The 72089-nt window shown below is 40.5% G+C and overlaps 2 protein-coding genes across 2 annotated transcripts in view; one reads left to right on the top strand and one right to left on the bottom strand.

Annotated features, from left to right (window-relative positions):
* The first annotated feature begins 17751 nt into the window (after positions 1 to 17751).
* Positions 17752 to 61586, top strand: engl (endoglin, like). The gene is made up of 17 exons (XM_061973335.2): positions 17752 to 17815; positions 17923 to 18092; positions 22669 to 22806; positions 22882 to 23056; positions 23133 to 23304; positions 23372 to 23516; positions 29446 to 29638; positions 33551 to 33708; positions 33791 to 33946; positions 39313 to 39343; positions 44972 to 45024; positions 45167 to 45328; positions 49124 to 49600; positions 52802 to 52943; positions 53008 to 53109; positions 57526 to 57634; positions 57824 to 61586. The coding sequence occupies exons 1-16, from the start codon at positions 17752 to 17754 to the stop codon at positions 57630 to 57632; spliced, it is 2445 nt and encodes an 814-aa protein (XP_061829319.1). The 3' UTR covers positions 57633 to 57634; positions 57824 to 61586.
* A 4866-nt stretch (positions 61587 to 66452) lies between these two features.
* LOC133615009 (uncharacterized) overlaps positions 66453 to 72089 on the bottom strand; it is a 14863-nt gene continuing 9226 nt past the window's right edge. Inside the window, exons 4-6 of the mRNA XM_061973334.2 lie at positions 67126 to 67254; positions 66898 to 67063; positions 66453 to 66771 (exon numbers count right to left, since the gene is read on the bottom strand). Coding sequence (XP_061829318.2) covers positions 66572 to 66771; positions 66898 to 67063; positions 67126 to 67254 — 495 coding nt within the window. The 3' untranslated portion in view covers positions 66453 to 66571. The remainder of the gene's footprint in view (positions 66772 to 66897; positions 67064 to 67125; positions 67255 to 72089) is intronic.

Here is a 72089-nt window from a genome sequence, read left to right as displayed (position 1 = left end):
CAACGCACCATGGTTGTTATTACTTCTCTTGTTGGATGTATCGCTTTTTGGGCTGATTGCAAACAACCCAAACTTGTTTTCAGCAGGATTCTTTGTTCATTCATGTCTGATTTTGTTGTCTCTCCAGCTTCACTACTGTGGGGCGCCACTTAACAGTAGTTGTGTGCGGCCACAGCTCATACTTGCCAACCCTCCCGGATTTTCCGGGAGACTCCCGAAATTCAGCGCCTCTCCCGAAAACCTCCCGGGACAAATTTTCTCCCGAAAAACTCCCGAAATTCAGGCGGACCTGAGTCACAACAACAGTGTCTACCGTAAAGCAGTTTGTCTGCTGTAAACAGCAATGTTGTGACACTTTTAAACAGGACAATACTGCCATCTACTGTACATGCATATGTGACCCACCCATAATGTGTCACATTTTTGTGTTGATTTATTTATTTTATTTTGTGGTTTGAATTCGTTTTTGGGGCTGTCATTACACATTTATCAGTATTCACATTGGTCAGTAGGGGGCAGTAGGGCGTTTCTTCCCAATTGAATGCTATCGCCTGCAGACCGGAAGTGTCTTGTCATTCTGATGAGCGCGACCAGTCTGTGAACAATTGAAACGTCCTGTGTGCTTTTTCCTCCTGTATAACAGGTTAGTTTTGGTGAATCAAGTCACTGAATAATATCCATGTGATCTTTATAAGTTTAAGTACACATTCTGATGGTGGAGCCTAACTATAAAGTGTTTGTGAGTTGTAGTTTGTAAATGAACACTGAAATTCAAGTATTTATTTTATTTATATATATATACATATATATATATATATATATATATATATATGTATATATATATATATATATATGTAGCTAGAATTCACTGAAAGTCAAGTATTTCTTATATATATATATATATCTTAACCACGCCCCCAACCACGCCCCCCGCCCCACCCCCGACCACGCCCCCGCCCCACCCCCCACCTCCCGAAATCGGAGGTCTCAAGGTTGGCAAGTATGCCACAGCTAGATATACTTGTAACAACACCGGAAATGTGCCCCGTGAAAACCCCATCCAAGCGGAACTCTCAAACAGTAACAAAAGTTCCGTGGATGAATTATGTCAACTGTCAATATGTGGACCTTGGGGTTTGTTTTCCCGGAATGCAAAGGAAAGTTGGCGCGGGCAAGACGTGAATGTAAGTACATTTTTGTATTTTAAACACTAACAGACTACAAAAAAAGGAAGCAAACAAAAGGTGCGCACAATGGCGGGGATCAAACTTGGCTAATGAAACAAAACTTGCACAAAGGCAGAAACTATGAACAATAAACAAAACTTACTTGGCATGGAACTATGGAAGCATGAAGACAAACAGAGGTAGCAGGGGTGTCAGAAGTAGCATGGTATGAACGGATAGATAGGATAATGTCACCAGGACGAACAACAGAAACAGACAGGCTTAAATAGCAGTGACATGATCAGTGAAAACAGGTGCGTGACTCAAAACGTGAAACAGGTGCGTGACATGACAGGTGAAAACTAATGGGTTGCTATGGTGACAAAACAAACAAAAGTGCACAAAGAGTCCAAAAACAAAACCGAACATGACTAAAACAAGACATGATCACACACACATGACAGAGCCCCTCCCTTAAGGACAGATACCAGATGTCCATAAAATAAAAACAAATTGTCACCTGCGTTTGCTCTCGGAGGCACAACGTTGACGGCTTTCTACTTTGCTGCTCATCATATTTGGGATGATGACAACTGGAACACTGTTAGTTCCCAACCAGTTTTAGTTCTTAGACTTCCTTTATTGGCAGTCAAATTTGAACTTTGCTGAACAGATAAGAACACATTTCCTTGCATTGGCTCGTTGTAGTGCAGCATCAGGTATTTACAGAAAGAATGTTGCATTTACCAAATAAACTGCAGAATATTTGCATTTACAAAAGAAGGTGCAGATATAAATAGATATAAAACAGGAGCTATGTGTAAAATTACTGTACAGATTAGAGATGTCCGATAATATAAATGTGTTAAAATGTAATATCGGAAATTATTGGTATCGTTTTTTTTATTATCGGTATCGTTTTTTACATTTTTTTATTTATTTTTATTTTTATTAAATCAACATAAAAAACACAAGATACACTTACAATTAGTGCACCAACCCAAAAAACCTCCCTCCCCCATTTACACTCATTCACACAAAAGGGTTGTTTCTTTCTGTTATTAATATTCTGGTTCCTACATTATATATCAATATATATCAATACAGTCTGCAAGGGATACAGTCCGTAAGCACACATGATTGTGCGTGCTGCTGGTCCACTAATAGTACTAACCTTTAACAGTTAATTTGACTAATTTTCATTAATTACTAGTTTCTATTTAACTGTTTTTATATTGTTTTACTTTCTTTTTTATTCAAGAAAATGTTTTGAATTTATTTATCTTATTTTATTTTATTAATTTTATTAAAAAGTACCTTATCTTCACCATACCTGGTTGTCCAAATTAGGCATAATAATGTGTTAATTCCACGACTGTATATATCGGTTGATATCGGTATCGGTATCGGTAATTAAAGAGTTGGACAATATCGGATATCGGCAAAACGCCATTATCGGACATCCTTAGTACAGATAAATATATTGCACATTTATTGATGTATTTATTAGGTACGAGAAGGTATATTTTTGACGTTTGGATATAAACAGAGGTCACAACACAGGAAGTAGTACATTACCCGAGGGGGCGTGGCTACAGGATAGAGTTGCCAAATGGGAAACATTTTGAGTTCTTTGCATGCATGTTATAGAATTGTACAAACCCCAAAAGCAGTGAAGTTGGCACGTTGTGTAAATGGTAAATAAAAACAGAATACTATGATTTGCAAATCCTTTTCAACCTATATTCAATTGAATAGACTGCAAAGACAAGATATTTAATGTTCCAACTGGAAAACTTTGTTATTTTTGCAAATATTAGCTCGTTTGGAATTTGATGCCAGCAACATGTTTCAAAAAAGCTGGCACAAGTGGCAAAAAAGACTGAGAAAGATGCCCCTTATTTGGAACATCTCAAAGGTGAAAAGGCTAATTGGGAACAGGTGGGTGCCATGATTGGGTATAAAAGCAGCTTCCATGAAATGCTCAGTCACACACAAACAAGGATGGGACGAGGGTCAACAAATGCGTGAGCAAAATGTCCAACAGTTTAAGAACAACATTTCTCAACCAGCTATTGCAAGGAATTTAGGGATTTCATCATCTACGGTCTGTAATATCAAAAGGTTCAGAGAATCTGGAGAAATCACTGCACGTCCATCCATCCATCCATCCATTTTCTACCGCTTATTCCCTTCGGGGTCGCGGGGGGGGCGCTGGAGCCTATCACAGCTACAATCGGGCGGAAGGCGGGGTACACCCTGGACAAGTCGCCACCTCATCGCAGGGCCAACACAGATAGACAGACAACATTCACACTCACATTCACACACTAGGGCCAATGTAGTGTTGCCAATCAACCTATCCCCAGGTGCCTGTTTTTGGAGGTGGGAGGAAGCCGGAGTACCCGGAGGGAACCCATGCAGTCACGGGGAGAACATGCAAACTCCACACAGAAAGATCCCGAGGGATTGAACTCACGACTATTTAGGACCTTCGTATTGTGAGGCAGACGCACTAACCCCTCTTCCACCGTGCTGCCCACAATATCATCGCTCACTGCACGTAAGCGATGATATTACGGACCTTCGATCCCTCAGGCAGTACTCCATCAAAAAGCGACATCAGTGTGTAAAGGATATCACCAGAACGTAAATGACCGCCATAACCACAACACCAGGGGGAGCTCCACAAACCACGTCAAACCCAGATTCCGATCTAACAAAGGTCTTAACTCATTCTCCTTCTATGCCACATCAATATGGAATGCACTCCCAACAGGTGTAAAAGAAAGTGCATCTCTATCCTCCTTCAAACCGCAATAAAAGTTCACCTACAGTCAACTACAACTCTAGCCTAACCCCCTCCCCCCACCACATCCCACCTCCCCGGATTGTAAATAATCAAATGTAAATAATCAAATGTATATACTTGTTCTTATGCTTTCGGAGCTCACTATGTTCACCACTTGCTGTGTATATCCTACGAAGTGAGACCTACACTGTTACAATGTCCATTTCTCAGATGATATAATTGTTGATGACCCCCCCGCCCCAACCCCCTCCACATCCCACCCCCCGGATTGTAAATAATGTAAATAATTCAATGTATATACTCTGATGATTAACTTGTGTGATGACTGTATGATGCTGATAGTATATATTTGTACCATGAATTGATTAACGTGGACCGTTAAAAACTTATTCGGGTGTTACCATTTAGTGGTCAATTGTACGGAATATGTACTGTACTGTGCAATCTACTAATAAAAGTTTCAATCAATCAAAAACCACATGGGCTCAGGAACACTTCAGAAAACCACTGTCAGTAACTCCAGTTGGTTGCTACATCTGTAAGTGCAAGTTAAAAGTCTACTATACAAAGCGAAATCCATTTATCAACAACACCCAGAAACGCTGCCAGCTTTGCTGGGCCCGAGCTCATCTAAGATGGACTGGTACAAAGTGGAAAAGTGTTCTGTGGTCTGACGAGTCCACATTTCAAATTGTTTTTGGAAACCGTGGACGTTGTGTCCTCCGGACTAAAGAGGAAAAGAACCATCAGAAATAATCAGAAATCACTGGGAAACTAAATTAGTTATGTTTGTGGGCTGGAGCAATTTTTGGAGAACAATTTTCCATCATGTTATATGGGAGTGTATTAGTGCCCAAGTCAACAACATCCCAGTCAACAAACTCAAGACTTTATAAACAAGTTGTAAACGACACACGCCTGCTGCAGGTTTCCTCACCTCATTAACTCTCAGTCACAGCAGCTGATGGACGCTGTATTGAGAAAATGAAAGCAACATCAAATAGTTTTCTCCTTCGCTGTATACTTTTAGTGTGGGGACAAATGTCTCCAATATTGTCCACACTTGTCTCCATCCAAACACAGCAGTGCGCTCGTACACGCACGGCGGGAAGAGAGGGGAAATGTTGTTAAACCAAGCGCTTGGCTCCGTTTACTCCGAGGGGAAATCTCCGCGGCAAAGTCCGTGTAGTTAGTCCGCCATGATTATAAAGCCAAACGACGCTAGTGCGCATGCGCCTGACTTCCTGTTGCCTAATATGCATTAATAAATGACGTTTTTTGGGAAATTCCCTCGTCCATTAACAAGTAAAAAGTCAAGTCACAAGATGTTCTTGCCGCAGATGTTGGTGAATTTTTTAGGGCATTACGGAAAATGAGAGGGTGGTCGCGGCAAGCTGTGGTTAAATTTGAGCCCTGTGTGTGTGTACAAACCCCGTTTCCATATGATTTGGGAAATTGTGTTAGATGTAAATATAAACGGAATACAATGATTTGCAAATCCTTTTCAACCCATATTCAGTTGAATATGCTACAAAGACAACATATTTGATGTTCAAACTCATAAACTTTATTTTTTTTTTTGCAAATAATAATTAACTTACAATTTCATGGCTGCAACACGTGACAAAGTAGTTGGGAAAGGGCATGTTCACCACTGTGTTACATGGCCTTTCCTTTTAACAACACTCAGTAAACGTTTAGGAACTGAGGAGACACATTTTTTAAGCTTCTCAGGTGGAATTATTTCCCATTCTTGCTTGATGTACAACTTAAGTTGTTCAACAGTCCGGGGGTCTCCGTTGTGGTATTTTAGGCTTCATAATGTGCCACCCATTTTCAATGGGAGACAGGTCTGGACTACGGGCAGGCCAGTCTAGTACCCGCACTCTTTTACTATGAAGCCACGTTGATGTAACACGTGGCTTGGCATTGTCTTGCTGAAATAAGCAGGGGCGTCCATGTAACGTTGCTTGGATGCCAACATATGTTGCTCCAAAACCTGTATGTACCTTTCAGCATTAATGGTGCCTTCACAGATGTGTAAGTTACCCATGTCTTGGGCACTAATACACCCCCATACCATCACAGATGCTGGCTTTTGAACTTTGCGCCTATAACAATCCGGATGGTTCTTTTCCTCTTTGGTCCGGAGGACACGACGTCCACAGTTTCCAAAAACAATTTGAAATGTGGACTCGTCAGACCACAGAACACTTTTCCACTTTGGATCAGTCCATCTTAGATGAGCTCAGGCCCACCGAAGCCGACGGCGTTTCTGGGTGTTGTTGATAAACGGTTTTCGCCTTGCATAGGAGAGTTTTAACTTGCACTTACAGATGTAGCGACCAACTGTAGTTACTGACAGTGGGTTTCTGAAGTGTTCCTGAGCCCATGTGGTGATATCCTTTATAAACTGATGTCGCTTGTTGATGCAGTACAGCCTGAAGGATGGAAGGTCACGGGCTTAGCTGCTTACGTGCAGTGATTTCTCCAGATTCTCTCAACCCTTTGATGATATTACGGACCGTAGATGGTGAAATCCCTAAATTCCTTGCAATAGCTGGTTGACAAAGGTTTTTCTTAAACTGTTCAACAATTTGCTCACGCATTTGTTGACAAAGTGGTGACCCTCGCCCCATCCTTGTTTGTGAATGACTGAGCATTTAATGGAATCCACTTTTATACCCAATCATGGCACCCACCTTTTCCCAATTTGCCTGTTCACCTGTGGGATGTTCCAAATAAGTGTTTGATGAGCATTCCTCAACTTTATCAGTATTTATTGCCACCTTTCCCAACTTCTTTGTCACGTGTTGCTGGCATCAAATTCTAAAGTTAAAGATTATTTGCACAAAAAAAAATGTTTATCAGTTTGAACATCAAATATGTTGTCTTTGTAGCATATATGAATATGGGTTGAAAATGATTTGCAAATCATTGAATTCCGTTTATATTTACATCTAACACAATTTCCCAACTCATATGGAAACGGGGTTTGTATATACAGGTATATATATATATATATATATATATATATATATATATATATATATATATATATATATATATATATATATATATATATATATATATATAACATAATGTCATGGCTGTCAAAAGTATACATACAGCAATGTTAATATTTGGTTACATGTCCCTTGGCAAGTTTCACTGCAATAAGGCGCTTTTTGTAGCCATCCACTAGCTTCTGGTTGAATTTTTGACCACTCCTCTTGACAAAATTGGTGCAGATCAGCTAAATGTGTTGGTTTTCTGACATGGTCTTGTTTCTTTAGCATTGTCCACACGTTGTCCACACGTTTAAGTCAGGACTTTGGGAAGGCCATTCTAAAACCTTAATTCTAGCCTGATTTAGCCATTCCTTTACCATTTTTGACGTGTGTTTGGGGTCATTGTCCTGTTAGAACACCCAACTGCGCCCAAGACCCAACCTCCGGGCTAATGATTTTAGGTTGTCCTGAAGAATTTGGAGGTAATCCTCCTTTTTCATTGTCCCATTTACTCTCTGTAAAGCACCAGTTCCATTGGCAGCAAAACAGGCCCAGAGCATAATACTACCACCACCATGCTTGACGGTAGGCTTGGTGTTCCTGGGATTAAAGGCCTCTCCTTTTCTCCTCCAAACATATTGCTGGGTATTGTGGCCAAACTGCTCCATTTTTGTTTCATCTGACATCACATGGACAAAGATAAGACCTTCTGGAGGAAACATCTGTGGTCAGATTGTATATGTGTATACAAATTAACAATTATATATTCAATGTTGATCTGATTAAATCCAAGTAATTGATTATTCCTAATTAATTATTGTACAAAAGTTGGAAGCAGACTTCGATAAAATGTCTCCACTAAGCACAATGTTTGTAACTTAAAGGGATCGTTGATATCAACATCAACACTGTATCTGGCTGATAATGGGTCCAAGGGTCACAGTGACACCAGCATGTCCATCACTTGCACTTGGCTCTCAGAAATAATCAGAAATCACTGGGAAACTAAATTAGTTCTAATATGAAGGCTGAAATATGTTTGTGGGCTGGAGCAATTTTGGGAGAACAATTTTCCATCATTAACTATTTAATAACTTGATAGTTGTACACAAGTAATCATCAAAAGTATTCTTGATATTATTACTGCTGGGAAAGTAAACATCAGTCACACACACGTCACACTTACCTTAAAGCAACAGTTGCCATGGAGACGTTAATCAGGTCAGACTTGAACACTGTTGATCAGAAAAAGGACACCGTCAGATGGATACATGAGAAGAGCAGTAGGGAGTTTGTTTTTTTTACACGCCCACAAGGCACTGTCTCTCAAAATGTGGTGTAGAAATCTACGGAATCAAGATCAGAGCTCGCCTACATAGTCTTCTCTGGAGTAAGACAGTTGAACTTGAGGGGAGGACAGTAATAATATTTGCCTCGCCATACATCACCACCATGGATTTGTTTGTTCTACTTCCTGTTCTGCCATGACTCTACCCCTGGATTCTCTTCACCTGTTCCTGGCGGGCAACACGGAGGGTCACCTGTCAATCAGGAGTGTTTATCTACTAGGGTTGTACGGTATACCGGTACTAGTATAGTACCGCGATACTAATGAATCATTTTCGGTACTATACCGGCTCTAAAAAAAAGCACCGGTCCCCCCCTGCCGAAAAACCTTTGTCAACCAGCTATTGCAAGGAATTTAGGGATTTCACCATCTACGGTCCGTAATATCATCAAAGGGTTCAGAGAATCTGGAGAAATCACTGCACGTAAGCAACTAAGCCCGTGACCTTCGATCCCTCAGGCTGTACTGCATCAACAAGCAACATCAGTGTGTAAAGGATATCACCACATGGGCTCAGGAACACTTCAGAAACCCACTGTCAGTAACTACAGTTGGTCGCTACATCTGTAAGTGCAAGTTAAAACTCCTATGCAAGGCGAAAACCGTTTATCAACAACACCCAGAAACGCCGTCGGCTTCGCTGGGCTCAGGCCCAGCTCATCTAAGATGGACTGATACAAAGTGGAAAAGTGTTCTGTGGTCTGACGAGTCCACATTTCAAATTATTTTTGGAAACTGTGGACGTCGTGTCCTCCGGACCAAAGAGGAAAAGAACCATCCGGATTGTTATAGGCGCAAAGTTGAAAAGCCAGCATCTGTGATGGTATGGGGGTGTATTAGTGGCCAAGACATGGGTAACTTACACATCTGTGAAGGCGCCATTAATGCTGAAAGGTACATACATGTTTTGGAGCAACATATGTTGCCATCCAAGCAATGTTACCATAGACGCCCCTGCTTATTTCAGCAAGACAATGCCCAGCCACGTGTTACATCAACGTGGCTTCATAGTAAAAGAGTGCAGGTACTAGACTGGCCTGCCTGTAGTCCAGACCTGTCTCCCATTGCAAATGTGTGGCGCAATATGAAGCCTAAAATACCACAACGGAGACCCCCGGACTGTTGAACAACTTAAGCTGTACATCAAGCAAGAATGGGAAATAATTCCACCTGAAAAGCTTCCAAAATTGTTCTCCTCATTTCCCAAACGTTTACTGAGTGTTGTTAAAACGAAAGGCCATGTAACACAGTGGTGAACATGCCCTTTCCCAACTACTTTGGCACGTGTTGCAGCCATGAAATTCTAAGTTAATTATTATTTGCAAAAAGAAAATAAAGTTTATGAGTTTGAACATCAAATATGTTGTCTTTGTAGTGCATTCAATTGAATATGGGTTGAAAAAGATTTGCAAATCATTGTATTCCGTTTATATTTACATCTAACACAATTTCCCAACTCATATGGAAACGGGGTTTGTACAAGCAGACAGAGTGTGAAGACAGAAAAGTGAAAACGGATGCATTTTGGTCTAAAAACTAAAGATAAAGGTGAAGTTATAACACTGAAACACCCTCAGGAAGAGGTGCTTTAAGACATGGCTAGCTAGCTAGCAGCTAACGTCCATCCACAGTTTGCAGTGTTTTAGCTACTTCTAAATCACTAATCCTCGCCTCCATGGTGACAAATAAAATACGTTTCTTACAAGTAGCATTATCACTGGAGGACGAGGAATAGCTAAACATGCTTCACTACACACCGTAGCTCACCGGCGTCAAAATGTAAACAAATGCCATGGGTGGATCTACACCTGACATCCACTGTAATGATACCAAGTACAAGAGTGTATCTAGTCGATACTACTATGTGTTGTAACTTATGGGTTATATAGTTCATGTGTGATGATCATTCATAATTTGCATACTTGATTTAATTGCTGATAAATTAATCTATTATTATTTACAGTTAAAAAGAGTTAAAAGGGAATTGAGTTGATATATACATGTATTTGATATTGATTATATGAGAAACACTGACACTAAATTGAGTTGTTTTCTACTTCATAGCCTAACAAAGGGTTAACTAAAATACTGCATGTTCCACAATTCATTGGGCAAACCGGATGTAAAAAAAAGACCGGGAGCAGGTGCATTGTGGTTGTTGAGATCGAGCATTACGAGCCTACGGGTGAATGAATGAACGACAGATAACAAGATAAAAGGAGCGATTTGTACCGTTTTGTATGCCTATTTTTTTCTTTTCTTTATTTACACATTTCCGACGTCCTGTCTAATACTTTGATCGTAGTTAATCTACACTATGATTACATCAATCTTTTTTAGCGTCACAAATGTTTTTTTTGTTTTTTTTTAAATGTATATTATGTTTATAAACTCAGGAAATATGACTTTGAATATGACCAATTTATGATCCTGTTAATAACTTGGTATCAGATCGATACCTAAATTTGTGGTATCATCCAAAACTAATGTAAAGTATCAAACAACAGAAGAATAAGTGATTATTATATTATAACTGAAGTGTAGATAGAACATGTTAAGAGAGAAAGTAAGCAGATATTAACAGTAAATGAACAAGTAAATTAATAATCCATTTTTACAGCTTGTCCTTAATAATGTTGACAAAATAATAGAATGATAAATGACACAATATGTTACTGCATACGTCAGCAGACTAATTAGGAGCCTTTGTTTGTTTACTTACTACTAAAAGACAAGTTGTCTAGTATGTTCACTATTTTATTTAAGGACAAACTTGCAATAATAAACATATGTTTAATGCACCCTAAGATTTTTTGTTTAAATAAAGCCAATAAGGCCATTTTTTTGTGGCCCCCTTTTTTTTTTTTTAGAAAAGTATCGAAATACATTTTGGTATTGGAACGACACTATTATCTACCATAATCTTGTGTTCTGTTTGTACCACGGGCTGTATCATTTTCTACTTCCTGGTGCCCAAATTAAATAACCGTCTTACCTCGACCTCGCCTACCGTCTCCGCACCCAGGGTTCACACCCAAATGCGCCACTGTGACAGTAAAGCCAGTCTTCACAAATGCTTTCTCTGACTACATTTTAAAAATTAGCCATCGACTTAAAAACAGTGTTCATAATGGTTTATTTAACTTTTACTAGTAACGAGTAATCTGATTATTTAGTTTTAGGTCTGTTACAACGCCGTTAGCGATAGCTTGATGGAACGTGGCACGCTACTTTTATTGTGGTTTTATTTAAATCAACAACAAGACAGCATTATTAGTGCAGCAAGCTCAATGCAGGAAACCTGCCATCCAAACAATACCCCGTTTGTTGACAAGAAGACAGGACAGCCATGGAAGCACGTTCAATCTCTTTATGAAGCAGAGGTAACGCAATCCGGTGAAAAGATTCTAAAGCTAACAAACTCAGCTCCGTTGAAACCCTTGATGACGTCACTCGGCAACAGGCCCCGCCTTTTAAAAGCACAGACACACTCACACTGCGCTCTATCTGTTTTTTTTAAAGTAACGTATCAATGACTTAATTGTGTGAATGCTCCAAAACATTCACACATGGTTTTCTACACCAAAATTAATCTATTATTATTATTATTATTCTCCAGATTTTGTCGCGCTCTACCTTCCAAATGTTTCACCTGATTCAAAGCGTTCCAACTTCAAACTGCTCAGCTTATTCGGGAATCGCAGGCTTTCCCTTGACAAATTCCAAAAATTCCCAGATTTCCCAGAATTCCAGGTTTTCCGGGAAATTTTTCCCATTCAAAATGAATTGGCCATTTTTTCAAACTTCCAGAATTTCCACATTTTCCCACCAATTCAAACCATTCCACCTTCAACACATTCCACTCATCCTGAACATTCAAACTATTATTTTTCCAAGTTCCAAAAAATTCCAGGATCTCCCGTTTTTTCAAACCCTTTTTTCACCTTTTTTTCTGGTGTCTACTCCTTCCACATTTTTCAACTCACTTCAACCTGTTCCTCCGTCAAAACATTCCTCTTAATCAGGACAAAAAACCGAAGTTGTTGGTGGACAGCAAAAATTCCTGGTTTTCCCGAAATTCCAGGAATTCTGTAATACTACATCTCAATTAAAAATGTTACTACTTCAACATTTCTCGACCATTTTGAAAAAATAAAACACTGACGATTTCAACTCATTCAGAAAATTCACGTTTTTCACCATTTTCCCGAAATTCCCATTGAAAAGAATGGAACATTTTTCAAAGTTCCACAACTCCCACAATTTTCATCTGATTCAAACCGTTCCAACTTCAAAATGTTCAGCCTGTTCAGGAATTGTGTGCTCTCTTTCAATAATTATTTTAAAAATTCCCAGATTTCCTAGAATTCCCTGTTTTTACGGACATTTTCCCCATTCAAAATGAACGATCCATTTTTCAAACTTCCACAATTCCCACATTTTTCACCCGATTCAAACCATTCTACCTTCAACACATTCAATTCATCCTGGAAATTCAAACAATCATTATTCCACGTTCAACAAATTTCCTGGAATTCCTGTTTTTTTTTCTAACCCTATTTCCAACCTTTTTTAGTGCGATGACTCCTTTCATATTTTCAACCCATTTCAACCGTTCTACTGTCAAAACATTCCTCTTAGTCAGGACAAAAAAACAAGTTGGTTAAGGAACTTGAAAAATTCCCGATTTTTCCGAAATTCCGTAATACCATTTTTCAATTAAAAAACTGTTACTACCTCAATGTTTCTTGACCAATTCAAACAATTCCAACACCAATCAATTCAGCTCACTCAGGATATTCTTGCTCCTAATAATTTTTTTAAAAATCCCATTTTTCCCAAAATTCCCAAATTTCCAGAAAGTTCTTATTGAAATGAATGGGACATTTTTCCAAGTTGCACAAGTCCCACATTTTCAACCTATTCAAACCATTCCACCTTCAACACATTCCATTTATCTTGGACATTCAAACTATAATTTTTCCAGGTTCATAAAAATCCAGGAATTCCCAGAATTCCCATTTTTTTCAAACCCTTTTTTCACCCCTTTTTCTGGCGACTACTCCTTCCACATTTTTCAACCCACTGCAACCGTTCCACCGTCAAAACATTCCTCTTAATCAGGACAAAAAACAAAGTGGTTTTTTGAACAGGAAAAATTCCTGGTTTTCCCGAAATTCCAGGATTTCTGTAATACTATATCTCAATTATAAATGTTACTACTTCAACATTTCTCGGCCGTTTTAAAAAATTCCAACACCAACCATTCAGAAAAGTAAAGTTTTTTATCATTTAAAAAAAAATACCCTCTTTTCCCGGAATTATTAAATTTCCATGAAATTCCCATCAAAAAGAATGGGACATTCTTCAAAGTTCCACAACTCCCGCATTTTTTATCCGATTCAAACCGTTCCAACTTCAAAATACTCAGCCTGTTCAGAAATTATGTGCTTTTTTTCAACAATTAAAAAAAATTCCCGGGTTTCCTAGAATTCTCAGTTTTTAGGGACATTTTCCCCATTCAAAATGAATTATCCATTTTTCAAACTTCCACATTTTCAACCGATTCAAACCATTACACCTTCAACACATTCAATTAATCCTGGAAATTCAACCATTATTCCACGTTCAACAAATTTCCAGGAATTCCTTTTTTTTTTTTCCTTATTTCCAACCTTTTTTAGTGCGATTACTCTTTTCACATTTTTCAACCCATTTCAACCGTTTCACTGTCAAAACATTCCTCTTAGTCAGGACAAAAAACCAAGTAGGTTTAAAAACTTGAAAAATTCCCGGTTTTCCCACAATTCCGTAATATCCCTTTTTCAATAAAAAACTGTTACTACTTCAACATTTTCTGACCGATTTAAACAATTCCAACACCAACCAATTCAGCTCACTCAGGACATTCGTGCTATTAATCATTTTCAAAAAAATACCGCTTTTCCCAAATTTCCCAAATTTCCAGGAAGTTCCCATTGAACTGAATGGGACATTTTTCCAAGTTGCACAATTCCCACATTTTTCAACCTATTCAAACCATTACACCTTCAACACATTCAATTCATCCTGGAAATTCAACCATTATTCCACGTTCAACAAATTTTCAGGAATTCCTGTTTTTTTTCTTCTAACCTTTTTTCCAACCTTTTTTAGTGTGATGACTCTTTTCACATTTTTCAACCCATTTCAACCGTTCCACTGTCAAAACATTCCTCTTAGTCAGGACAAAAAACCAAGTAGGTTTAAGAACTTGAAAAATTGCAGGTTTTCCAGAGAATTCCGTAATACCCTTTTCAATAAAAAACTGTTACTACTTCAACATTTTCTGACCGATTTAAACAATTCCAACACCAACCAATTCAGCTCACTCAGGAAATTTGTGCTATTAATCTTTTTTTTTTTTTAAATACCGCTTTTCCCAAAATTCCCAAATTTCCAGGAAGTTCCCATTGAACTGAATGGGACATTTTTCCAAGTTGCACAATTCCCACATTTTTCAACCTATTCAAACCATTACACCTTCAACACATTCAATTCATCCTGGAAATTCAACCATTATTCCACGTTCAACAAATTTTCAGGAATTCCTGTTTTTTTTCTTCTAACCTTTTTTCCAACCTTTTTTAGTGTGATGACTCTTTTCACATTTTTCAACCCATTTCAACCGTTCCACTGTCAAAACATTCCTCTTAGTCAGGACAAAAAACCAAGTAGGTTTAAGAACTTGAAAAATTGCAGGTTTTCCAGAGAATTCCGTAATACCCTTTTCAATAAAAAACTGTTACTACTTCAACATTTTCTGACCGATTTAAACAATTCCAACACCAACCAATTCAGCTCACTCAGGAAATTTGTGCTATTAATCTTTTTTTTTTTTTAAATACCGCTTTTCCCAAAATTCCCAAATTTCCAGGAAGTTCCCATTGAACTGAATGGGTCATTTTTCCAAGTTGCACAATTCCCACATTTTTCAACCTATTCAAACCATTCCACCTTCAACACATTCCACTCATCCAACTAAAACTTTCCCAAGTTCCAAACCAATTTCCCTTTTCTTCAACATTCAAACTATTCTTTCATTCATGCTACATTCTGTCAGCATTGGAGCATTCACACGCAATTCCTTCAGGAATTGCCTCATCTAGTTACATTTATTTAAGAGTAATTCCGTTAGTAATTCAATTACTTGTTGGGTATAGTAACGAGTAACTATAATTAATTACTTTTTTAAAGTAATTTTCAGAACACAATTTTCAGACTGCCCTTGGCCTTCTGATCAATGACCTTCATCACAACTTTGCTCTGCACAGCGTGTCCTCTTCCCTCGCTCACAAATAGTTCACACAAGTTGCACTTGGGCTGCAACGCGGCCTTGAAGCGGCCCGCAGGTGAGTGTTGTCGGCGTTGCAGGATTTGGAGGGTGTGTGTGAGTGCGTGTGTGTGTGTTTAGGAAGTGGGCGGGGAGGAATCCAGCTGCTCGTACAATCTTTGCAAAGAACGCCTGAAGCAGCCGCTGGATGAGCTGTGTCCCAGGTGAGTGCTGCTTTTGATCAAGTAAATGAACATGAAGCGTCTATTCCTCGTCAGGTAATTTGTCATCATAGCCAGAGAACACACAGCGTCCTCTGCAGTGGACATTTGTTAGATACAAAGGACGGTGGATCTCAGGAGGATTTTCAGCTGCTCTAGAAAAGTAAATGCGATTCATTTTTTTTATACTCACCTCATGTTTGTGTTTTTACTTTCATTTCCATGGTGTTGTGTTTGCTCCATCTTTAGTGTGTACTAAGTTATATTTTGTACATGGAAATAAAATAAATGTTAACTGCATTTTTGGAAGGGATTTCTGCCCATTAGTCACAATCCTCAAGTGAGGCAAGCAGCTGTTGATCTGGACCCCAGACCGCACAGACTACAGGTAACGTGCAGTCTAAGCTATACATTTTTGATCTTATAATCATGAGTTTTAATGTCATAATTTTGACTTTTTATCAAATCATTATGTATTTTTCATCAAATTATTTTTGACCTATTTAAATGTTTTGACCTTTTATCTCATAATTTTGATTTGTTTTTTTATCTCATGTTTTTTTATTTCATATCTTATAATTTCAAATTTTTATTACATTTTAATTGAAACATTTTACATCATATTCATGATGTTTTAATCTCATAATTTTGACCTTTTATCTGCTTTTTTTTTTTTACTTTTGTCTCATAATTTCGACTTTTCATCTCATATTCATGATGTTTTATGTCATCATTTTGACTTTATACATTTTAATTTTGATTGTCAAATAACTATGACTTAAGTTATTTCGACCTTGTATCTATTTCGTTTACCTTTTATCTAATAACTTCATTTTTTAATCTCATAATTATGATTTTTTTTTTTTAATGTCATAATTTTGACTTTATACCTCATAATTTTGACTCTTTATCAAATAATTATAACTTTTTTATCAAGTTATTTCGACCTTTATATTTCATAATTGGGACATTTTATCTCATAATCCGGATTTGTTTTAATCTCAATGTCGACCTATTACCAGATTTGTTTAACCTTTATCCCATAATTTTGACTTTTTGTTTCATAATTGTGATTTTTATGTAATAATTTTGACTTTATACCTCATAATTTGGACTCTTTATCAAATAATTATGACTTTTTTATCAAGTTATTTTGACCTTGTATCTATTTTGTTTACCTTTTATTTCATAACTTTAACTTATTATCTCATAGTTATGAAATTTTATGTCATAATTTTCACTTTGTATTTTATAATTACATTTTATCTCATAATCATGACATGTTTTATCTCAATTTCGACCTTTTATCTGATTTTCTTTACCTTTTATTTCGTAATTTTGACTTTTTATCTCATAATCATGATTTAATGTCATAATTTTGACTTTATACCTCATCATTTTGTTTTTTTAGCAAACTATGACTTTTTTTTATCAAATTATTTCAACCTAGTTAGCATAGAATGTTTGCATACTAACGTTAGCATGCTAATGTAAGAGAAACTAGCAAAATATGTTAGCATGCTAAAATTCTCCCAAGTGTGCAAACGCATGTTAACTATTAGCATACTTGCTCGACAGCACCGGGTGTCACTTTTAGGTTGAAGCATAAAATGTTAGCATGCTAATATAAGAGACGCTAGCATACTTTCAAGATGGTGCCAAGTTTAAAAAATAAGGATTTTTAAGTTTGAACATACAAAATTAGAAAAAAACATTAGCATGCTAAATTTAGCATGCTAATATAAGAGAATAATTTCACTGCTCCCATTCTCAGCAGGCCCATCTGAGCATTCTTATAATAAAAATGGTGCATGTTGCTCTTCAAAAGGATGTCGCAGGCAGCTCCATCACATTAAGTCCGCTACAGAAACGTTCCTCACGATGCCTTCACTGTCAGGGATAAGATGGATTGTTTTGGGTCTGCTTCTCTGGAGGAAACAGGCAGGTATGACGCTCCGTCTCTGCTTACCTTGACTCTGAAAACGTCTCGTAGACAATAAAACCAAATGTTTCCAGCTGCTTCTGTGGCGGTTTCTCTTGTCGCCCCCACAGCGCGGGCTAAGGAGCCGCGATGCTCTTTGGCTCGAGTTGGAGCGCGCCACCCGGTTGAGGCTCTGCTGGAGAGGTTTGAAGCCGGTCCAGGCTGCGCAGCCAGAGAGCGTGGAGATAAGGAGACTCACGTCATCGCAGTGGGGAGAGGAACAAATGGACCTGACAACACGGTAATCCCTTCTCTCTGTAAGACAATCAAAGACGAGCATTTTTAATGATCATATAATTTACTAGTTAAGACTTTTTTCACATTTAAAATGTACATATTCTACCGAGGGTGCACTAGAGTAGGCCTACTCAGTTGCGATTGGTCAGAGATCAAGGATCAGCTCCAGTCACCCACACCCTGTCACCGCTCAAAGCTGCAAAGAAACACAGATGCAAGGTGCGCATCACTGCCAAAGCCACCTTCCACTTGGCCTGCCGGTACCCATCAGCTGCCTTTAAGGTCTCCACAGTCCTAAAACCCGATAGGACTCCTTCTCTATCATGACCACATCCCTCGCTCCACCAATGAACAAGACGACCTTGTTGCAACGGCTACGATTGGCCACCACTGACATGATTTAAGTGACAATACCTGCCATACCTGATCGGCATCCTCCCCCACCTTCGCAGCCAGCTCACCAAGAGGGTTTCATCAACTGACAGCTCTGACCCTCTCTTCACCCAGGTTTTCAAACGATATGTCCAGTGACAACGCAACCACAAAGTTATCATCGAACTGCGGCCTTGGGGTCTTGGTGTCAAGTGCACATATAGACTCCCTTATGCTCGAACAGGGTTATGGACAATCACAAAAAGCCCAATAACAATTAATACTCTATTTCAAAACGAGGGCCATACCGTTCCTCCCAATTACGACCTTCCAGGTTTTGTTGTTGCAGACATTACCATTGAAGTCCCTGGTCGGAGCGCCCACTGAGAATAAGACCATCGAGGTGTCTGCCTTCAACCACCACCCTGCTCACATTGTACCCGACCCCTTTAGCCTGGGTGGTGAGTCAATGGGTATGGATATCCACAAACCTCTTCGGGCTATGCCTGGCTTGGCCCCAATGGTGCAGGTCACCAGGTGTCACCATCAAGCTCTAACCCAGGCCTGACTCCTGCTATTTCATATTGACAAAGTATAGTCCAGGTGTGTCAAACTCAAATACAGAGTGGGCCAACATTTAAAACTGAACAAAGCCGCGGGCCAAGGTTGAACAAATTAACCTTTTAATAGGGACCCAAACAAGTTTTGCATTGAATATTGAACAAGCAGGGCTTGTATAACTTTATAGTGACATGCAAAATCGAGTTTCAAATAATAATAATAATAATTAAAAAATATCAATGGCATATCAAATGCAATTTAAATTGAATGCCTCTTTTCTATTTGCAGCCTTCTGAGGTAAATATCAACATTAACTTTTTCCACAGGCTAATAAATTTGAAAATAAAATAACAATGAATAAAACAACCATTCAGGACTTTAAACTGCTCAGTTTGCAACACACTGATCTAATCTGATGTGCCCAAGCCAGATACCTGCCATCTTTTCTTGGATGCTAGTTCATTAATGTCGGGGCTCAGGCTTTAAGCTGAGGCAACCTTCATTATCGAACGAAGGTGTTCATCAGTCATTATATCTCTTAGTCCACCCGGACCACAGTCTTTGGGGCGTGCCTTAAAAGCACTGCCTTTAACGTCCCCTACGAGCTGTCGTCACGTCCGCTTTTCATCCATTCTAACAACGTGCCGGCCCAGTAACAAGATATGTGCGGCTCCTGTACGCACACACGCGTGAATACAACGCATACTTGATCAACAGCGATACAGGTTACACTGAGGGTGGCCGTATAAACAACTTTAACACTGTTAGAAATATATGCCACACTGTGAATCCACACCAAACAAGAATGACAAACCCATTTCGGGAGAACATCCGCACCGTAACACAACATAAACACAACAGAACAAATATCCAGAACCCTTTGCAGCACTAACTCTTCCGGGACGCTACAAAATACACCCCCCGCTACCCCCCAACACCCCACACACACACACACCTTGTAGCGTCCCGGAAGAGTTAGTGCTACAAAGGGTTCTGGGTATTTGTTCTGTTGTGTTTATGTTGTGTTACGGTGCGGATGTTCTCCCAAAATGTGTTTGTCATTCTTGTTTGGTGTGGGTTCACAGTGTGGCGTATATTTCTAACAGTGTTAAAGTTGTTTATACGGCCACCCTCACCCTGTATCGCTGTTGATCAAGTATGCTTTGTATTCACTTGTGTGAGCGTGCAGAAGCCGCACATATTATGTGACTGGGCCAGCACTCGTTGGACTGGATGAAAAGCGGACGTGACGATTTTCGGGAGGGGCACTGAAATTTGGGAGTCTCCCGGGAGGGTTGGCAAGTATGAGAATTAGCGGTGAATGCGGTGTTACCGCGGCACCGCCGCTGTATATAATCGGCGGGCCAGCTCAAGTGTTAATTTGATATCGCCTTAAGGCCAATTTTGGCCCGCGGCCCAGAGTTTGACACCCATGGTATAGTCCAACAGATACAGTTAACTGGATTACACACAAAAACGAAACCATTTCCTAAAGAATTCAGCAAAAAAGAGGAGCCTTGTGATTTTTGGTGAAGATTTGTATAAAGTTACGGTTACAGGAATTGATTTTAATTGTTTAACTGCCCCATTGGTATGGTATGGTCTTAATTGTCATTGCACAAATACAACAAAACGTTGTTTTCAGCACAAACCCGTTCAAAATTAGACAAACTAAGAGTATACAGGGATACAGAACAAGAACGCTGATGGGTCGCCACAAGGCGCCCCAGAAAAGATGGGAAAAAGGTAAACGCAGGTGGAGGATGAGGAAAAAAATACAATCTAGACTGGGCTCCTACGGGAGCGGGAAAGGAGTGGGAAAAAACTCCATAGTGTTCTAATTAGAGATGTCCGATAATGGCTTTTTTGCCGATTTTCCGATATTCCGATATAGTCCAACTCTTAATTACCGATACCGATATCAACCGATACCGATATATACAGTCATGGAATTAACACATTATTATGCCTAATTTTGTTGTGATGCCCCGCTGGATGCATTAAACAATGTAACAAGGTTTTCCAAAATAAATCAACTCAAGTTATGGAAAAAAATGCCAACATGGCACTGCCATATTTATTATTGAAGTCACAAAGTGCATTATTTTTTTGAACATGCCTCAAAACTGTCATGTCTGGATCATGTTTTGTTTAAGTTATGTTCTGGTTTTGGACTCTTTTTAGTTCCTGCCTTTTCACTTCCTTGTCTTGTTTCCATGGTTACCCATTAGTTTCACCTGTTCCATGTTTGGACTCACACACCTGTCACCAATCATGTCACTGTTATTTAAAGCCTGTCTTTTTCTGTTGGTCGGCCTGGCGACATTCACTCTGTTTACCTTTGCGCACTTCATGCCATGATTACTCCTGTTACCCATGCTATCACAGTTGATGCTTCATGCCATGTCAAGTAAGTTTTTTCTATTCATGCCACAGTTAGCGACTTTTGTTCATGTCCATAGTTTTTTGCCCACGTGCAAGTTTTTTGTTTCATCGGTCTAGTTTGTACTTCCGCCTTGAACGCGCCTTTTGTTCCTTTGTTAGTGTAAAATAAATAATGTATTTACCTTCACGCCATGTCCAGTCCAGCTTTACTTGCATCTCGGGAAAACAAACACACCATAGTCCAAGTCTTGACAAAAACAGCAGCTTGGAATTTGGAACATGCTCTCCTTGAGAGAGCATGAGGAGGTTGAGGTGGGCGGGGTTTGGGGGGGTCCGGGTTGGGGGGGGTGCCGGGGGGTGTATATTGTAGCGTCCCGGAAGAGTTAGTGCTGCAAGGTGTTCTGGGTATTTGTTCTGTTGTGTTTATATTGTGTTACGGTGCGGATGTTCTCCCAAAATGTGTTTGTCATTCTTGTTTGGTGTGGGTTCACAGTGTGGTGCATATTTGTAACAGTGCTAAAATTGTTTATACGGCCACCCTCAGTGTGACCTGTATGACTGTTGACCAAGAATGCTTGGCATTCACTTGTGTGTGTGTCAAAAGCAGTAGATATTAAGTGACTGGGTCGGCACGCAAAGGCAGTGACTTCAAGGTTTATTGGCGCTCGTACTTCTCCCTACGTCCGTGTACACAGCTGTGTTTTAAAAAGTCATATATTTTACTTTTTGAAACCGATACCGATAATTTCCGATATTACATTTTAAAGCATTTATCGGTCGATAATATCGGCAGTCCGAAATTATTGGACATCCCTAGTTCTAATCAATTTTATTCTTCCTGCTCAGTATTGCGCTGCTAAACAGCAAAAAATTATATTATTGGATAAAATTTATATAGCGCTTTTCTAGACGCTCAAAGCGCTTTACGGAGAGAACTGGTAACCCAACATTCTTTCAATCCACATTAACACGCTCATGGTGGTAAGCTACATTTGAATCCACAGCTGCTCTGGGGTAGACCGACAAAAGCTTAGCTGCAAATTTGCGCCCACGGCCTCTCCAAGCACCACCAAAAATTAATTCTCACTTAGACACCAGTGTGAGTATCACTGGGAACAACAACAGCCCTGACTTTTGATAGCGGAAGCTGGATTCAAACCAGGAACTCTCAAGTTGCCGGACGGCCGCTCTACCATCCGAGCCTGAATGAGAAAAGTCAAACAGAAACCCACATTTATACCTCATTTATCTTTCATCCACAGGTCACAGTCCTGCTGAAGCCCTTGTCTCTGACCCAAACGGATCTAAGAACAGTTCACTTGCTACTCAGCTCTAAACGACCAATCAGCTGGCAGCTAGAAATTGAGAAACTTCCCCTTGACCTCTCTGTGCTCGTAACGGTCAGTGCAGCCCATCTGTGCTGTTTTCGGTCCAAAAACTGTGTGTCTTCATAGTTCTCCTGGATCTTCTCTCAGGTGTCCTCAAACTCTAGCGTACAGTCCCACACTCTCCAGCTGCACGTCCAGCCGTTGCATTGGCTCCCTTTCCGCCCACGTGCGCTGTACCGCTGGGCTCTGAAACACCATGGCCACATGTCGTCTCTGACACACGTCACTCATGGAAACCGAGTGTATGTCCGACTGGGAGAGGGTAAGCCATTGCAAAAAAAATGAATCTAGAAGCCTACCAATGATTGTATGCTAAAAGTGAAAAACTGTATCACCAGATGTGACTCAGCCTCCTGTATGCCAGCTTCAGTCCATGTTTCTCTCCAAAAACTACATGAACTCTAACCTGCAGCCACAAGAAATCCAAGGCTGTGGTAATTCCACAGCAGGTGGAATCAACCAAGAGGTCCATGTGCTAAAACTCCATTCAGCAGGCTCGGGACTCTGTGGGTGAGATGCTGTTCTGCTATTTGTTTTATTATTCCATGAATGCGTGATGGCACCGGTTCCGCTTCAGCTCTCTGCAGGTGGAGGTGATCGTCTCCCTCGTGCCTCCGTCAAACAAGTCTTTGAGACAAAAGGTTGTGCTGATTCTCAGCAGCTCGGTGCCAGTCAACTGGGCCATTGTTGCTCACGGAGTCCACGGTCATATCGATATTCACGTAAGGGTGCCTGCTTTATTGTTTCAAGTTTAAGGCTATGCCGAGGTTGCTAGTTGTAATGACTTTTACCACAGAAGTTATTTTTGACATAGTCAACAAGTAAGTCCTGATTGTTACTTCACCGGAAAGACTGCGAGAACTACTAGACCGAGTAAATACTGTCTCCATGGAATACAGTCTGGAGATCAGCACTAAGAAGACAAAGGTCATGGCAGCATTGAAATAACCCGTAGAACTTAAGATCTGCTGTCAGGGGGTCCAGTTGGAACAGGTGTCAAACTACCCGGGTGCCATTATCGACAAGACAGTGGGAAGCACTCGCGAGGTAAATGCACACTTAGGAGCAGCACGGACAGCCCTTAGTTTCATCTGGTGGAAGAACTGAAGAACATGGCTCTACAGAGATCTACCAAGCTGAGGACCTTGAAGGCTCTGGTATGGCCCGTAGTGACGTACCGCTTTGAAGCTTGGACACTGCACTCCAAGGACATACAGAAGATACAAACCTTTGAGATATAAGAAGCAACTGAGTGATCCGCTGGACAGAACATCATACTAACACCTCAGTGCTGGAGGAGTTGGGGACAGAAAGCACAGTACTTTGGCCATATCAACACATCCCAAAACACACATTCTTCAAGGGAAAATATGTGGATCTAGAAGTACGGGGAGACCACACAGGAGATGGAGTGATGACATAAAGAGCTGGACAGGGAGGTCTCTCGCTGAATGCACCCAAAAGTCCAAGGACAGAGAGAAATGGGGAAAGATTGTGCTGGACGCTTCCACAGCCCTTGACCCTCGAGTTAAGATGGGACCAAAGGATGATGACGTATAACAGATCTCCACTATTCGCAATGATTACCACCCAAGACCCCCGATGAATGGCGAACAATGGACACAACCATGAAAAGCTTACTTCTAATATCTCAGGGCGTTCAATCGTTCGCAACTAGACTGCTTGGTTTGTCTTGGAAGACGTTTTGCCGCTCATCCGAGTAGGCTTCGTGCTCATAGACTTAGATTGGTCAGATCTAGTCTCAACGGTTGGTGCCACAACCTCAAATATTTATACTCCAAGAACCAGAAGGGTGTGCCTGGGCTCGGATTTTTTTTGCGCTATTGTGATAAGAAAAAACACTTTTTTAATGCAAACGAGCAATCCTAACTGTCAGAGCCAACGACAGTTGGTGGCTCTGACAGTTAGGATTGCTCTGACAGTTAGGATGAGAGCACAAACGTCTTTCAAGACAAACCAAACAGTCCAGTTGCGAACGATTGAACGCCCTAAGATGACAAGGACCTGGATGAATGAGAACCTTCATAGTTATTGTACTTCTAGTTTAACCTTATAATATGTAACACGGGTCAAAAATGCAGACTTCAAACTGCCTTCTAGTCTTTAAATGGTGACAATTGTGACAAGTAAAATTAGATTTATGATCAATAATGTTCACCGTGATTTGGTTTTCTATCTTGTAAGCGCAGGAAAGTGAAACCAAACCAGCAATTAAAAAAGACACTAACTTTTATTGGTGGAAGAAAGCTAGCATAAAATGCTAGCATACTAACGATAGCATGCTCATACAAGAGGAACTAGCAAAAAATGTTCGCATGCTAAAATTCTCACAAGTATGCTAACGCATGTTAAAGGGGAACATTATCACAATTTCAGAAGGGTTAAAACCATTAAAAATCAGTTCCCAGTGGCTTATTTTATTTTTCGAAGTTTTTTTCAAAATTTTACCCATCACGCAATATCAGTAAAAAAAGCTTCAAAGTGCCTGATTTTAACCATCGTTATATACACTCGTCCATTTTCCTGTGACGTCACATAGTGATGCCAATACAAACAAACATGGCGGATAGAACAGCAAGGTATAGCGACATTAGCTCGGATTCAGACTCGGATTTCAGCGGTTTAAGCGATTCAACAGATTACGCATGTATTGAAACGGATGGTTGTAGTGTGGAGGCAGGTAGCAAAAACGAAATTGAAGAAGAAACTGAAGCTATTGAGCCATATCGGTTTGAACCGTATGCAAGCGGAACCGACGAAAACGACACGACAGCCAGCGACACGGGAGAAAGCGAGGACGAATTTGGCGATCGCCTTCTAACCAACGATTGGTATGTGTTTGTTTGGCATTAAAGGAAACTAACAACTATGAACTAGGTTTACAGCATATGAAATACATTTGGCAACAACATGCACTTTGAGAGTGTAGACAGCCCATTTCAGGCGCGCTAAGAACATATATTTTTCCACGCTTTCAGCACTCAGGTTAACCATACCTAAATATACACAAAATACTGCAATACACAAGACTACCCGAATGTACTCGAATGATTGAAAAAAATTAATGTTTTTAAGCTAAATTATAGGTAAACACAGTTTATGTATAATAATTTACGTAAAACCGCGAGTAATGAATAAAGTTTTAATCAATTAATATATTCTGTAGACATACCCTCATCCGCTCTCTTTTCCTGAAAGCTGATCTGTCCAGTTTTGAGTTGATGTCAGCAGGCCAGGGAAGCTAGGGTCGATATTCTTCTCTTGATCATCTTCGGTGGCATAAGGGACGGTAGAAGCGGTGTGAGCCAAGACATCCGGGGGGTTTAGCTCGCTCGTCTGCGGGAACAAACTGCCGCCATTGCTTGCCGTGCTACCGAGGTCCTTTGTAGCTCACACACTCCGGCAGATTCAATGAGGGTCTGGCGGCAGATTTCTTTGACTTTATCGTTGGAAATGCATCTGCTTTGAGTGTCGCAGGATATCCACACATTCTTGCCATCTCTGTCGTAGCATTGCTTTCGTCTGTAAAGTGTGCGGAACAAACGACTGACCATTTCGTCGGCTTTCCCCACACCCTCGTATTTTGAACAAATTTCGTCCAATTTCTTGCCACTTTCGCATCTTTGGGCCACTGGTGCAACTTGAATCCGTCCCTGTTCGTGTTGTTACACCCTCCGACAACACACCGACGAAAGTGAGAAAATGGCGGATTGCTTCCCGATGTGACGTCACGAGAGCGAATAATAGAAAGGCGTTTAATTCGCCAAAATACACCCATTTAGAGTTCGGAAACCGGTTAAAAAAATATATGGTCTTTTTTTCTGCGACATCAAGATATATATTGACGCTTACATAGGTCTGGTGATAATGTTCCTCTTTAACTATTAGCATGCTTCTCCATACTTCATAATTCTCCTCACTTTCAAAGCCATCCATAACCTCTCTCCATCATATCTCTCTGACCTGATCCATGTCGCCACGCCCTCACGTTCCCTAAGATCCTCTTCATCCATCCATCTCACTGTCCCTTTATTTAAACTGTCCACCATGGGTGCCCGAGCTTTCAGCCGCTCTGCCCCACATCTTTGGAACTCTTTACCACCAGACCTTTGCAACTTAGATTCAATATCCCTCTTCAAATCAAGACTCAAAACACACCTATTCCTGACTGCTTATTCATTGTAATCATCTTTTCTTTTCTCTTTGTTGTTGTTGGTTTTTTTTTTTTATCCAATTTGAATTTATTGTTCTGATTTTGTACGGTGTCCTTGAGTGCCCAGAAAGGCGCCTTATAAATAAAATGTATTATTATTATTATTATTACTTGCTCGACAGCACAGGGTGTTATAAACCATGATTTTTAGGTTAAAATATACAAAATTAACTAAAAAGCTAGCACAAAATTTTGGCATGCTAATATTAGCATGCAAATATAAGAGACGTTAGCATACTTCCTTGATGGCATATATTAAAAATAAAAAATCATGATTTTTAGGTTTAAACATACAAAATTAGCTACAAAGCTAGAAGAAGAAAAAACGTTAGCATGCTGATATAAGAGAATCTAGCAAAAAAATATATATATATTAGCATGCTAACCTTCTCATGAAGAAAGTCTTTCATCAATTAATGAAAGCATGAACAAACGTTTGGTTGCAAAGGGGGAAGAGTGAGCCGACAGTGCCATCTAGTGGCCAACTGACGCTAAGACTCACATCATGGCTTTGAAAGGCAAACACAGGCCTCACTTTTCCCTCTGCATGATCAAGATGGTTATATTCCTCCATCTTCAGGCGGAAAAAAACTTTTTGTGATGGCACACATTCATCGTTGTGTACACTAATCCTCCCTATCCACCTGGGGTGTTCCACATTGGCTCGAGGGCTGAAATCCAATTGCATGTAAATAGAGATGTCCGATAATATCGGCCTGACGATTTTATCGGCCGATAAATGCGTTAAAATGTAATATCGGAAATTCTCGGTATCGTTTTTTTATTATTGGTATCGGGTTTTTATTTTATTTTTTATTTGTTTGTTTTTCTTGGTTTTTTTTATTAAATCAACATAAAAAACACAAGATACACTTACAATTAGTGCACCAACCCAAAAAACCTCCCTCCCCCATTTACACTCATTCACACAAAAGGGTTGTTTCTTTCTGTTATTAATATTCTGGTTCCTACATTATATATCAATATATATCAATACAGTCTGCAAGGGATACAGTCCGTAAGCACACATGATTGTGCGTGCTGCTGGTCCACTAATAGTACTAACCTTTAACAGTTAATTTTACTCATTTTCATTAATTACTAGTTTCAATGTAACTGTTTTTATATTGTTTTACTTTCTTTTTTATTCAAGAAAATGTTTTTAATTTATTTATCTTATTTTATTTTATAATTATTTTTTTTAAAGTACCTTATCTTCACCATACCTGGTTGTCCAAATTAGGCATAATAATGTGTTAATTCCACGACTGTATATATCGGTTGATATTGATATCGGTTGATATCGGTATCGGTAATTAAAGAGTTGGACAATATCGGAAAAAGTTTATATACACTTGTAAAGAACATAATGTCATGGCTGTCTTGAGTTTCCAATCATTTCTACAACTCTTTTTTTTTGTGATAGAGTGATTGGAGCACATACTTGTTGGTCAGAAAAAACATTCATGAAGTTTGGTTCTTTTATGAATTTATTATGGGTCTACTGAAAATACTGAACATGTGAGCAAATTTGCTGGGTCAAAAGTATACATACAGCAATGTTAATATTTGGTTACATGTCCCTTGGCAAGTTTCACTGCAATAAGGCGCTTTTGGTAGCCATCCACAAGCTTATGCTTGAATTTTTGACCACTCCTCTTGACAAAATTGGTGCAGTTCTGCTAACTGTTTTGGTTTTCTGACATTGACTTCTTTCTTCAGCATTGTCCACACATTTAAGTCAGGACTTTGGGAAGGCCATTCTAAAACCTTCATTCTAGCCTGATTTAGCCATTCCTTTACCACTTTTGACGTGTGTTCGGGGTCATTGTCCTGTTGGAACACCCAACTGCGCCCACGACCCAACCTCTGGGCTGATGATTTTAGGTTGTCCTGAAGAATTTGGAGGTAATCCTCCTTTTTCATTGTCGCATTTACTCTCTGTAAAGCACCAGTTCATTGGCAGCAAAACAGGCCCAGAGCACAATACTACCACCACCATGCTTGACGGTAGGGCTGGTGTTCCTGGGATTAAAGGCCTCACATTTTTCTCCTCCAAACATATTACTAGGTATTGTGGCCAAACAGCTCAATTTTTGTTTCATCTGACATCACATGGACAAAGATAAGACCTTCTGGAGGAAAGTTCTGTGGTCAGATGATCGTCAGTCCATGATGATGATATATTTACTGTGTTTGTGAGGGCAGTAGATTTATTGTATGCAATCCTGCTAAATTGTCACTTGCAGTGTTTTGACCGATGAGCTCAGAGTGAAAATAAAACTACCAAGAAAATGAAAAAATCATATTTTATTTCAACTTAATATAGTTATTTCTTTAAAACATGAATTGAATCATTTCTCTCTCTCTCTCTCTTTAATGCGGGTACTTGCTAATGATTGTGTGTCCTCCATCAGTCCTCCAACAGCGTGTCCCCCCCCCACCCTCCTGAGGACCACCTCACTCTGTCCACCACACTCGTCCCCCATCTGTCCTCCATAACGGACCTTCTGGTGTGGGCCAACGCCAGCGGCTACGACAACGTGACCTCATACACCGAGGCCGACCAGGCCAATCGCTTTGTGGTCCAGCTGTCTGGAACAGGACCAGGTCAGAACTGTTTAGTCCTAGGAGCAGATCTTCTTGTAGGTTTGAAGAAACTGCGCCGTCTTCATCCTTCATTTTCCATGACTTGACCTTATTTGTCGCCATTTTCCTTATTTACTCTAATTTTCGCCCATTTTCTGTCATTTTAAAATTTTGGCAAATTTTGCCTTATTTTCCCAGTATTTTTCCTTACTTTTCCTTTCTTCTTTTTTTTAATCTTCCCACATTTTCCATTATTTCCCTTATTTTACCAGAATTCTACTTATGTTCCAGTATTTTCCCCAATTTTGCCTTATTTTTTTGTCATTTTTCCAAATGTTTCCTTATTTTCTGTCTTTTCCTTTGTCATTATTTTCACCATGTTCCCGTATTTGTTATTATAAGAATTATTGTATGAAAACTTTTTTTTCACAATACTGCAACTTTGAAAAAAAAATAATAATAATAAAAAAAAAAAAAAATATATATATATATATATATATATATATATATATATATATATATATATATATATATATATATATATATATATATATAGGTAAAAGCCAGTAAATTAGAATATTTTGAAAAACTTGATTTATTTCAGTAATTGCATTCAAAAGGTGTAACTTGTACATTATATTTATTCATTGCACACAGACTGATGCATTCAAATGTTTATTTCATTTCATTTTGATGATTTGAAGTGGCAACAAATGAAAATCCCAAATTCTGTGTGTCACAAAATTAGAATATTACTTAAGGCTAATACAAAAAAGGGATTTTTAGAAATGTTGGCCAACTGAAAAGTATGAAAATGAAAAATATAAGCATGTACAATACTCAATACTTGGTTGGAGCTCCTTTTGCCTCAATTACTGCGTTAATGCGGCGTGGCATGGAGTCGATGAGTTTCTGGCACTGCTCAGGTGTTATGAGAGCCCAGGTTGCTCTGATAGTGGCCTTCAACTCTTCTGCGTTTTTGGGTCTGGCATTCTGCATCTTCCTTTCACAATACCCCACAGATTTTCTATGGGGCTAAGGTCAGGGGAGTTGGCGGGCCAATTTAGAACAGAAATACCATGGTCCGTAAACCAGGCACGGGTAGATTTTGCGCTGTGTGCAGGCGCCAAGTCCTGTTGGAACTTGAAATCTCCATAGAGCAGGTCAGCAGCAGGAAGCATGAAGTGCTCTAAAACTTGCTGGTAGACGGCTGCGTTGACCCTGGATCTCAGGAAACAGAGTGGACCGACACCAGCAGATGACATGGCACCCCAAACCATCACTGATGGTGGAAACTTTACACTAGACTTCAGGCAACGTGGATCCTGTACCTCTCCTGTCTTCCTCCAGACTCTGGGACCTCGATTTCCAAAGGAAATGCAAAATTTGCTTTCGTCAGAAAACATGACTTTGGACCACTCAGCAGCAGTCCAGCTCTTTTTTTCCTTAGCCCAGGTGAGACGCTTTTCGCGCTGTTTCTTGGTCAACAGTGGCTTGATACGAGGTATGTGGCAGTTGAAACCCATGTCTTTCAAGCGTCTCTTGGTGGTGGATCTTGAAGCACTGACTCCAGCAGCTGTCCACTCCTTCTGAATCTCCCCCACATTTTTGAATGGGTTTTTTTTCACAATCTTGACCAGGGCGCGGTGATCCCTATCGCTTGTACACTTTTTCTGACCACAGTTTTTCCTTCCCTTTGCCTCTCCATTAATGTGTTTGGACACAGAGCTCTGAGAACAGCCAGCCTCTTCAGCAATAACCTTTTGTGTCTTTCCCTCCTTGTGCAATGTGTCGATGGTTGCCTTTTGGACAGCTGTCACATCTGAAGTCTTCCCCATGTTTGTGTAGGCTTCAGAACTGGACTGAGAGACCATTTAAAGCCCTTTGCAGGTGTTTTGAGTTAATCAGCTGATTAGTTTGTGGCACCAGGTGTCTTCAAAATTTAACCCTTACACAATATTCTAATTTTGTGACACACGGAATTTTGGATTTTCATTTGTTGCCACTTCAAATCATCAAAATTAAATGAAATAAACATTTGAATGCATCAGTCTGTGTGCAATGAATAAATATAATGTACAAGTTACACCTTTTGAATGCAATTACTGAAAAAAATCAAGTTTTTCAAAATATTCTAATTTACTGGCTTTTACCTGTGTGTATATATATATATATATATATATATATATATATATATATATATATATATATATATATATATATATATATATATATATATAATTTATTTTTTTTCATAATATATTTTACTTAAACCTTGTGAAATTACATAATTTTGTTTTGTAAAGTAGAAACAAATTCTCAGAATATTCCTGAAAATTCTTGTATGAAACTCTTTTTCACAATATTGCAACTTAAAAAAAAGAAGTTTTTAAAAAATATTTTTTTCATAATATACTGTATTTGTTTTTAACCTTGTGAAATTACATAATTTTGTCTTGTAAAGTAGAAAAAACGTATCAGATTATTCCTAAAAATTATTGTATGAAAACTTTTTTTTCACAATATTACAACTTTGAAAAATATATATATATATATATATATATATTTTACTTTAATCTTGTGAAATTACATAATTTTGTTTTGTAAAGTAGAAAAAAATTCTCTGAATATTCCTGAAAATTCTTATATGAAATTTTTTTTCACAATATTGCAACTTTGAGAAAAAAAAAAGAAAGTTTTTTTAAAGTTTTTTTTTCATATACTGTATTTGTTTTTAACCTTGTGAGATTGCATAATTTTGTCTTGTAAAGTAGAAAACATTTATCAGAATATTCCTAAAAAACATTGTATGGAAACTTTTTTTTAGAATATTGCAACTTAAAAAAAAATTTTTTAGTAATATATATATTTCATAATATATTTGACTTTAACCTTGTGAAATTACATAATTGTGTCTTGTAAAGTAGAAAAAAATTCTCAGAATATTTATAAAAATTCTTGAAAAACTTTTTTTCACAATATTGCAACTTAAAAAAATGTTTTTTAAATGATATATTTGACTTCAACCTTGTAAAATTAAATAATTTTGTCTTGTAAAGTACAAAAAACGTATCAGAATATTCTTAAAAATTCTTGTATTAAAACTTTTTTTCATAATATTGCAACTTTTTTTTTTAAATACACCAAAAAATATATTTTTTTCATCATATATTTGACGTTAACCCTGTGAAATTACATGATTGTGTCTTGTAAAGTGGAAAAAAATCTCAGAATATTCCTCAAAATTGTTGTATGACATCGTTTTTCACAATATTGCAACGTAAAAAAAAAGAAAAATATATATTTTATTTTTACTTTGTGAAATTACATAAATTTGTCCTGTAAAATAAATACAAATTCTCAGAATATTCCTATAAATTCTTGTATGAAAACTTTTTTGCATAATATTGCAACTTTTTTTTTTAAATAAAATAAAATATATTTTCATCGTATATTTGATGTTAACCTTGTGGAATTACATAATTGTGTCTTGTAAAGTACAAACAAATTATCAGAATATTCCTTAAAATTGCTGTATGAAAACTTTTTTTTAACAATATGGCAACTTTTTAAAAAAACACACAAAAAAGGATTATTTAATCATATATTTGACTTCAACCTTGTGAAATTACATAATTATGTCTTGTAAAGTAGAAAAAACGTATCACAATATTCCTAAAAATTCTTGCATGAAAACTTTATTCATAATATTGCAACTTTAAAAAAAAATTAGAATGTTCATCATGTACTTGACGTTAACCTTGTGAGAAGACATAATTGTGTCTTGTAAAGTAAAACAAATCTCAGAATATTGCTAAAAATTCTTCTGTGACAACTTTTTCTGCCTATATTGCAACTTCCGGTGCCCAGGTGACCACCAGGTGGCAGCAAAGGCAGAGTTGAGAATAAATGACAATTCTGTGACACTTGCAGCTGTGAGAGCGGTTGCTAAGCGACCTAAATGGGCGGAGGAACGTCGCCTCAGAGAATGGCTCCATGGGGGCCCCGGATCAGGAGGACGCCCCGAGAGTTTGACAGTGCAGTGCGAGGACGGACGCCTGAGCGTGACCCTGGACCGTCACGCCCTGCAGGTCTTTGTGGCGCACTATAGAGTACTCGCCAGTCGATGATGATAATCTAACTCATGGTGCTGTAAAATCTTCTTGTGTTCAGAGTTTGTCCGTGCCAGTTTCTGCCGTGACTCTGCGCGACCCAAGGTGCCAGGCTCAGTCCAACGGGAGTCACTTCCTGTTGGTGTTCCCGGTCATTTCCTGTGGGACCGAGGGACAGTTCCTGGGGCGCACCAAAGGGGTGCAGTACAAAAACATGGTGAGGTCTACACAAACTCATATAGACATGGATTAGATCAGGGGTTCTTCACCTTTTTGACCTCGGTGCCCAACCTTTCCACCACAGAGGGGCCACTGATTTTAATGTACAAACCCCGTTTCCATATGAGTTGGGAAATTGTGTTAGATGTAAATATAAACGGAATACAATGATTTGCAAATCCTTTTCAACCCATATTCAATTGAATGCACTACAAAGACAAGATATTTGATGTTCAAACTCAAAAACTTTTTTTTTGCAAATAATAATTAACTTAGAATTTCATGGCTGCAACACGTGCCAAAGTAGTTGGGAAAGGGCATGTTCACCACTGTGTTACATGGCCTTTCCTTTTAACAACACTCAGTAAACGTTTGGGAACTGAGGAGACACATTTTTTAAGCTTCTCAGGTGGAATTCTTTCCCATTCTTGCTTGATGTACAGCTTAAGTTGTTCAACAGTCCGGGGGTCTCCGTTGTGGTATTTTAGACTTCATAATGCGCCACACATTTTCTATGGGAGACAGGTCTGGACTACAGGCAAGCAGTCTAGTACCCGCACTCTTTTACTATGAAGCCACGTTGATGTAACACGTGGCTTGGCATTGTCTTGCTGAAATAAGCAGGGGCGTCCATGGTAACGTTGCATAGATGGCAACATATGTTGCTCCAGAAACTGTATGTACCTTTCAGCATTAATGGTGCCTTCACAGATGTGTAAGTTACCCATGTCTTGGGCCCTAATACACCCCCATACCATCACAGATGCTGGCTTTTCAACTTTGCACCTATTAACAAACCAGATGGTTCTTTTCTGAATAGTTTTTATTGCCATTTTTTGAGAACGGGTTCACAAACTAGGAATTTTTCTTGGTGCAATCGTGCAACATAAAACAGATATAACACAGAATAGGAAATAAAATGAGCTGTGCCTGAGCTATCAGATCTTTTTATTGTTCATGTGCCTGATGGCCGATTTTCCTCTTTGTTCCAGAGGACACGACATTCACAGTTTCCAAAAACAATTTGAAATGTGGACTCGTCGGACCACAGAACACATTTCCACTTTGCATCAGTCCCAGCGAAGCCGGCAGCGTTTCTGGGTGTTGTTGATAAATGGCTTTGGCTTTGCACAGTAGAGTTTTAACTTGCACTTACAGATGTAGCGACCAACTGTAGTTACTGACAATGGTTTTCTGAAGTGTTCCTGAGCCCATGTGGTGATATCCTTTACATACTGATGTTGCTTTTTGATGCAGAACTGCCTGAGGGATCGAAGGTCTGTAATATCATCGCTTACGTGCAGTGATTTCTCCAGATTCTCTGAACCTTTTGATGGTATTACAGACCGTGAATGGTGAAATCCCTAAATTCCTTGCAATAGCTGATTGAGAAATGTTGTTCTTAAACTGTTGGACAATTTGCTCACGCATTTGTTGACAAATTGGTGACCCTCGCCCTGTTCCCAATTTGCCTGTTCACCTGTGGTATGTTCCAAATAAGTGTTTGATGAGCATTCCTCAACTTTATCAGTATTTATTGCCACCTTTCCCAACTTCTTTGTCACGTGTTGCTGGCATCAAATTCTAAAGTTAATGATTATTTGCAAAAAAAATATCAGTTTGAACATCAAATATGTTGTCTTTGTAGCATATTCAACTGAATATGGGTTGAAAATTATTTGCAAATCATTGTATTCCGTTTATATTTACATCTAACATAATTTCCCAACTCATATGGAAACGGGGTTTGTAATTAAACCCATGTCAAAATCAATCAATCAATCAATGTTTATTTATATAGCCCTAAATCACAAGTGTCTCAAAGGGCTAGATATAAAACCATGCATTATTATTTATTTAACACGCAATCCTTAGGCTTAGGTCAGGCTGATAAGATAAATAAGTACTAACCAAATATACTGCACACAAACGGACTAAAAAAAAACTAACAAAAAGATAAATGAACATAAAAATATGTTGTGCTAAAATAAATAAATTAAATGAATATGTTCAACTAAACTGTTAATAATAGCTTCACCACTTTAGTCATAATTCTTGCGCTTAAGAAACTTCTCGAGCTAATGACTTTAGCTCCAGACTTCTTCTGTTTGTTTGATGTTGCCATTACTGCCACAAGTGGTGGAAAAGTGTATTACAACAGAGTACCACTAAGAACATTTTATTTTTTGGCGGCCCAAATATAGGCCCCGCCCCTATCTGTGCTTAAGAAAGACTGAATTAAATCAGGTGTTGTTAACCTTTTGGACCTCAGGGCCCAACTTTTCCGCTACAGAGTGGCCCGGGGCCCACTCAAATATTAACACTGAATTAATAATCTTACTCTTGATTTAAATACATATTCAATAATTATATCTAACCTACACTTTACAACCGTGTCAAATGATATAGCACCATGTATTTATTAGTTATTAGTACATTTGTATCCATATGACACGGAAACATTAGGCTTAGGTCAGGCTGATTAGAAAAATAAGAACTAACCAAAAATACTGCACACAAACAGACTAGAAAAAAACTAACTAAAAGATAAATGAACATAAAAATATGTTGTGCTAAAATAAAATGGTGAAATGATCCTCTGCATTTGACCCACCAGTATTGATCAACCCCTGGAAGGTGAGGGGAGCAGTGAGCAGCAGTGATGGCCGCGCCCGGGAATCATTTTTCGGTGATTTAACCCCCAATTCCAACCCTTGATGCTGGGTGTTTTGTAGAAGATCAAACATTCAAATACGTCTGAAATCTTGTGTCCAGAAAACAAAACCCCCTTGACGAACATTTGGAATAGACAAAACACCGGTGTGGAAGTACAAAACCCAAAACCAGTGAAGTTGGCACGTGGTGTAAATGGTAAATAAAAACAGAATACAATGATTTGCAAATCCTTTTCATCTTATATTCAATTGAATAGACTGCAAAGACAAGATATTTAATGTTCCAACTGAGAAACTTAATTTTTTTGGCAAATAATCATTAACTTAGAATTTAGTGGCAGCAACACATTGCAAAAAAGTTGTCACAGGGGCATTTTTACCACTGTGTTACATGGCCTTTCCTTTTAACAACACTCAGTAAACGTTTGGGAACTGAGGAGACCAATTTTTGAAGTGGAATTATTTCCCATTCTTGCTTGATGTACAGCTTAAGTTGTTCAACAGTCCAGGGTCTCCGTTGTGGTATTTTAGGCTTCATAATACGCCACACATTTTCAATGGGAGACAGGTCTGGACTACAGGCAGGCCAGTCTAGTACCCGCACTCTTTTACTACAAAGCCACGCTGTTGTAACACGTGGCCTGGCATTGTCTTGCTGAAATAAGCAGGGGCGTCCATGACAACGTTGCTTGGATGCCAACATATGTTGCTCCAAAACCTGTATGTACCGTTCAGCATTAATGGCACCTTCACAGATGTGTAAGTTACCTATGTCTTGGGCAATAATACACCCCCATACCATCACAGATGCTGGCTTTTCAACTTTGCGCATAGAACAAACCAGATGGTTCTTTTCAGAATAGTTTTTATTGCCATTGTTTGAAAACGGGTTCACAAACTAGGAATTTTTCTTGGTGCAATCGTGCAACATAACACACATATAACCATACTTGCCAACCCTCCCGAATTTTCCGGGAGACTCCCGAAATTCAGTGCCTCTCCCGAAAACCTCCCGGGACAAATATTCTCCCGAAAATCTCCCGATTTTCAGCCGGAGCTGGAAGCCACGCCCCCTCCAGCTCCATGCGGACCTGAGTGAGGACAGCCCTTTTTCATGACGGGAGGACAACAGGGTGACAAGAACTAAATCATCCAGACTAGAGATAAATTGTATTATTATGTTTATTTTACCTAAAAATAAATATATTTATTAATTTAAAAAAATATATATATATATTTTTACTATATTTTGCTAAAAACATCAAAATTAATTGTATTTTTATTTGTATTTTTTCGTGACTCCTTATTACATCCAGCCATAGAATTATACATTAAAATAAACATATTTGATTTTAAATTATCATAATAATTCATTTAAAATGACCATATTTAATTATTAAAATAATTGCTTGTTTATCAACAACTTTAGCATTTTATTCATTACATTTTGAAACTCTCAGAAGCCAAGTTATGTTATATTCCTTAATATTTATTTATGCAAGTTTGAAGTATCAATTATCTAAACACAGTTTTGTTTGCATATTTTCATATATATATATATATATATATATATATATATATATATATGTATGAAATACTTGACTTGGTGAATTCTAGCTGTCAATATACTCCTCCCCTCTTAACCACGCCCCCAACCACGCCCCGACCCACCCCCGACCACGCCCCCACCCCCAACTCCCGAAATCGGAGGTCTCAAGGTTGGCAAGTATGCATATAACACAGAATAGGTAATAAAATGAGCTGTGCCTGAGCTATCAGATCTTATTATTGTTCATGTGCCTGATGGCCGATTTTCCTCTTTGTTCCAGGGGAAACGACATCCACAGTTTCCAAAAACAATTTGAAATGTGGACTCGTCAGACCCCAGAACACATTTCCACTTTGCATCAGTCCCAGCGAAGCTGGCAGCGTTTCTGGGTGTTGTTGATAAATGGCTTTGGCTTTGCATAGTAGAGTTTTAACTTGCACGTATATATGTAGCGACCAACTGTAGTTACTGACAGTGGTTTTCTGAAGTGTTCCTGAGCCCATGTGGTGATATCCTTTACATACTGATGTTGCTTTTTGATGCAGAACTGCCTGAGGGATCGAAGGTCTGTAATATCATCGCTTACGTGCAGTGATTTCTCCAGATTCTCTGAACCTTTTGATGGTATTACAGACCGTGGATGGTGAAATCCCTAAATTCCTTGCAATAGCTGGTTGAGAAATGTTGTTCTTAAACTGTTGGACAATTTGATCACACATTTGTTGACATAGTGGTGACCCTCGCCCCATCCTTGTTTGTGAATGACTGAGCATTTCATGGAAGCTGCTTTTATACCCAATCATGGCACCCACCTGTTCCCAATTAGCTTGTTCACCTGTGGGATGTTCCAAATAAGTGTTTGGTGGGCATTCCTCAACTTTCTCAGTCTTTTTTGCCACTTGTGCCAGCTTTTTTGAAACATGTTGCAGGCATCAAATTCCAAATGAGCTAATTGCAAAAAATAACAAAGTTTTCCAGTTCGAACGTTAAATATCTTGTCTTTGCAGTCCATTCAATTGAATATAAGTTGAAAAGGATTTGCAAATCATTGTATTCTGTTTTTATTTACCATTTACACAACGTGCCAACTTCACTGGTGTTGTGTTTGGTCATGTGACATAAATGTATTGTGTCGTTAAGGTGTTGCTATGGAGAGAGCTGCCACACAACGACAGTGACCCCAGAAGTTCATTTGGCGTACATGTGAGAGCACATTTCTTACTTCCATATTTCATGTAGAGTCTCTTCTTGCTCCTAGTTTACATTATCTCATCTTCCCCTCTTTACTCTCATTTCCTCTTTTTTCCTCATTTTTGAAAATGTTACATCACTTTCAATTTTCTTTGTCATTCCAATGTCTTTTATTTTACATTTTTTCCCATCATTTACCCTAAATTTCCCTCATTTTATGTAATTTCCCCCCATTTTCCCAATGTTCCATTATTTTATCTTAAATGCCGTCATGTTCCCTTGTTTACTCTAATTTTCTCTCATCATCACATATATTTTTCCTCCATCCATCCATCCATTTTCTACCGCTTATTCCCTTCGGGGTCGCGGGGGGCGCTGGAGCCTATCTCAGCTACAATTTGGCGGAAAGCAGGGTACTATATTTTTCCTCATTTTCACCAATTTTCTGTCATTTTCAATGTTATCTTATTTTCCATTATTTTCACTATTTCCCTTTTTTTTCTTTATTTTCCCTAATTTTTTCTTATTTTTCCGCATTTTCCCAAAGTTCCATTTTTACCTTAAATTTAAATTTGTTCTACACACAATGACACTAAGCGGACATCCAAAAGTTCACTTGGCAAACATGTGAGAGCACATTTTCTTCAAGGTTTACTTCCATATTTCATGCAGAGTCTCTTCCTGCTTTACAACTTTACATTCTCTCATCTTCCCATCTTTTCCCTCATTTTTGAAAATTTTACATCACTTTTAATTTTGTACTTATTTTCCAACATTTACTCTCATTTTCCATTATTTCCCCCATTGTTTCTAATTTTCCACTATTTTACCTTATTTACTGTCATTTTGCCTTAATTACTCTAATTTTCCCTCATCATCACATATATTTTCCTAATTTTTGCCAATTTTCCGTAATTTTTCATTTTTTGTCAATATTGTCTTATTTCCCCTTATTTTCCCTATTTCCCATCCTTTTCCTTAATTTCCCCAAATGTTTTCTTTAGAGATGCCGATAAATGCTTTAAAAATCTAATATCGGAAATTATCGGTATCGTTTTTTTTATTATCGGTGTCATTTTTTTATTATTTTTTTTTATTTTATTTTTTTAAATCAACATAAAAAACACAAGATACACTTACAATTAGTGCGCCAACTCAACCCCCCCATTTACACTCATGCACACAAAAGGGTTGTTTCTTTCTGTTATTAATATTCTGGTTCCTACATTATATATCAATATATATCAATACAGTCTGCAAGGGATACAGTCCGTAAGCACACATGATTGTGCGTGCTGCTGGTCCACTAATAGTACTAACCTTTAACAGTTAATTTAAACTCATTTTCATTCATTACTAGTTTCTATGTAACTGTTTTTATATTGTTTTACTTTCCTTTTTATTCAAGAAAATGTTTTTAATTTATTTATCTTATTTTATTTTATAATTTAAAAAAAAAAAGACCTTATCTTCACCATACCTGGTTGTCCAAATTAGGCATAATAATGTGTTAATTCCACGACTGTATATATCGGTATCTGTTGATATCGGTATCGGTAATTAAGAGTTGGACAACATCGAAATATCGGATATCGGCAAAAAAGCCATTATCGGACATCCCTAGTTTTCTTATTTCCCCACATTTGACTCATTTTCTGTTTCTCTATTTTCCCAAAAATTCCCTTATATTCCAATATTTTCCCAAATTTTTCCTTATCTGTAATTTTCCTAAATTTGTCCTTATTTTCTGTAATGTTCCTTATTTTCTGTAATGTTCCTTATTTTCTGTCATTGTCCTTTATTTCCTCATTATTTTCACCATTTTCCCATGTTTTCCATTTATTTCCAAGATTTTTCTAATATCTGGTCATTTTTCCTCTTTTCCTTTTATACATTTCAATCACACTCCTTGTTTTTGCAGTGTCATTTTCCCTTATTTACTCTAATTTTCCCTCATCATCAAATATATTTTCCAAATTTTTGCCAATTTTCTGTCATTTTTTATTTTTTATGAATATTGTCTTATTTCCCATTATTTTCCCTATTTCCCATTCGTTTTCTTAATTTTCCCAAATGTTTTCTTATTTCCCCATATTTTACTCATTTTCTATGTTACTTTATTTTCCCCCAAAATTCCCTTATATTTCAATATTTTCCCAAATGTTTCCTTAACATCTGTCATTGTTATGATCCGCTGCCCGGATCATATTTTCTGTTTACGTTTTCAAGATACTTGTGTTTTTGGTTAGTTTTGGACTCCTTGAGTACCTGTTTTGTACACCTGAGTTTGTTGCCATGGCTGCTTATTATTTTCACCTGCCGCGTTTGTTCCCGACACGCACCTGTTTGTCATCACTGACATTATTATTTAAGTCTGTCCTCCCTGTCATTCGTTCTGGCTTCGTAGTTTGTTTTTATGCAACAGTTGACGACTTCTGGCTCTGTACCTGTTAGCTTCCACGCTAAACTCCTTTTTTACCTTCTAGCTCCCATGCTAGCTCTTTTAGTTTTTGCCTTATGTGCTATGAGCACCCTTTTCTTTGTTCCAGTATAATTTATTTATTAAATAAATACTTTCTTACCTACACGCTGTGTCTGACGCCCGTCTGCATTCCTGAGAGAACGAACCCCGCATCACAATGCGCCCCGGTCGTCACAGTACGAAGCCAGCAAGAAAGAGTTCTCTCGCTACGGGCTTGACGGAGGTAGATGAAGGTGCGTGGATGGTCCTCCGAGCGATGGAGGCAGAGACGCTCCGCTGTTCTCCAGATGAGGAGATGATGTGGGGACCTGGAGGTGTTCTGGTCCCGATCGACTCCATCTGGCCCGGGGAGGTCCGCTCTCAGCCCGCTCGCACGCGTCAGCGAGGGCGGAAGTCGCACAAGACGGCTTCAGCTCGCGACAGAGACGCGCCACCCCCGCAATTCTTCCCTCCGGAACACAGCCAACCAGCCCAGGATTCCCCCCTGCCGATGTTTGGTAATCCCATCACTCACTTTGCCAAACAGTTCACTGATTGGGCTGTCAGTCAGCTGGAGACCCGCGCGGATGACGTCATCCCGTCCACTGGTGAGGACGTCATAGACGAAGACATTTTTTTAAATTCAGTCAATTCTTTCTGTCAGCCGCCTCCAAATGACTTTAATTCAACAATTAAATACTATCAGGACATTTTTGTTAATTATAAGTCTAGTCAGTACCAGTCACATTCTGGTTTTCAAGCCCCACCCCCTATGGCTCAAGCTCCGCCCACTCCTCTGTTTTCTCCCTCTTGGTCGTCCCTACAGTCCACTATTGAAGAGCAGAATAGACAATTTGGACAATCAAAAGGGGAGGAGCCTACCCACCTCCTCACCTCCTCCCTCCCACCCCTAAAGACTGTTCCAGACTGCTCAAGACGCGTCTGGGATCCGCTTCTTGAGGGGGGGGCTAGTACTGGGTGCCTTGCTAGTGGGCGGGCACAGCTGCGCCCAGCCAAGCCCAAAACTCCATGCCGGCCTCCGCCACCAGACATTCGGCATGCTAAGCCGCAACCCCCGGCCAGGCCACCTCCGCCAAAGTCACGCCCAGCACCTGCTCCAAGTCTGGTTCCCACACCAGCACCGACTCCAAGTCTGGTTCCCACACCAGCACCGACTCCAAGTCTGGTTTCCGCACCAGCACTTGTTTCCACGACAACGACAGCCCGGACGCCTGCCACTCTGACGCCACCATCAACCCTGGTGGTCCTGCAAACACCATCCTCTCCACCTCCTGCTCCATCGCTGCAAAGCACACGAGACCCCGCAGAGACCGACCAAGTAAAAAGGGCATTGCACCAACAGGCCAAACAACTTGGACAACAGGAGGAACAGTTTGGCGTTCTTCAGGCTTGCGTCAACGCCATGGTGGAACGCCAAGACGCCCGTCTTGATGCTTTGGAGAGACAGCTGGGAAGTATTCTCACCGCGCTGCAGGTGATGATTCCCCCTACGGCCAACCCAGCAGCCCAGCTGAGACATCCACCACTCGCAGATACTCCGTTGCCTGCTCCGCCCACGCCGACAGACGAGCCGCCTGCTCCGCCTCTGGCTCCGCCCACGCCGACAGACGAGCCGCCTGCTCCGCCTCTGGCTCCGCCCACGCCGACAGACGAGCCGCCTGCTCCGCCTCTGGCTCCGCCCACGCCGACAGACGAGCCGCCTGCTCCGCCTCTGGCTCCGCTCACGCCGACAGACACGACGCCTTCTGTTTCCACGGCGACGACGCCTTCTGTTTCCACGGCGACGACGCTTCCTGTTTCCACGGCGACGACGCTTCCTGCTTCCACGGCGACGACGACGCTTCCTGCTTCCACGGCGACGACGACGCTTCCTGTTTCCACGGCGACGCTTCCTGTTTCCATGACGACGCTTCCTGTTTCCACTGCGACGACGACGCTTCCTGTTTCCACGGCGACGACGACGCTTCCTGTTTCCACGGCGACGACGACGCTTCCTCCTGTTTCCACGGCGACGACGACGCTTCCTCCTGCTTCCACGGCGACGACGACGCTTCCTCCTGCTTCCACGGCGACGTCTGCTCTCTCCTCGTCGTCTCAGCGACCTCGGGTGGTCTGGCGGCGCAAGCGGCGCTCTCGGAGGTTAGAGTATGGACGCCAGTGGCGCAAACAGCAGCGACACCCGAGACGTAGTCGCAGAACTCTCCGGCTGCTGAACTTCTGGCGCCACTCACGCCCACCTTCTTGGCAGGCACAAATGTGGCCTTTCCGTGGTCGCCCGCCTCGCCTCCGGCAGCGGCGTTCCATTGGCCGCCGCCACCTGACTCGTCCCCGGTGGATTCGGGGACATGTGACCTGGCGACCCTCCGCCAAATCCTCCCTCCACCCTCCCTTGACTCTTGAACTTTGTTATAGTTGGGGGGGTTTTAGTTTTTCTAGGGGACATCTGGAATCTGTCCCTTAAGGGGGGGGTACTGTTATGATCCGCTGCCCGGATCATATATTCTGTTTACGTTTTCAAGATACTTGTGTTTTTGGTTAGTTTTGGACTCCTTGAGTACCTGTTTTGTACACCTGAGTTTGTTGCCATGGCTGCTTATTATTTTCACCTGCCGCGTTTGTTCCCGACACGCACCTGTTTGTCATCACTGACATTATTATTTAAGTCTGTCCTCCCTGTCATTCGTTCTGGCTTCGTAGTTTGTTTTTATGCAACAGTTGACGACTTCTGGCTCTGTACCTGTTAGCTTCCACGCTAAACTCCTTTTTTACCTTCTAGCTCCCATGCTAGCTCTTTTAGTTTTTGCCTTATGTGCTATGAGCACCCTTTTCTTTGTTCCAGTATAATTTATTTATTAAAGAAATACTTTCTTACCTACACGCTGTGTCTGACGCCCGTCTGCATTCCTGAGAGAACGAACCCCGCATCACAATGCGCCCCGGTCGTCACAGTCATTTTCCCAAATGTTGCCTTATTTTCTGTCGTTGTCCTTTATTTCTCATTATTTTCACCTTTTTCCCATATTTTCCATTATTTCCCAGATTTTTCTAATATCCGGTCATTTTCCTTCATTTCCTCTTATACATTTCAGTCACACATTTATGCACATTGTTCATGATTTTATTGTTTTTCTACACACAATGACACTGATTGGACGTCCAAAAGTTCACTTGGCAAACATGTGAGAGCACATTTTCTTCAAGGTTTACTTCTATATTTCATGTTACTCATGCAGAGTCTCTTCCTGCTCCTAGTTCAGTTGTTTGGCCGACCTACCCGCCAGTCCTTCAGAAACTCCCGATGGCGACGTAAACGCTTCTCAGGCGCCCTGGGGTCTGGTGCCGGATCCTGGACCGATCCCCTTCCAAAAACGCATACTCAAATCTGGACCTTTGCTTCTGTTGAAACTGTTTGTCACTGAGAGCTACAAGCAGCGGCGTATCGGACCGTGTGTCATCCCTGCAGACCAGCGGGTCTACGTCCAGGTGAGCGTCTTCCTGCATTATTCTGCTACCTCCGTTTTTCTGCGCTCAATTTTTTCTACACAAAAGTTTTCAACCTCTATTTTTGCAAACATTTTGCACCGATTTTTGGACGATTAGTTTTTGTCTGACCTATTGTAACAGATTACTTTAAAAAAATTGAGTATTATTAAAGGGAACTGCACTTTTTTGGAATGTTGTCAATCATTCACAATCCATATGTACAAACCCCGTTTCCATATGAGTTGGAAAATTGTGTTAGATGTAAATATAAACGGAATACAATGATTTGCAAATCCTTTTCAACCCATATTCAATTGAATGCACTACAAACACAACATATTTGATGTTCAAACTCATAAACTTAATTTTTTTTTTTGCAAATAATAATTAACTTAGAATTTCATGGCTGCAACACATGCCAAAGTAGTTGGGAAAGGGCATGTTCACCACAGTGTTACATGGCCTTTCCTTTTAACAACACTCAGTAAATGTTTGGGAACTGAGGAGACACATTGTTAAGCTTCTCAGGTGGAATTCTTTCCCATTCTTGCTTGATGTACAGCTTAAGTTGTTCAACAGTCCGGGGGTCTCCGTTGTGGTATTTTAGGCTTCATAATGCACCACACATTTTCAATGGGAGACAGGTCTGGACTACAGGCAGGCCAGTCTAGTACCCGCACTCTTTTACTATGAAGCCACGTTGATGTAACACGTGGCTTGGCATTGTCTTGCTGAAATAAGCAGGGGCGTCCATGGTAACGTTGCTTGGATGGCAACATATGTTGCTCCAAAACCTGTATGTACCTTTCAGCATTAATGGCGCCTTCACAGATGTGTAAGTTACCCATGTCTTGGGCACTAATACACCCCCATACCATCACAGATGCTGGCTTTTCAACTTTGCGCCGATAACAATCCGGATGGTTCTTTTCCTCTTTGGTCCGGAGGACACGACGTCCACAGTTTCCAAAAACAATTTGAAATGTGGACTCGTCAGACCACAGAACACTTTTCCACTTTGTATCAGTCCATCTTAGATGAGCTCAGGCCCAGCGAAGCCGACGGCGTTTCTGGGTGTTGTTGATAAACGGTTTTCGCCTTGCATAGGAGAGTTTTAACTTGCACTTACAGATGTAGTGACCAACTGTAGTTACTGACAGTGGGTTTCTGAAGTGTTCTTGAGCCCATGTGATGATATCCTTTACACACTGATGTCGCTTGTTGATGCAGTACAGCCTGAGGGATCGAAGGTCACAGGCTTAGCTGCTTACGTGCAGTGATTTCTCCAGATTCTCTGAACACTTTGATGATATTACGGACCATAGATGGTGAAATCCCTAAATTCCTTGCAATAGCTGGTTGAGAAAGGTTGTTTTTAAACTGTTCAACAATTTGCTCACGCATTTGTTGACAAAGTGGTGACCCTCGCCCCATCCTTGTTTGTGAATGACTGAGCATTTCATGGAATCTACTTTTAAACCCAATCATGGCACCCACCTGTTCCCAATTAGCCTGCACACCTGTGGGATGTTCCAAATAAGTGTTTGATGAGCATTCCTCAACTTTATCAGTATTTATTGCCACCTTTCCCAACTTCTTTGTCACGTGTTGCTGGCATCAAATTCTAAAGTTAATGATTATTTGCAAAAAAAAAAAAGTTTATCAGTTTGAACATCAAATATGTTGTCTTTGTAGCATATTCAACTGAATATGGGTTGAAAATGATTTGCAAATCATTGTATTCCGTTTATATTTACATCTAACACAATTTCCCAACTCATATGGAAACAGGGTTTGTAAAACAAGAACACATATGTTGTCTTTTTTATTCATTCTAATTCATAAAATACAGCAAGTATGAGGTGACTACCAATGCAGCTAATAGAATTAATCTACTCCGCCCATAAAGCCCTCTAAAAACATAAAAAAAGAGCCAACAATACTCCATTTACATGTTGTGACCTGAATATTAATCAAGTATAAGCGAAATTGTTATTATAATTGCAGAGCTCTAACGAGTATATGCTGCTATATTGACATACTGAGCTGCTGCATCGCCTCTGAGTTGGTGAAATTACATTGTAGATTATAAATCATGCCTCTCACCTGGAAGAAGGTTGTGGCCACAAACCGAGAACTTGGTCAACTTTGGCATTCAACTTATATCCCAGAATGGCAAGAAAAACATGAAACTAAGCGATTTTTTTCATCTAAATGAAACAATGTAAACATCTCAACAGTCAGCATCCGGGCTGATCTAGACAGACATTCGCTAGTTAGGAGGGACAGAATGAAATAAATGAATAAGTACATCTTTGAATAATTAGTCAAACATGTCATTAACTAATTGTATGTAAAATTAACTATTTAACTATTTAATTAATTATTTAACGGTTTCATTATTTCCCAATTTAATTATTTATTTCACAATTTAAATATTTAATGTTTTAATTAATTAGTTTATAATTTAACTAGGTATTTAATTATTTATTGATGTACTTAATTATTTCATGAACCTGTGTGGCAGCATATATATATATATATATATATATATATATATATATATATATATATATATATATATATATATATATATATATATATATACATATATATATATATATATATATATATATATATATATATATATATATATAATTTCAAGTGCTGCCACACAGGTTCATGAAAGAATTACGTACATCCGGTCATTTTTCCTCTTTTCCTTTTATACATTTCAATCACAGTCACTTGTTTTTGCAAATGTTCCACTATTTTACCTTATTCACTGTCATTTTCCCTTATTTACTCTAATGTTCCCTCATCATCAAATATATTTTCCAAATTTTCGTCATTTTTCTGTCGTTTTTTATTTTTTGTCAATATTGTCTTATTTCCCATTATTTTCTCTATTTCCCATCCGTTTCCTTAATTTTCCCAAAATGTTTTCTTATTTCCCCATATTTTACTCATTTTCTATGTTACTTTATTTTCCCAAAAATTACATTTCAATATTTTCCCAAATGTTTCCTTAACATCTGTCATTTTCCCAAACATTTCCTTATTTTCTGTCATTGTTCTTTATTTTTCATTATTTTCGCCTTTTTCCCATATTTTCCATTATTTCCCAGATTGTTCTAATATCGGGTCATTTTCCCTCGTTTATACATTTCAGTCACACTCACTCATTTATGCACATTTTTCATGATTTTATTGTTATTCTACACACAATGACACTGATTGGACGTCCAAAAGTTCACTTATATATATATATATATATATATATATATATATATATATATATATATATATATATATATATATATATATATATATATATAGACACATGAATTGCCTCAGCCTGGTTTAAGGTCAGTTTTTAAAGATTAGAATAAAATCCAGCCAACAATTACTGCGATCAATTACAAGTTAACTACGGACAAATTGCGATTAATCACACTTCAAATATTGTAAATATTTTCCAGCCCTACTTAAAACTATTACACAATATCAGTAAATATTGTATTAATATGAAATCATTGAACATGTCTGCTGCTGTTGAGTGAGTAAGTGATGAGTGTCATACTCCCACCTTCAAATGGGGGTCAAGAAGTTAAAATATGTCCAAAAGGATTGGTCAACAACCATCAGACATAATCAACATTTTCCACTACTTTATCCAGATTCTCACCATAATTAACGACAACACCCCTTTTTGGTGTCATTCTGCCAGAGATGATAATCCTTAAAACACCAGAGTTCCACTGCCGTACATCAAACTCTCCATGTGTGTTCCAGATTTCTGCCATGGGTTCCTTCATCCAGGTCGCTGAGGTGACCTCCTGTGTGGTCTCTCCTCTCTCCGACCCTAAAAGTTCTCCTTTCTGGGACGTCATAAGGCACGGTTGTCCCGCAGAACCTTCGCTCACGCTTGTCAATCCAAGCGAGGAGGAGGAGACCAAAGACGAAGAAGACGAGGAGATGGAAGATGAAAAGGAGGTGAAAGACAAAGATGCCTCCCCTCGCTCCAAAACTGGAGGAAGAGGAAGAGAAGGGTCTTTGAGGGAGGGAACCAGCAGTACGCCCATACGGCCGTTAAGATTTAGTTTCCTCTTACGGCCAGTTTACAATGTCTCCATGCAGTTTTTGCACTGCAGCCTTCGCCTCTGTGTCTCTGACACCACATCGGAGGAACCCAGCAAGAAAACGACCAAGAAAGAGTGTGAGGACGGCGAGCGGATTCCTCCTCTCATTTCAAGGACGTCTGCACACCAGGTACATATGTGTTAGGAGTGGTCCAATATTCCTCCAGTGATAACGCCACTTTATCCTGATATTTAAGATACTAAGAACGGCAGTTTATTTGCCAAAATGGACGTGAATACTATCAATTTAGGGGAGCAGCTCCACACGGTGTATGGAGACACACATTGAGCTGCTAGCCGCTTGTCAGCCGGACAACAATGGCGTTTACATACTTTTTTCACAAAGATCCGCGGATACCGATCGGTGGCCGATCGGTCGGCACATCCCTCGTATTTATAAAGCTTAAAACGGTTTATACTGTAAAACTGCAGTTTTTCCACAAATTAAGCTTGTGAAAGGAAAGTGGATAAAAAGTGTTAATTTTGCATGTATTCATAGGGTGTTTTTATTTGTCACATTTCATTTTCATCCCGATTCTAAATTGATTCATAATTTACCCCCCAAAATAATAAGAAAAAATAAAAAATTTACAAATATATTTATATATATTCAATGTATATATTTACATACGTACATATCAAATATGTATGTATGTATAATATATATATATATATATATATATTAGGGATGTCCGATAATGTTTTTTTGCCGATATTCCGATTTTGTCCAACTCTTTAATTACCGATACCGATATCAACCGATACCGATATCAACCGATATATACAGTCGTGGAATTAACACATTATTATGCCTAATTTGGACAACCAGGTATGGTGAAGGTACTTTTTTTTTAAATTCATAAAATAAAATAAGATAAATAAATTAAAAACATTTTCTTGAATAAAAAAGAAAGTAAAACAATATAAAAACAGTTACATAGAAACTAGTAATTAATGAAAATTAGTCAAATTAACTGTTAAAGGTTAGTACTATTAGTGGACCAGCAGCACGCACAATCATGTGTGCTTACGGACTGTATCCCTTGCAGACTGTATTGATATATATTGATATATAATGTAGGAACCAGAATATTAATAACAGAAAGAAACAACCCTTTTGTGTGAATGAGTGTAAATGGGGGAGGGAGGTTTTTTGGGTTGGTGCACTAATTGTAAGTGTATCTTGTTTTTTATGTTGATTTAATTAAAAAAATTTAAATTTAAATTAAATAAAAAAAAAAAAAATGATACCGATAATAAAAAAGACCGATACCGATCATTTCCGATATTACATTTTAACGCATTTACATCTCTAATATATATATATATATATATATATATATATATATATATATATATATATATATATATATATATATATATATATACACTAGGGTTGTACGATATATTGGTGTTAGTATAGTACCGCGATACTAATGAATCATGTTCGGTGCTGTACCGCCTCTAAAAAGTACCGGTCCCCCCCCGCACCCTTGTCGTCATCATCACGTCATGACATTGCTGGTTTAACGAGCAGAGGAGCATGTTCGGCAGCGCGCACACACGGAGTACTTACAAGCAGACACAGTGTGTAGACAGAAAAGGGAGAACGGTTGCATTTTGGCTTAAAAACTAAAGCTAAAGGTGACGTTATAACACTGAAACGCCCTCAGGAAGAGGTGCTTTAAGACATAATAATAATAATAGTGGATTAGATTTTATATCGCGCTTTTCTATTATTAGATACTCAAAGCGCTCACAGAGAAGTGGGAACCCATCATTCATTCACACCTGGTGGTGGTAAGCTACATTTGTAGCCACAGCTACCCTGGGGTAGACTGACAGTTTGCGCCCACGACCCCTCCAACCACCACCTATCATTCATTCATCATTCATTCACCAGTGTGAGCGGCACCGGGGGCAAGGGTGAAGTGTCCTGCCCAAGGACACAACGGCAGCGATTTGGATGTCAAGAGGCGGGGAGCGAACCTGCAACCCTCAGGTTTCTGGCACGGCCGCTCTACCCGCTACGCCATACCGCCACAGCTAGCAATAAAGTCCATCCACAGTCTGCAGTGTTGTAGCTACTTATAAATCAATAATCCTCACCTCCATGGCGACAAATAAAGTACGTTTCTTACAAGTATCATTATCACTGCAGGACGAGGAATAGTAAACATGCTTCACTACACACCGTAGGAGGATACCTTAGCTCACCGCCGTCAAAATGTAAACAAACGCCATGGGTGGATCTACACCTGACATCCACTGTAATGATACCAAGTACAGGAGCGTATCTAGTCGATACTACTATAATTACATCAATATTTTTAGCATCACAAACTCAGGAAATATGTCGCTGGACACATGAGGACTTTGAATATGACCAATGTATGATCCTGTAACTACTTGCAAACCCAAATTTGGGGTATCATCCAAAACTAATGTAAAGTATCAAACAACAGAAGTGATTATTACATTTTAACAGAAGTGTAGATAGAACATGTTGAAACAGAAAGTAAGCAGATATTAACAGTCAATGAACAAGTAGATTAATAATTCATTTTCTACCACTTGTCCTTAATAATGTTGACAAAATAATAGAATGATACATGACACAATATGTTACTGCATATGTCAGCAGACTAATTAGGAGCCTTTGTTTGTTTACTTACTACTAAAAGACAAGTTGTCTAGTATGTTCACTATTATATTTAAGGACAAACTTGCAATAAGAAACATATGTTTAATGTACCCTAAGATTTTTTGTTAAAATAAAGCCAATAATGACATTTTTTGTGGTCCCCTTTGTTTAGAAAAGTATTGAAAAGTACAGAAAAGTATCGAAATACATTTTGGTACCGGTACCAGAATATTGGTATCGGGACAACACTAATATTCACACACAAAAGTAAATGTTAAGGAAATGTAAATATGTACACTTATTTCACGTTGTCCTAAAATAAGGAAACAAAATAAAACTGAAATAAGAATAGATATTTAAAATTCTCAAATATTTATACTTAATTCACGTTAGTGATCCAGCCACCTGTGTGCTGGCTCTGCAGGGTTGTTTGTACCTGTTTTTATGTTCTGGTAAATACCTTCAGATTAGATTGTTACACATAGTGAAACTTCCCATCAGGAATAAAACTGTAATATTTCTCCTTTATAGTAAGTCTGCAAATTTACTCTTTTAAAATGTTTTAATTGAGTCATAATTTTTGCATGTTTAGCCAAGGAAACAGATGACTTATGCCAGCACTGTAACGTTAATGACTTAGTCAAACCTATAAAATACATCAATCCCCTTTTGTGTCTCCATGTGTAGTGTGAGACCAGAAACCTGACCAGACCCATGGTGGTCACCCAACCCATGAGCTCCCGGGCACACAAAGCGGTGAAGGCCGCCACAGGCCAAAGGACAAAGAGACTGTCCCCCCTGACAAGTCCAGAGCCACCCCAGCAACCAAGTGAGGGAGTACTTGGTTCCCTTCCAGTGATCCAACAATTTTGTTGAATTGTCTTGTATCGCAGGTGTGTTGGTGCACACAGGACCCGTGATGGGAATCGCCTTTGCAGCCTTTGCGATGGGTGTCAGCTTGATGGGGGGGCTGTGGTGCATCTACAGTTCTACTGGTAACAAAACCACTAGATTTGTTTAGTGTTTCCAGTTGCACCTGGTTGTCACTCTCTGGGGCCACAATGGGCTAAAAAGTTTGGCCGAGGGCCAAAAGCCCACTGCAACTAAAGTAACATTCAACTGGGGGGGTGGACAAAAGAGAATTTGTCACAAGAGTTTTATTCACTCATAATCAGATGGTACAAGGTTGGATTGGGTTGCCATGATTACAGACAATGTCTCCGGAGACGTTGGATGATGCGCTCTCGTGAAGGAGCGCACACACACCAGACTTGGTCCAACGTGGTTAGTTATACGCTCCCTGGTGGTTCAAAGGCCGTCATAACAAACAACCAAGATAACATGTACAACGTCAGGGCGACCCGCTCTGCCATGTCATGTCCTCCCTAATGCATTCCGACTTTGCTCAACAAACAAAATAGAAATGGTACAGAGGTCAGAAAGAAACCAATTTCTGATTTGGTCAGAAATTCCACTACACAAGTTACAAAGAATTCACAAGACTTGCAACAACAAATAATTCACAGGACTTGCAACAACCGCCTCCACCAAGTGCCAAGCCAAAATATGTATATCCTATACACATACAGGTGTACATGTTGTATTATTATAATGGATATATAAGTAATATAATTGGATATTAAGAATATGTGAAAGTCAGACTCCTACATTGTTTACTTCCGTGACAGCCTTCTTAAAGTTTTGTAATCAATCAGAAATGTTTCCCATAAGGCATTGTTATGGATTTAAATGGGTCTTTTTTAATGGTGTTTGGATGTTTTTTTATAATATCCACAAAGTTCAGTGAGCAGGCTGTGTTATGTGTGACCATGTGTGTTGACTTTTTGTGAGACTCGGAAAGGTTGTCTGCATTTGGTCTTATAAGTAAATGCTGTGCTGTACTTCATTCTAATCACAAGTCATGGACATTGACCTGACCGATTCACATTTGCTATTTGATGGTGGTAAATTTAAGACATTGGAAAACCTTTTTAAAAACATTTTTTAATTCACACTGGCGGGCCGTAGTTTGCACACGTGTGTCTCGCTTGTGCGCTATTGTTTGCATCGCTGTTGTGTAGCTGCTAGCTAAATACAGAGACAGTAACTTTACAGATTAAAAGTTACATTTACGCGACTAAAAAACATTAATGATTTCCCTTGTCTTGTTCACGAGTGAGGGAAGAGTGGATCGTGAGATCGACAGGCGGATCGGTGCGGCGTCTTCAGTAATGCGGACGCTGTATCGATCCGTTGTGGTGAAGAAGGAGCTGAGCCGGAAGGCAAAGCTCTCAATTTACCGGTCGATCTACGTTCCCATCCTCACCTATGGTCACAAGCTTTGGGTTTTGACCGAAAGGACAAGATCACGGGTACAAGCGGCCGAAATGAGTTTCCTCCGCCGGGTGGCGGGGCTCTCCCTTAGAGATAGGGTGAGAAGCTCTGCCATCCGGGGGGAGCTCAAAGTAAAGCCGCTGCTCCTCCACATCGAGAGGAGCCAGATGAGGTGGTTCGGGCATCTGGTCAGGATGCCACCCGAACGCCTCCCTCGGGAGGTGTTTAGGGCACGTCCGAATGGTAGGAGGCCGCGGGGAAGACCCAGGACACGTTGGGAAGACTATGTCTCCCGGCTGGCCTGGGAACGCCTCGGGATCCCCCGGGAGGAGCTGGACGAAGTGGCTGGGGAGAGGGAAGTCTGGGCTTCCCTGCTTAGGCTGCTGCCCCCGCGACCCGACCTCGGATAAGCGGAAGAAGATGGATGGATGGATGGATTTCCCTTGTGGATCATTAAAGTTTGTCTAAGTCTAAGTCTTTAATATGCATGTAAATGGAGCATCGTTGGAGCATTGTTAGCCACCTTGTACTAGCAGTTTTTCACTATTTAGAATGCACAGAAAAGGGAAAGACGTGTGTTCTCACATGAGGATTGTGGATGATTGGCCAAAAAATTTTTTATAAGTGCAGTTTACCTCCGAGCTAGATGTATTGCTTAAGTCAGGGGTCGGCAACCCAAAATGTTGAAAGAGCCATATTGGACCAAAAATACAAAAAAGTAATCTGTTTGGAGCCGCGAAAAATTAAAAAGACTTGTATGAGTGTTATAATGAAGGCAACACATGATGTAAGTGTCTATATTAGTTATATTAGCCTACTATCAAAATGACTATGTGTCGCATCCATCCATCCATCCATCTTCTTCCGCTTATCCGAGGTCAGGTCGCGGGGGCAGCAGCCTAAGCAGGGAAGCCCAGACTTCCCTCTCCCCAGCCACTTCATCCAGCTCCTCCCGGGGGACCCCGAGGCGTTCCCAGGCCAGCCGGGAGACATAGTCTTCTCAACGTGTCCTGGGTCTTCCCCGCGGCCTCCTACCGGTTGGACGTGCCCTAAACACCTCCCGAGGGAGGCGTTCGGGTGGCATCCTGACCAGATGCCCGAACCACCTCATCTGGCTCCTCTCGATGTGGAGGAGCAGCGGCTTTACTTTGAGCTCCTCCCGGATGACAGAGCTTCTCACCCTATCTCTAAGGGAGAGCCCCGCCACCCGGCGGAGGAAACTCATTTCGGCCGCTTGTACCCGTGATCTTGTCCTTTCGGTCATAACCCAAAGCTCATGACCATAGGTGAGGATGGGAACGTAGATCGACCGGTAAATTGAGAGCTTTGCCTTCCGGCTCAGCTCCTTCTTCACCACAACGGACCGATACAGCGTCCGCATTACTGAAGACGCCGCACCGATCCGCCTGTCGATCTCACGATCCACTCTTCCCTCACTCTTGAACAAGACTCCGAGGTACTTGAACTCCTCCACTTGGGGCAAGATCTCCTCCCCAACCCGGAGATGGCACTCCACCCTTTTCCGGGCGAGAACCATGGACTGGGACTTGGAGGTGCTGATTCTCATCCCAGTCGCTTCACACTCAGCTGCGAACCGATCCAGTGAGAGCTGAAGATCCTGGCCAGATGAAGCCATCAGGACCACATCATCTGCAAAAAGCAGAGACCTAATCCTGCAGCCACCAAACCAGATCCCCTCAACGCCTTGACTGCGCCTAGAAATTCTGTCCATAAAAGTTATGAACAGAATCGGTGACAAAGGGCAGCCTTGGCGGAGTCCAACCCTCACTGGAAACGTGTCCGACTTACTACCGGCAATGCGGACCAAGCTCTGGCACTGATCATACAGGGAGCGGACTGCCACAATCAGACAGTCCGATACCCCATACTCTCTGAGCACTCCCCACAGGACTTCCCGAGGGACACGGTCGAATGCCTTTTCCAAGTCCACAAAACACATGTAGACTGGTTGGGCAAACTCCCATGCACACTCAAGGACCCTGCCGAGAGTATAGAGTTGGTCCACAGTTCCACGACCAGGACGAAAACCACACTGTTCCTCCTGAATCCGAGGTTCGACTATCCGGCGTATGTATCCGTACTATCCGTACTATGTGTCGCAGGCTAACGCAAATCTTCGTTGACAGAAATGTTGAAATGTAATATTTATTCTACGCATTTTTACAACATTGGGAAACATTAGTAACATTTCTCAGAGGGTGAGATAACCCCTGGAAATTACTGTCTTAAAATGACCAAAGGTATAGATGTGTGTGTCCAAGTTAAAGGAAATGGCTAGCTGTCTTCTTCTAATGGATTCATTACAATCTCTGCAACGTTTGCTGTGGTCTGGAACAACATGGCACACTAACAATTATCAGAAATGCAGCCAATATTACATACAAATAATGTGTCATGATACATGCAAATATAAATTAAATACACAGAGGACATAAGTAAAGGAAATTAAATGAGCTCAAATATACCTACAAACGAGGCATAATGATGCAATATGTACATACAGCTACCCCAAAGAGCATGTTAGCATCGATTAGCTTGCAGTCATGCAGTGACCAAATATGCCCGATTAGCACTCCATAACAAGTCAATTACATCAACAAAGCTCACCTTTGTGTATTCACGCACAGTATAAAACGTTTGGTGGACAAAATGAGACAAAGAAGAAGTGGCATGAAACACGTCTTTCTGTGGCAGCGTCGGAGAAAATTGTACGTGTAAACCAACTGTTGAGTCACAGTCCACACAACTATGGCGAGTTCATGGGCCGCTGAAATTAGTAGGACAAAACGGCGCTCGCCAAATACTCTCATCAGTGACGCATAAACACAAACATATTCAACTGTGGGCTTTCTAACAATTAGGAATTTATCCTCTCACAGAAACCATATTACAACAAAAAAAAAAAAATTCCATTACTTTTATTCATGATTATATCATCAAATATCACTTTTAAGCGAAAAACTATCAGGCATTGTATTGTGAGTTCACCATGATGCATTTGTGAGAAAATTAGTGCTTTTCTTGCACCGATGCATGTTTTGTGTACTTTTGTGAAGGCACGCGGCAGATATGGCTTGAGGGTGATGGATATTTAACAGACCAAACTCCAGGAAGTATCACCAGTCCAGCGTCACCGTCGCATCAGCTCACCAGTTCGGTGTAAAGGTGAGAGTTACCTGCATGGGGTCCGTTCACACTGAGAGGACACACCTGTGTAAACGGCACATTGACAGCACACGAGGCTGTGGGTTGGAACCCGTCGGCAGTTAGAGAAAATGTGTCACCATTTGGTGTGCACCTGCAAATCATTCACGTTTTTTTTTTGTTTTTTTGTCTGTCTGATCTTTTTTCGAGGTTCCCTCCGTTAGATGGAAGCAAGACCACTGGAAGTAACACCTCGTTGGGGGTGTTGAGAACTGGAGAAGACCTTTATACTGACTTCAAAGTGGGGACAAGAACACCTTTCCTGTGCATTCTAAATACAGAAAAACTGCTAGTACGAGGCAGCTAACAGTGCTGATTATTGTTAATTACCGTTAATTCCGGCCTACTTTTTTCCTTCGCCTTGAGCCCTGCGGCTTATTTTGTTTCATTTTTTTTTTTTACTTTTTTGGAAAAACTAGATACACTGCCTTATAAGTGTTACAGCAACAATATGCTAATTTTCAACACCAGGATGCTCATAGGATACAGAATATTGTGAAAATGTTACAACATATACAATGAATCAAATTTGCAATACATTAATAATGTGTACAACATTGCTCTGATTTCTGCCACAGTTTTATAGATGTTTAAATCAGTTTATAAAACGGTGCGGCTAATTTATGGATTTTTCTTCGCCGACGGCCATAATGCTAATAGTTTTCATAAAACACATGCAGAGACTCTAAAAAAGTGTGTTATTGTTTGCACAATGGCGCCACCTTTTAGTTTGCCTATATAGTATTTCCTTCTGTTTAGTGCTCTGAACCGAAAGAACAAGTGCCGTTCCGTCTTCTACTCGTGTCGCGTTTCTACTCGCATGGATTCTTCATTCGACGTTTGAAAGTTTTACAATATATAATAATTATAATAATACATATTACTTATAAGGTGCCTTTCTGGGCACTCAAGGACACCGTAAAAAAATCAAAACAATAAAATCAAATTGGATAAAAACAACAACAAAAACATCAAAAAAAGATTTTAGATAAGATAAGATGATTACAATGAATAAGCAGTCATATCTAAAACTATTCTTACTTACTAAACCATCCCATGTGTGATGTCTGTAGGAGTGTTTTCATGCATATTTGTACGTGCTATCGTAATGTAATTAAGCTGGCGTCGTTAGCATTAGCATTTGCTCATACCCTAACACGTTTACGAGTGTCTGTGTTAGTATTATTAACTTACAACGGTATTCATTTTGTACAAAACGTCACCGTGGAGTTATTGAGTCTGTTTAGCTGATTGGAGAGCTAGCTTCCGTAGCTGGTGGGTCCATGACGATGGCTTCTGTTTTGTTTGATCAGCCGTTTTACTGCCGCGCTACAGACACCGTTTGGAAACAATTAAGTTATTGACAGAATCTTTCTGTGTAAATAACTCATTTCACAACATATATATCTGTGGCTTTTAGTCCGGTGCAACTAATTTAATGGAAAATATACATATATTCTACAATTTAGTGGGTGTGGCTTATTTACTGGTGCGCTCTCTCGTCCGGGAAATATGATGATCTATTCTGACTTTTAAGCCCTCTAAAAAGCATCCAAAATAGCCAACAATGCTTAATTTACATGCTGCAACGTGCATATTAACTATAGCATACAAGCTATAGCAACATTGTCAGAGCTAACACCGAGGAACTACTTTTCTGGCGTCGTGACACATCCCCTTGCCTGCACTACTCCTCGGACCACGAGCAAGTAGCAATAATGTACGCCAAAGGGTTCTTCAGGTTCTGCTCTGCCCGGTTCCTCATTGAACGTGCATGCCCGACGCTTGCTTCTCTGCACCCCGGGATCACGCCAACAGCCGACACGTGGCATCGACACAGGATAAGGCCATTGCAACATCACTCGGAAGCGTTTTTATTTGAGGAGTGAGGATTGTTCTGAATTTAGCAGCTCAAGGAGAGTGCAAGTGCCGAAAGATTCAACCATCCCATCAGTCGGCATCCCAGTGAGAGAGGACATTGTAAGTCACTGTTGTATGTTCTTTTTTTTTTTAAACATTTAGTAACAGTGCTACATGATAACGCTCCAAAGCTCTCACCGAGTCTGCAATTAGTGGTAGCAAAAACAGGAAGTGCTCTCTATGTTGTTGTTGACAGAACAACAACAACATTGTTGTGGTATTTTGGGCTTCTTAATGCGCGACACATTTGCAATGGGAGACAGGTCTGGACTACAGGCAGGCCAGTCTAGTACCCGCACTCTTTTACTAAGAAGCATTGTCTTGCTGAAATAAGCAGGGGCGTCGATGATAACTTTGCTTGGATGGCAACATATGTTGCTCCAAAACCTGTATGTACCTTTCAGCATTAATGGTGCCTTCACAGATGTGTAAGTTACCCATGCTTTGGGCACTAATACACCCCCATACCATCACAGATGCTAACTTTTGAACTTTGCGCCTAGAACAATCCGGATGGTTCTTTTCCTCTTTGGTCCGGAGGACACAAAACAAAAACAATTTGAAATGTGGACCCGTCAGACCACAGAACACTTTTCCACTTTGCATCAGTCCATCTTAGATGAGCTCTGGCCCAGCGAAGCCGGCAGCGTTTCTGGGTGTTGTTGATAAATGGCTTCCGCTTTGCGTTGTAGAGTTTTAACAAATGTAGCGACAAGCTGTAGTTACTGACAGTGGTTTTCTGAAGTGTACCTGAGCCCATGTGGTGATATCCTTTACACACTGATGTCGCTTTTTGATGCAGTACCGCCTGAGGGATCGAAGGCCACGGGCATTCAATGTCTGTTTAGGCCTTGCAGTGATTTCTCCAGATTCTCTGAACCTTTTGATGATATTACGGACCGTAGATGCTGAAATCCCTAAATTCCTTGCAATAGCTGGTGAAGAAATGTTGTTCTTAAACAATTTACTCACGCATTTGTTGACAAAGTGGTGACCCTCGCCCCATCCTTGTTTGTCAATGACTGAGCATTTCATGGAAGCTGCTTTTATACCCAATCATAGCACCCACCTGTTCCCAATTAGCCTGTCCACCTGTGGGATGTTCCAAAGAAGTGTTTGATGAGCATTCCTCAACTTTCTCAGTCTTTATTGCCACTTGTGCCAGCTTTTTTGAAACATGTTCAGGCATCAAATTCCAAATTAGCTAATATTTGCGAAAAATAAAGTTTTCCAGTTCGAACGTTAAGTATCTTGTCTTTGCAGTCTATTCAATTGAATATAAGTTGAAAAAGATTTGCAAATCATTGTATTCTGTTTTTATTTACCATTTACACAACGTGCCAACTTCACTGGTTTTGGGTTGTGTACATTGTTAGCCGCCTCGTACTAGCAGTTTTTCACTATTTAGGATTCACACAAAAGGGAGAGATTTGGTGTTTCTGTCTGGCAGACGTTTTGTGGATGATAGACAAAATTTAAAAAAAAATTTAAATAAAGTGCAATCCCCCTTTGATTTAAGGAAAGAAGGAAAATAAATGTTTCACTTTTTGGATATGAAGATCATATTTATATATTAGGATGTGCTTGTATGTCATGTGGTACATTTAATCAGCACATTTTCCTAAACCGCACACAAACAAGGATGCTATTTTTGTGTAGATACCACCATAGTGATTTAATTAATATCATTGTAAATGATATTAATCATGTTGATTTTAAAGTATGGTGGTTACGGTATATTTTCAGTGTTTGGGCCCACTCAAGCCATCCTGTAGCTTTAATGGCGTATTTTGCTACATTGCAGTTGAAAGTTTACACTTTAATCACATGCGGATTTATTTATTAAATGATTTATTTCAAGTATTTTGTGGTGGGTTGTACTGTAAAAAAAAAAAAAAAAAAAGTGTCGGTTGATGTTTGACTGATAGTGTACGTGGTTATACGCAGCTGGTAGTGACTTCCTGTTCAGTGCAAAATACACTCCAAAATAAAAGGGTAACCGTATTTACACACAACAACTGAGAAAAGGCACCCATTTAAATTAAATGATCAGACAACTTGAATGCCATTTTAGTCCAAATATAACATATTTACAATTACAATAACAAAATTAAGGCAGCAGCTCTGATAGATAAAAGTATAAAACATTGTATGACCTCCACCATCAGTACACTCCATCTTAGGGGGTTGTACGGTATACCGGTACTAATAAAGTAATGCAGTACTAATGAATTAAAAACGGTACTGCACTACTTCTGAAAAAAAAACATACTTTTTTCCGGACATGACATTGCCAGTAAAACAAGTAGACATGCATATTAGACGTGTAGTTAAGCATTTATCATAATTTTGACCAAATAATAGAATGATGAATGACACAATAAGTTACTGCATATGTCAGCAGCCAAATTATGTTCCTTTGTTTGCCTGCCTACAACTGAAAGAGAAGTTGTCTAGTATGTTCACTATTTTATTTATGAACCAAAGGTATTATTTAATTGCAATCAGCAACATATGTTTAATGTATCATAAGATTTTCTGTTCAAATAAAGTCAATAATGAAATGTTGTTGTGGTCTCCTTTTATTTTGAAAAGTATAGAGAAGAATCGAAATACATTTTGGTACCGGTACCAAAATTATGGTATCGGGACACTCCCTACACTATCTTGTAGCTGGCACCTCTTCTCACCATCAAAACTAGAGTATATGCTATGTGTATTTGCCAAGGTACAATCTTTGCTTTTGGCGCTAAACAGAAACAAAAACTCCAACGAAGATGCCCGTTACAATCAAACAGCTGTTGCTCAATAAGTACATTTCTTATAATATTAACACTTTTTAGGGCACAACAAAAGACCAGTTTTTGCCAAAACACACCATAAACTATACTGGCTTCTAATGTCTTGGACTTGCAACTGACTTCAAAATGAGACTCAGAAATTTGATAATGAAACAAAATATAACCAGCCCATGTTTAAATGTTGCAATGTTTTTTGGGTTTTTTTTTATTATCAAAAACAATATTTATTATCAAAAGCAATATTTATTAACACACACAAAAATAGCAAAAATTGACTATCGGGCGGCACCAAAGCTGTTCTGGAAGACCATACGGCACCTCAGGAGGGGGAAGCAGGGAACCATCCAAGCTGTGTACGGCAAGGATGGGACTTTGCTGACTTCAAGTGAGGAAGTCGTAGGGCGTTGGAAAGAGCACTTTGAGGAACAAATACATCAGACACATCCTCCCTGATAGGAGCAGAGCCTGAGGATGATGGGGGATCGACGTCGATCTCTCGGAGTGAAGTCACTGAGGTAGTTAGACAACTCCACAGTGGCAAAGCTCCGGGGGTTGACGAGATCCGTCCAGAAATGCTGAAGGCTCTGGGTGTTGATGGGCTGTCTTGGTTGATACGCCTTTTCAACATTGCGTGGAAGTCTGGGACAGTGCCAAAGGAGTGGCAGACTGGGGTGGTGGTTCCCCTTTTCAAAAAGGGGTCCAGAGGGTGTGTGCTAATTACAGGGGTATCACACTACTCAGCCTCCCTGGGAAAGTTTACGCCAAGGTACTGGAAAGGAGGGTCCGGCCGATAGTCGAACCTCATATTCAAGAGGAGCAATGTGGATTCCGTTCTGGTCGTAGAACAACAGACCAGCTCTTTACTCTTGCGGGAATCCTGGAGAAGGCCTGGGAGTATGCCTATCCAGTCTACATGTGCTTTGTGGATTTGGAGAAGGCGTATGACCGGGTCCCCCGGGAGATCTTGTGGGAGGTGCTGAGGGAGTAAGGAGTGAGGGGAACCCTGCTGAGGGCCATCCAATCTCTGTACAACCAAAGCGAGAGTTGTGTCCGGGTGCTTGGATGTAAGTTGGATTCGTTTCCAGTGGGGGTTGGTCTCTGCCAGGACTGCGCTCTGTCACCTATCCTGTTTGTGATTTTCATGGACAGGATTTCTAGGCAGAGTTGTGGCCATGGCGGAGAGGGTATACGTCTCGCGGGGCTAAAGGTTGCGTCACTGCTGTTTGCAGATGATGTGGTCCTGATGGCACCTTCGGTTCGGGACCTTCAGCTCTCACTGGATCGGTTCGCAGCCAAGTGTTCAGCGGCTGGAATGAGGATCAGCATCTCCAAATCTGAGGCCATGGTTCTCAGCAGGAAACCGATGGTTTGTACAGTCCAGGTAGAGGACGAGACTCTGTCCCAGGTGGAGGAGTTTAAGTATCTCGGGGTCTTGTTCACGAGTGAGGGAAAGATGGAGAAGGAAATCAGCCGGAGAATCGGAGCAGTTGGGGCAGTATTGCAGTCTCTCTGCCGCACTGTTGTGACGAAACGAGAGCTGAGCCAGAAGGCAAAGCTCTCGGTCTACCGAGCTATCTACATTCCTACTCTCACCTATGGTCATGAAGCGTGGGTCATGACCGAAAGAATAAGATCGCGGATACAAGCGACCAAAATGAGTTTCCTCAGAAGGGTGGCTGGCATCTCCCTTAGAGATAGGGTGAGAAGTTCAGTCACCCGGGAGAGACTCGGAGTGGAGCCGCTGCTCCTTCGCTTGGAAAGGAGCCAGCTTAGGTGGTTCAGGCATCTCGTGCCGATGCCTCACGAGCGTCTCCCTAGGGATGTCCTCGTTGCACGTCCCACTGGGAGGAGACCCCGCGGCAAGCCAAGGACCAGATGGGGGTATTACATCTCCTCTCTGGCCTGGGAATGCTTCGGGATTCCCCAGGAGGAAGTTGCTAATGTTGCTCTGGAGAGGGAAGTCTGGGGGTCTCTGCTGGAGCTGTTGTCCCCGCAACCCGATTCCGGATAAGCGGTTGAAGATGGATGGATGGTACCATTGACTATGTGAATGGTACCCATCCCGACGTGGCACGTTATGCCATTTTATTGAATTGGCCTAAAAATGTGTACATTTTTTTTGCTATAAATAATATTGTTCTTCCACTAGATGACAGGGGGTACTTCATGTATGAACCTGTTATTTTTCATACATTACATTTTTTATGAGGTTTAGAAACACCGTGTTGGACTTTCAGGCTTGTTAATGGCTTTTTCCTTGTGTGCTTATCTGTTGTTGATAATAATATCAGGGGTGCCCACACTTTTTCAGCAGGCAAGCTACTTTTTAAATGACCAAGTCGAGGTGATGTACCACAGTTGTGGTCAAAAGTTTACATACACTTACTTGTAAAGCACATAATGTCATGGCTGTCTTGAGTTTTCAAACATTTCTACAACTCTTATTTTTTTGTGGTAGAGTTATTGGAGCACATACTTGTTGGTCACAAAAAACATTCATGAAGTTTGGGTTCTTTTATGAATTTATTATGGGTCTACTAAAATGTGACCAAATCTGCTGGGTCAAAAGTATACATACAGCAATGTTAATATTTGGTTACATGTCCCTTGGCAAGTTTCACTGCAATAAGGCGCTTTTGGTAGCCATCCACAAGCTTCTGCTTGAATTTTTGACCACTCCTCTTGACAAAATTGGTGCAGTTCGGCTAAATGTGTTGGTTTTCTGACATGGACTTCTTTCTTCAGCATTGTCCACACGTTCAAGTCAGGACTTTGGGAAGGCCATTCTAAAACCTTAATTCTAGCCTGATTTAGCCATTCCTTTACCACTTTTGACGTGTGTTTGGAGTCATTGTGCTGTTGGAACACCCAACTGCACCCAAGACCCAACCTTTGGGCTGATGATTTTAGGTTGTCCTGAAGAATTTGGAGGTAATCCTCCTTTTTCATTGTCCCATTTACTCTTTGTAAAGCACCAGTTCAATTGGCAGCAAAACAGGCCCACAGCATAATACTACCACCACCATGTTTGACGGTAGGCTTGGTGTTCCTGGGATTAAAGGCTTCACCTTTTCTCCTCCAAACATATTGCTGGGTATTGTGGCCAAACAGCTACATTTTTGTTTCATCTGACCACAGAACTTTCCTCCAGAAGGTCTTATCTTTGTCCATGTGATGTCAGAAAATGGATGGATGGATGGATATATATATATATATATATATTTAGATATATATATATATATATACATACACACACATATATATATACGTATATATGTATATAAATATATATATGTATGTATACTGTATATATATATATATATATATATATATATACATACACACATATATATATATTGCCGTTTTTGTTCACATGTTAAAGATGTACAAAATAAAAACATGTTTAACACAAGTTGGTGCATTACCTTATTCTGATGACTTGCATTGATTGGAATCAGACAGTAGTGATGATAACGTCCACATTTTCAAATGGAGGAGAAAAAAAGTCCTCCTTTCTGTCCAATACCACATGAAAGAGGTTGGTTTTTGCCATCTTATTTGTCCAGCTTCCATACTCCTTTTTATACACTTTACAAGAAATACATTGGCGGCAAACTCCGTGGCTTGCTAGCTTGTTTGCGCTAGCTTTCGGAGACTCTTATTTTGTTAGCGCAGACAAGCTGGAGCGGCGCTTTTATTGTGAAGACAGGAACTGTGCGGTCAGTCTTTAGGGTTTTAATGGCAGGTACGGCGCGAGAGTCTGTTGAAAAAAAAAAGTGTTTCTCGCTTTCCTGTCGGTCGTTTTTTTCTTAATAATGATCTGGCAGAAGCCAGAGTCATCTCACAAGACCCTCGGGTGCCGTGAATGTCAATCAAGTTACGAAAGTGACGTCTTGGTGAAGATTGATGATCGCTAATTTTTATATCTATTTTTCTAATGCCTGGCTGGCGATGGACTGACACACCCTCCACCATCGACATAACGGGCACCCCTGGTGTATATATTTTGCAAAGTAATATTGTCACACGCTCTAATCATGACGCGTACTGAGAAAAAAAACATCTGACAATGCAGTTTTTGAATTAAAAAGAAAATATTTACCAAAAGAGCAAACAACTGCGCGGACATGGCATCCTCCGTCTGATTGCTGCGACTCCTTGGTCCACACAGCACATGTCAGTTGTGCGCCAACACGTCTCCTCCATAGCCGCACTGCGTCTCCTGGTGGCGCTGGAGGTCCGCCCTGCGCTGGAAGCCGTGAGGACATCGCGGGCAGCTGAAAGGTTGCTGGCTGTTGTGCTTGCGACTGTGAGTGATGAGGTTGGAGCTCTGACTGAACCCTCGGCCACATACCTTGCACACATGCGGTTTCTCCCCTGAGTGCAGACAAAGAAGATCGAGAATTTTCCCAGTTTGAGGGACCGTTCCGTCGAACTGGTGCCATTTTTGTAACTGACCTAAATGCCGTGGTAGATGTTACATAAACGTAAAACGAGGCTCACCTGTGTGTGTGAAGGTGTGTTTCTTCATGTCGGACTTCTGGTGGAACCTCTTCCCGCAGTACTGGCAGGGGTGGGGTCGGGTGTCCGAGTGGATGAGGAGATGGGTGGACAGCGTGGACGAGCGCTTAAACGTCTTGCCGCACACTTTGCAGCCAAAGTTGCGCTCCTGCGTGCGGAGTAGAACACGAGTGGTCCTCACAAATGTCAGGCAATGTGCGTCCAATTTACCCTGTGCCCTCGCACCGCCCTGAAGCTCAGGGGCAGGATTTCTGCGGCTGTGGGCGACCTCACCGACGACAGAGGAGGGGTGTCGCCAGAGTGAGCGTGCATCCCGACTCTCGATGCGAAGCCTGAAGACTGGAGAAGAAATAAAGAGCGATGTTGTAAAGAAATCTGTACTGAATGCCAGATACTTACCATAAGGGATCTGAGGATGTCGTTGTGGCTTGTGCAGCCCTTTGAGACACTTGTGATTTAGGGCTATATAAATAAACTTTGATTGATTGATTGATTGATTGATAACATTAGATACACTTTCAATCCATGAGCTAAAGTTAAAATTCTACCTCCAAAAAATAAAATTAAAATAAAATCTCAGCACTGTCCTTTTATGCGATTTTTGGTTTATTTTTTAAATATTTTTTTTAAATCATGTTAATGGACAGTGCCAACATAGCTTGTAATTAACTGTTACTAATGTGCTATTAGCTAACTGTAGCTGGCTATTTGCTAATAATGAACTGTTTATTACCTGTAATGTGCTTAGTGTCAAGATACCATGAGCTAGTAATTAGCTGTTTATTAACATAATTGTCAGGAACTCGCGTGGCTGCAGTAGTAATAACCCCAATACGCAGGAACCAGGAGAGCGATGATCAGGTAAGAGTCTTTTGATACTCAAAACAGAGAAGGAAGCAGTCGTGCATGTAAGGTTCTTAAGATCCTCGAGCACTGAGGCAGGCATAAATAGTCGCCTGATTGGCAACTGCAACCATGGACAGGTGAGGAAAACGAGCACTCAGGGAGACATGCAGGAAATGGAATAAAAATATGAGAAATAAACATTAAACAAGGAAACACAACCAGAAATGAAGTTACAGATCGTCCCCCTCCTCCCTTTAGGGACGGATTCCAGATGTCCTGAGGAAAAAAAAACCCAGAACAAGTTCAAAAGTCACGGGACTTGGCGGTGGGTCGCCAGGTCAAGTGTCCCCACAGCCAGCAAGGGAGAGTCAGGTGGCGGCGACGCGTTGAACGGCGCTGCATATGGTGAGGCGGGCAACCACGGAACGGCCACATGAGTGGCCGACGAGAAGGCGGACGCGGGTGGCACCGGCGCACCGGCAGCCACGAAGGTCCACGCACAGGTCCTGCGGATCGCTGTCGACAGCTTGGAGGCAGCCCATAAAACGGCCATGTTCTTGGCCGACGAGGAGGAGGTCACGGAGCCGGAGGCGACGATGACTGCGTCGTGTGGGGAGTGGTCGACGACATCGATGACAGTGTCATGGGAGGAGCCGCCGATGACGACAATGACAGTGTCGTGGGCGGAGCCGCTGCCGACCACTATGACAGCGTCTTGGAAGGAGCCGCTGCCGACGAGATAGATGGTGGCGCCGTCGGGAGGCCCGCCGGAGACGGGGACGATGACGTCGCCGTGGGACTGCCCGCCGGAGACGAGGAAGATGGTGGCGCCGTGGTAAAGCCCGACGGAGAGGATGATGTCGTCATGAGAGGAGATGCCGACGACGGGGATGACAGCGGCGTTTGCTTCGCAGCACCGCTACTGGTAGTAGCCCCCCCTTCACAAGGCGCCAGACGCCATCCGTTATTGGGAGAAAGAGCTCCTGGTTGTCCGTGTCCCCTGCTGCAAAAGCCAGGAAAGGGCGGAAGGGGGCCAGGAGGAGGGACAACGACACGTCCCGCGCCGAGTACCAACAGGAGGCCAGGAAAGACAGCGCCGTACTGGCAGGAAGATCGGGAGCCGGCGGCTGAGCCGGGAGGGGCACCAGAGGTCGACGCGATGCAGGAACCGATGGTCGACGTGGTGCAGGAACCGGTAGTGGACGCGGTGTAGGAACCGGTGGTCGACGCGGTGCCGGGACAGGAAATCGCCACGTAAGTAACTAATGTGCTTAGTGTCAACATGCCATTAGCTAATAACAGTTATTAACCGTAATGTCAACAAGCTATAGCTAACTTTTAGTGAGCTATTAGCTAATTAAATGTTTATTAACTGCAACATTAGCTATTAGCTAACTAAGTAACTGTTATCTGGTAATTAACTGTAGTGTGCTTAGTGTCAACTAGCTATTAGCGAACTGTTAGATAGTTATTAACAAATGATACATTTTTTAACTGTAATGTGCTTTTTGTCAACATGCTATTAGCTAATAACTGCTTCGGTGTAATGTCAACAAGCTATTAGCTAACTCTTAGCTAGCTATTAGCCAATTAAATGTTTATCAACTGCAATGTGCTTAGCAACATGCTATTAGCTAACTAAGTAGCTATCCATCCATCCATCCATTTTCTACCGCTTATTCATTTTGGAGTTGCGGGGGGCGCTGGAGCCTATCTCAGCTACAATCGGGCGAAGGCGGCGTACACCCTGGACAAGTCACCAATCATCGCAGGGCCAACACAGATAGACAGACAAGATACACACTCACATTCACACACTAAGGCCAATTTAGTGTTGCCAATCAACCTATCCCCAGGTGCATGTCTTTGGAGGTGGGAGGAAGCCGGAGCTATTATCTGGTAATTAACTGTTTAATAACTGTAATTGTTCACTGTTCAATTCAATTAGTTGTCCAATCAGTTTGCACATGTGCTGCGTTTGTAAAACGCTTGCAAAAATATGACTTCCTGCTGCGCTATTACACTCTGAGAAATACTCTGATGACTCTGCTGTGGTCGGGTGTAATGGAGAGGGACAGGAATTGGAGTCGAGGACACTGATCGCTGGCTTTGTGAAGTGGTTTTCAGGCGAACCATCTGGTCCTTAATGTGGACAAGACCAAGGTCTTCGACTTCAAGAAGAAAATTACCCCTGTGGAGACCATCAAAATCCAGGGCCGGGAGGTGGCACTCGTGGAGCAGGACAAGTACCTGGGAGTCCACTTGAACAGCAGACTGGACTGGAAGGACAATAGCAAAGTTGTATACAAGAAGACTCTTTTTCCTGACGAAGCTTAGGTCCTTTAATGTGTGCAGTAAGCTGTTGGAGATCTTTCATCAGTCTGTTGTGGCCAGTGCCCTGTACTTTGCAGTGTGTGTTAGGGGAGCAGCACCAGCAAAAGGGACTTAAACTGGATTGAAAAAATGATCCGGAAAGCCGGCCAAACTATTGGCACGCAGTTGGAGGCGTTTGTGTGAGTGAGGGACAGGAGGACACTGGACAAACTGCTCGTCATCATGGACAATCCTGCCAACCCCCACTCCCACAGTGTTCCATTCAAGAACTCCTTCATTCCGCACTCCATCCAGCTGTATAATCACTCGCCATACTATCTATCTATGATATCTGTCTATTACCTGACACCTTCTATGTTAGCTACCTCTCTTTGTTTATAATGTATATTTTCTGCTGGATCCACTCTCTATTTTATGCTGCAGCTGTTACATATACTGTAATATTGTCCATGGTAATTGTTATATATTGTATATATTATATTAAATATGATATAATATAATAATATAGTATATCAGTATATATTATATTCTGTATATATATTATGTAATTATTACATATATGTTATATTTTATATTGCTAATATGGTAAATTTTTAGTCTACTTTATCCTTTCCATCCTTACCCTTTCCATCCTTTGTAACTGAGCTACTGTGTGGAACAATTTCCCTTGTGGATCAATAAAGTTTGTCTAAGTCTAGTATACAGTTTTATGACTTTAAATCGTAACTAACTAAATAACAAAAATGACTAACTATGCGCGTTCAAAGTATTTGGATCGTGAAAATAATTTTTGAAAATGGAGCATTTCGACTGTTAGAGCCATGTACAAACCCTGTTTCCATATGAGTTGGGAAAATTTGTGTTAGATGTAAATATAAACGGAATACAATGATTTACAAATCCTTTTAAACCCATATTCAATTGAATGCACTACAAAGACAAGATATTTGATGTTCAAACTCATAAACTTTATTTGTTTTTTGCAAATAATAATTAACTTAGAATTTCATGGCTGCAACACGTGCCACAGTAGTTGGGGAAGGGCATGTTCACCACTGTGTTACATGGCCTTTCCTTTTAACAACACTCGGTAAACGTTTGGGAACTGAGGAGACACATTTTTTAAGCTTCTCAGGTGGAATTCTTTCCCATTCTTGCTTGATGTACAGCTTAAGTTGTTCAACAGTCCGGGGTCTCCGTTGTGGTATTTTAGGCTTCATAATGCGCCACACATTTTTAATGGGAGACAGGTCTGGACTACAGGCAGGCCAGTCTCGTTCCCGCACTCTTTTACTATGAAGCCACGTTGATGTAACACGTGGCTTGGCATTGTCTTTCTGAAATAAGCAGGGGCGTCCATGGTAACGTTGCTTGGATGGCAACATATGTTGCTCCAAAACCTGTATGCACCTTTCAGCATTAATGGTGCCTTCACAGATGTGTAAGTTACCCATGTCTTGGGCACTAATACACCCCCATACCATCACAGATGCTGGCTTATCAACTTTGCGCCTATAACAATCCGGATGGTTCTTTTCCTCTTTGGTCCGGAGGACACGACGTCCACAGTTTCCAAAAACATTTTGAAATGTGGACTCGTCAGACCACAGAACACTTTTCCACTTTGCATCAGTCCATCTGAGATGAGCTCAGGCCCAGCAAAGCCGACGGCGTTTCTGGGTTTTGTTAAAAAACGGTTTTCACCTTGCATAGGAGAGTTTTAACTTGCACTTACAGATGTAGCGACCAACTGTAGTTACTGACAGTGGGTTTCTGAAGTGTTCCTGAGCCCATGTGGTGATATCCTTTACACACTGATGTCGCTTGTTGATGCAGAACAGCCTGAGGGATCGAAGGTCACGGGCTTAGCTGCTTACGTGCAGTGATTTCTCCAGATTCTCTGAACCCTTTGATGATATTACGGACCGTAGATGGTGAAATCCCTAAATTCCTTGCAATAGCTGGTTGAGAAAGATTTTTCTTAAACTGTTCAA

Source organism: Nerophis lumbriciformis, linkage group LG22 (assembly GCF_033978685.3).
Source record: "Nerophis lumbriciformis linkage group LG22, RoL_Nlum_v2.1, whole genome shotgun sequence".
In the NCBI taxonomy this organism is placed as follows: Eukaryota; Metazoa; Chordata; class Actinopteri; order Syngnathiformes; family Syngnathidae; genus Nerophis; species Nerophis lumbriciformis.
The sequence above is the reverse complement of the archived record's forward strand: the minus strand, read 5'-3'. Positions and strand labels throughout refer to the sequence as shown.

Coding starts and splice junctions, on each gene's coding strand:
- engl (XM_061973335.2), top strand. CDS start 17,752: ATGCCTTCACTGTCAGGGATAAGATGGATTGTTTTGGGTCTGCTTCTC. Junction 23,517..29,445: donor ACGGTCATATCGATATTCAC/GTAAGGGTGCCT, acceptor GTCCTCCATCAG/TCCTCCAACAGCGTGTCCCC. Junction 33,947..39,312: donor GGGTGCAGTACAAAAACATG/GTGAGGTCTACA, acceptor TGTGTCGTTAAG/GTGTTGCTATGGAGAGAGCT.